This window comes from Quercus lobata, chromosome 7 (genome assembly GCF_001633185.2).
Source record: "Quercus lobata isolate SW786 chromosome 7, ValleyOak3.0 Primary Assembly, whole genome shotgun sequence".
Classification (NCBI taxonomy): Eukaryota; Viridiplantae; Streptophyta; class Magnoliopsida; order Fagales; family Fagaceae; genus Quercus; species Quercus lobata.
This window is the reverse complement of record NC_044910.1, coordinates 3,934,138-4,004,334: the sequence shown is the minus strand read 5'-3', so window position 1 is coordinate 4,004,334 and position 70,197 is coordinate 3,934,138. Positions and strand designations below refer to the sequence as shown.

The following is a 70,197-nucleotide window of genomic DNA, read 5'->3' as shown; positions in this document are numbered from 1 at the left end:
CCCAACACTCCACAATCATTTATACTTGTGGAGTAACAACTGCACCAAAGGTGCACGGTGGTCTCTTCCAAGTTTTTAGTTTTTAACAACTTTATCTTTCTCTTGTTTACAATTTATTTAAGCTATATAATGTTATATCTACCAATGTACGTTCTAGATATTATCACCTTATTATCTACAACAAAAAATTGATGCAATACTAATTGTTCTCCACATTTTTTCAATCAGACTCTAGTCTTCATCATTTTGAGACAAAATGATTGTATTTGTTAGAGATTTTCAAAGTTAAGTCGCCAATAGGAATATCATACAGGTGAATTGAACTCGCAATCGGAAATTATCTTTCTTTTTTTGTTGGTATTCTTGCATTTAGTCTCTGTAAAGTATTTTTGTTGTTTTCCTTCCCAAAATTTTCGATGGTATTGACTTTTGTTATTGTTAATTGACTTAAAATTGGCAACACAATTTTATTAATGATGTGGAATTTCTTAATATTAATATAAAACACGATGATAATGAAAATTTATTATTTCCTTTATATATGAACAAAATGGTGGATTCAAAAATATTTGTATAGTATTGGAAAAGTCAAAAAAAAAAAAATTTCTAGTGTAACAATTTTGTTATTGTTGCATCCCATGAGTTTGGTAAAATTCCTTTTAGAAATCTTATAAACTCTGTTTGTTATTTTGGTAATTCTGTTACAAATAATCTACATCTTTACCATCGGATTTTTAGCTACTCTAAATTTTCTTGGTAAGTTTTTATTTTGATTAGTTGATCATCTTTGAGGAAAAGGCCAAAAAGAGAATTAGATAAAGTATAGTTTACTCTAAAGCATTATTATGCTATTAATATTATTAATATTTTTATATATAGATACTTGTGGAAGTCGATCAATTCTTTGTTGGCACTTATTATTATTGCAATTATCTTTATATTTGGCCACTTAAATTAACTTTTGAGAGTTCAAGTGATAGTATAGTGGTAAAGGCAATTTTTGTGATGTCCCATGTTTGTGGTTCAAACCCCACCTTCCCTTCTCCACTAATATTTACCTATTAAAAAATAAAAAAGAAGGTTAATGTCTACCTTAGTTTGAATAACATTTGATGTATTATTATTTATTTAAATCTTTCATATATGCAATACTTAATTCATTGAACATTTTTTAATTAATCTTTTTTTTTTTTTTTTTGCTTTTAATCTCTTTGCAATTTTGAAATTGCACAAATTCCATTACAACAGCTAGCACCAAATTAAGCTTATGTTGTGGGAATAACAAATGCAATGCCTAAAATGCTCCCACTTTTGCCCAATTAAGCACTGCGTAGTTTAAATATGTCAATGTGCATATAGTTGACATTAATTAAAAATTCTTTGATTAATTCCTCTTGGTTGAACATGTACACTCCCAATAAAACAATATCTTAATCTTTCTGAGTTGAAGGCATATTATTCAATCAATTCATTTTGCCAATTTTTCGCATTTAAGTTATGGATTCTATCTTCTAAAATAGATTTGTGTTGATGGTGTATGGGGCAGGGCCCCAAGCCCATTGGGCCTTGGACCCTAGCCTTGTGGTATCGTACAGGACAGGTCCCTAGGCCCGTTAGGCCTTGGGCCCTAGCCTTGAGATACAACACCTGACCTTGTCCCCGTTGGATTAATGACCTTGATCCAAACACACCTCAAAGCCCAATTTGAGCCCAAAAACCATAATAGGACCATTATGTCTTGAATGTCAAAAGCGAGCCCCTCCCAAACAACTTTAACTTGGTTGGGAGTGTGATTGCACGGGGATACAAGGTCTCGGTGACCCGGTATTGCCTTGGGGAATATCGTTGCCGAACAGCCTTTTGGAGGTAGGAACCAGTTCCAATGCCATTACCACTGTTCCCAACAGAACATCCACTTAGAAGTGATGGAATTGGACCCCCATCCACATGAGTGAGATCAAGAAAATCATAACACCTCCACTTGCCTCAAGCTATAAATAAGAGGATAGAGTAAAAGGTTAGGGGGTTGGCAATTCTAGAGAGAAAAGAGTAACTATATCAAGGGAAAAGGGAGCAACTCTAGGAGGAAAAAGAGAGGGGTTCGCAAAAACAAGAGTGTGCAATTGGGTCTCTGAGCAAAGGACTACCCAGAGTAGGAAACCCAAAGCCCACAATATAAATAGGTTGTGAGCCCAAGTATAGGTCAAGCCCGTTAATCATATACTGGGTGCGCACAGATGGTATATATATATATATATATATATATATAGAGGTATGTTACTCACTAAATGTCTTATTAGTTGTATGGCTGATATTCTTGGTTTTTCGAGACAAGATCAACTAAACAGATTTTTTATAGGATTTTTATTTTAAAAATCTCGTAACTCGACTCTTGACTTGGATTGATTATATATCCAAAAGGGTCCATAAAGGCTTCATAAAGGCTTCAATGACTACATTTTGACCAAACTTATCAGTTATTCTCCTGCAAGAATAACTAATCAATTTTGATTACCAGACAGAATACAGAATACTACCCTAATGTTCCACCTATTTTGTTTCGATTCTAATTAGGCGGGCCGACCACATTTGCAGCCATTGTAACACTTGCTTTGAGTATAGTTTTTGGCCCTCTTTCTTTTGAATTATAAACCAATTGCTAAAAGGGTGTTTGGTTTAGCTGTTTCAATAACTCAAAACTTAGTTTTTATCACTCAATTCTCAAAATTCGTGGATCCCACCAGAATTCAAGTTGTTAGAATAAGTTTCCATAACTCAAATTATATCACTCAAACTCAAAAAACTGAGTTTGAGTGATGAAAATTGAAACAACTTTTAGTTGTTTACGGATTATGAAAATTGAGTTAAGGTGTCATTTTTGTAATTATCAGCAATATATGGGACCCACTTCTCTGTGCTGTCCACATCAATTCAGAATTGCATTTACTCTCCCAACAGATTTGTTCTCTCCTTCATTACCTATGCTCTCTCTCCATCTTCTTCTCTTTTTCCATTCTCAAATCTCCAAGGCTTCTCCATAACCAGACATGGCAGCACCCCACAAGCCACCACCATGACCTCCACCATCGCAAGGCTTCTCAAGCGCATACCACCACGACCCTCCAAATCTTCAAGTCTCACCCATCACCACCACCTCCACCATTGCCACCACTCACTAGTGGTGGGCTGAAAGAAAAGATTTGGGTTTGGGTTTGGTGTTTGAAAAATGGAGTGTGATTCAGGTTTGATGTTTCTAAAGAAAAGAATTTTGTTTTGGGTTGTGGTTTGTTTCAAAATAGATTTTAATTTGGGTTTAGTGTTTCTAAAGAAAATATTTTTGTTTTGGGTTTTGGGGTTTGTTTCAAAGTGGGTATTTGTGGTTCTATATTTGCAGATTTGGGGCCATGTATGAAGCTAATGAAAACGGTGAGTTGGTTGCTCTAATGTGTTAATGTTTGTAAAGAAGTGGGCTTGATGGGTTGTGTATTTCCAGAATCGTGAGTTGTGTATTTCCAGATTTGGAGCTTTTTTTGGGTTTCTTTAATGGTGGGTTCTTTGATGAGGAGGCTGGAGGTTGAAGGAGCACATGGGTATGCAACTACCCATTCTGACCCAGCACAGTAAATGAGTCCCACCACTTTATGCAAAATTTTGAGTGAAAAGATAGAGATAAAGAAATTAGTTATGAGAATTGAATTTGAGTTATGAGATTTGAGTAATGAGTTATGGATGATGCTCAATCCAAACAGGCCCTAAATCATTCTCCCAGTCTCCCCTTGCACAAGTTTTCTTTTTTACCTTCTTACACTTTGATGTTCCACTCGACTAAATTCTACCTAAAGTACAAGTAGGGTGCCAAAGCAGAGTGCAAACCACTTCAGGTGCTTTGTCCTGATTGACAAATATCTTTAATCGTTATTAAGATCTATTATTTCTGCCCAAAAGGAAAAAATTTGCAAGGGAATAATGTAGAGATAATTTATCACAACCACTCAGTCAATAACTGTTAGAAGTAAACAAAAAGATCAACGTTTCTTCAAATTTGAACGAGTTAACAACAAAGCTTTGTGAACCAAAACATAATTATCTTGCCAGAATTTATACCATTTCTTGTCTCTAATTCTGAGTATTTGAATTGCTCGCTAGAATTGCACTAATTGGAATCTATCCCTCAACCAAAAGAAACAAAATTCCAGACAAATTGCTAATAGGAACGTACAACTTCCTGGAGACTTCACTAGTAAACTTAACGAGCAGTTTGTGCCTGAGCATATTCCAGAAGTTGGCTAACCAACTTGTAAGTTCGGCCTGAAAGTGCCTTCGTGTGGTCAATTAGCTGCTCATACCTGTAAAGGTGAAAATAATGGAACGAATTTAATGAACAGAATCTGAGAGAATGGTGGACAAATAACAGTTCCTCAAGATAATTATACTTAAAGTAAAATATCTATTACTTACACATTGGGATGATTGGGTTCCATAACCACAGTCCCTGATTCTGAGTCAATCTTGGCATCAAGCTTTGAACCCCGGATAAGATTCACAATCCATCTCTCAGCCTCCTCATAATTTAAATTCAATTTCTCAGAAAGCACTCTGCAAATAAATAAAAATAATAATCAGATTCAGAATTCAGTCCAATTGATACATCCTATTTCGGAAAACTTTGTAAAATAGGCCTACTTTAAACACCTTAATCAAATACACTATTTAACGAACTAACTGAGATTACATGTGATATGCCATTAACGTTGCAATTCTATTGTTCTCCAAAAATATGTAACCTCTATTGACAAAGTTTTTCTTTAAAAGTCATAACCAAATAAAAAAGGTAAGATGCTTTTTTAATTGAACAAATTAGAACAGGATCTTACCAACTCCCTCTATATACCACTTGACATGGTGTAAATGCGGTTTCTCTTTTTTGTTTTGATTGGGGGAGGTGGAAGGGTGAGGGTGATTTTGAAATATTTGAACAATGACACATTAGCCAACCTTTTTTGCATCAAATTTCTCTTTCCTTAACTTCTGCAGAAGCTATCTTGAAAAAGGAACTTAACATAAATTTGATGTGCTTCAGTGCCCTACTCACATTTTTTTTTTTTTGACAAGCAATGAGAATTTTATTGAGAAAAAACAACCCAAGTACACCGGGGGTGTACTCAGGGAGAACTACAGTCAATATCTCAAATTAGTATATTCACATATCTTAAAACCTAATTTGGAAGCGAACTTTGGAACATTGAATTTATGTTTTTCAGTTAAATATAATCCATCACTAATATTCATATATTCTCATTTCTCAAAATCTAATTCAGAAGAAAATTTCCTCCAGACAATCCGTTACAATCTGAAAGCAAGTTAGGAAAGTCAACGTAAAGAATGATCTGCAGTCAGTAATATTGTGAAATGTGAAGTCAATTCCTTCACTATCATGAGTCATTTTTTTCTCTACCCAATGACAATTATGTTAAAAGCAAGTTTCAAGTAACTTCTCTTTTTGGAAGGGGTGATAAGGTAGCCAGTTATAAACATTTTGCAACTGCTTTCCACTTTCCTTCAACTTGCATAGTATGCCCCATTAAAGATTAATAAATAATAAAACAAATAAAAACTTTGATAGACATTAACCCAAAAAAAGAGGGGGTGCCAGCATGCAAACAAGTATGGAATATATATCAGATCCTTCCACCTTCCCCAAATCACAATTTACTTTTTTAATAAGTTAAAAGTAGAAAGATAAGCAGGTAAATACCCCATATCAATGCGCTGATGTATCCGGCAATATGTCTCAAAGATGAATAGGCGGGCATTTTCAAGGAACTCATCTCTCAGTGGTACAGTAGAAAAGTTTCCTTCTTCAACTCGTTTGCCAAGGAAGGGATCATTCAATATTACCTACATTGTAATAATAGGTCAGAACAATTTAAGGCCTAAGCTGTGACTAACATATTACTACTAGAATGCTACACTTGCAAACTTCTTCACAAACACTTTACACCTTTTATTAGGAAAACCAGTCCAATACTTTTAGTGATTAGGTTTTCCCTATGAGATTAAAGTTTTGAATTGTTGTGTTCATCATTGGACTTCCATCTGATAGGGCAAACCTAACCACTAAGTTCTTCCTACTTTTTTAAAAATTAAGGTATGGTCTACTTACTTCTTCACACTCCCTCATCTTCTTCTGTGCCCCATCAAAGTCATAATTGACATACACACATGCTAAGAATTCCGTAATTGGATCTTTGTAAGAGTGCTGCTCTTGCTGAACAACCTTTATAAAATCTTTGAATTGAGGTCTCCTCCTCTTGTTAACAATGAATGCAGTGGCCAAGTAACGCAAAAGATGGGGAGCACTTGTTTGGATAGCATTCAAATACCTGACATATAAAATATTAATATACTTAGGATGGGTTAAATGACAAAAAGCTTAATTTGACAAACATCGAATCAAAAAAGAAAAAAGAAGGCACATCTAATGCAGCAACTGCATTAGTCATTGCAAAATGTGCCTGTTGGGAAACACTCAATCCCAAATGAAAGCATAAATTTAATGAGAATAGAACAAGATTATACTCGACTAACATAGTATCCTAGCTTATATCATTGCTGCTGCTTTCATAATTATGACTGTCAAGCCATAAGCACCAAATGAAAAAGAGCAAGGTCCTTATGGGGGTCCCTAGTACTCAAATTCCATATTATTCCACCCCACAACATACATTAGTCATGCATTAAAGAGAAGTACAAATGTCAAATATCACAATTTCGTCATGAAAAAGATTAAAGAAAACACAGTTGAAAAAAAAAAATCTGACACAATGCTGTACTCTTTTTTTACCCTCATCATTCAATTGTAAGTTGTTTAACTATAAAAGAACCAGTAAAACCAAAAGAAAGACTAGACAAATAACAGCAGTAAAAACATATTAGCAGTGTCTTTTCTTTCTACCAATAAGTGGATTACAAAAAAACAACATCAAGGATTGATCAAATAATAAGCTAATTTATTTATAAACAGTTAACAATTATTGAATTGCTAATTAGACCACTAAATACGACAAAGATATTGACAATCTTTGAAGTTCGCACTAAGGGGGATTGAGGGGGGAGTATTTAACAAAATCATACTCAGGAACTATAGAGCAAATACATTTCATAAATAGATAAGTATATTGAATGAAAATTTGACAAAAGAGGACATACTTATCCTGATTAAACAAGTCAATGATCTGTGTTCTTCCATTGTCATGGTTGAAAAAGATGAAGAGACTCCAGTGCATTAACCATATTCTATTTTGCACCTGATTCATTGGTGATGCAAAGTTCTGCAACAAAATCACCATTGATAAACATATCTTATGCAAGAACATTACAATGAACAGGTGGTGAATCAGAGGGTGGGGAATACCTTTGAGTCGATGATTTCTTTCAACCGATTAAGCTCTTCAAGAGCAATATCCCAGTTTTGCATCAAAATCTCAGCTGCAAGCTTTCCCCATAATGCACTAAGACTCCTTTCACTATTTGTGCATAAGGCCCTATACTGATACAGATAGTCAGCAGCACCAGAGTAGTTTCCACACTCAAATTGGAATTTGGCATACTGATATAATGCCTCTATCTGCTCCGTTCCAATCTGACAGAAACGAATCATGATTTCACAAATTAAAATTGAAGAAGCATACAAAATTTCAAATTTCTAGGTGCCAAACCTAACATAACAAGCACAAAAAAAAAGCATCTACAAGATGAACAAGATATTCCTATTGAAATAATGAAATAGATAATAACTCACAAATTGGTGTACTTATATTCTTTTCAAGTACACCTAAGTTGTAACTATAAATCGAATTACAGCCTACACATACTTGCAATCTTAAGCCAACAAAGCTTGTATTCTTCACATCTTAACAAATGATGTACAAGCACTACCAAATAAGATTCACCCAGATCACATATTTATGAGAAACTACCTAATCAATGGTACTCATTGCCAATGAGTTCTGGCTCTAATGGCACTTCCTCCTAGGTCCAAATGGTTCTATATATGTGAATAACTTTTACAGAAAATACAAAAAAAAATTCAAGGGAAAATTACATTTTCAAAGCTATCATCCCTATAGTTTAAAGAGTAGCCAATTTAATCCTAAAGTTTAAAAAAGTGACAAATTAAACCCTCAATTCATATTAAAATCCAAACACAATAATATTAAATTTAAACAGGTTGAGGTTTAATTTGTTAGTATGAAACTATGGGCCAAGAGCCTTACAGGTCAATTGGCACTTCCTAGTGTTTCCAACCAAGAAGTCAAGGATTCAAATAACCCCTCCCCCTTTTATCAAATTATCAAACAACACTATGGGGTTTAATTTGTTACTTTTGAAACTATGGGGTTTAGCATGTTACACCCTAGACTATAAGGCTTAAAATGTAATGTACCCCAAAATCAATCACTGGTCATCTTCACAAAAATTCACTGCCATCTTTCACACTTAGTTTCCCCAATGTATCACTCATCATAAAATCCAAACCCAAGTACCAAGACAAACCCAATAACACCACAAAACAGCTTAACCCATTAACCAAACCCTCACCCACCCAAAACCCAAATAAACATTATTATCATCACAACAAATTCAATGAACCACCACACAATCAAAAAAACTCCAAGCAAATTTGAATGAAACACTGAAAAAAAGAAATCCAAAATTTTGAAACACAAACCTGGTATCGTTCAATGAGCATTTGGAGATTGTACTGCTTATCAGCCTTGAGCTCCTGCACAGCATTAGGATTCTGCAAGAACGCCACCAGCGGCGCCGCCGCCTCCTCCAATGCCTTCAATCTCGCCACCACCTCCACCCTCCTGTCAATCATATCTACACACACAAGCACAAAACACAATCAAAAACCCTAACTTTCACACACACACACACACACACACACACACACACACATATATATTGAGAGAGATGTGAAAAGGTGGGACCTTGTGGGACATCTTCAGTGTGGTAGAGGCTCTTGTGGATGTCCATGGCATAGTCGACCATGTTGGTTTTGTTGAGGAGCTCGATCTTCTCTTTCAAGATCTGGCCATCCTCGTGGAGACGACGCTCCTGGAGAAACTCGAGTATTGGGAACACTAGGTGGCGGTCTAGGTTCGGCGCGATCCGTGGGGTTAGGTCGTAGGTCGCCATGATTATCTCTCTCTCACTCTCGCTTTGCTTTCTCTCTCTCTCTCTCTCTTTGTGAGAGAGACTCTGCAAAGCTTTTTTGACGGCTAAAAGAGAAAGAGGAAGAAGAAGCAGCAGGAGGTGTTCGTTTTGTTTTAGGTTTTGGATATACGAGCAAAGAAGTGTTTTTCAGTTTTTTTTTTTTTTTTTTTTTTTTTGGTGCTTATATTATTTTATTTTAATGGGTGCAAGAGTTAGACAAGTCGGGTTGAGACGGGTTGGAGGTAATATGTTAAAATAAATTATAAATTATATATATACACACGCAACACAAATAGAGCAAAACCAATCCACCCTTAAATAGTTTTAACAGGTTTTTTATTTTTATTTATAAGGTATATAGATTTTCTCAAACTTTCAAACTTAAATTTATGATTTTTTTTGTTGTTGTGTTATTGAATTTGTATTTTTATGTTTATTTATTTTAAATTGTTGTATTGTTATGTTTCAATTGTTTTTATGTTTTTCAGTACTGAAATTATTATATTGTTATATTTTAAAAGGTTTTGTAATGTTAAAAATTGAATTATTTTTTTTATAAATGTTTTATGAGTATTTTTTTATATAGAGTTTCAATCTACAGCGTTCACTCTTAATGATAACTTTTTTATCATCAGATCAAGACATCAATTAGTTTTTGGTGTAGGTAAGGATTAAATCTTATATCTATTATTCAACAATGAAAGACTTTACTAGTTAAATTAACTAGAACCTATTGTTTAATAAGTCTTAATTCAAAGTATGGCATATTTTAAATAAAATTTTAATAAACTATAAAATAAAAAAACTGAGTGGGATGGGGCTTGGCAGGTGCCTAACAGGAAGAGTGCGAGCGAAAAAATACCCGTCTCAAAGTGAGGGCCAGGAATAAAAAACCTACACCATTGCCATTCCTAAGCAAGATAGGGTGGATCAAGTGGGTAGGAAAAATTTATCACTCTTATCTATTTTTCAATTTTCTCAATCCATCTAAAAAAAATACTCTAGTTATCCATGGTCAGTTTGGGGTTATTTATTAAGGTTTTATATTGTACTAGCCTCTAAGCACACGCTCACATGCGTGCTTAGAGGCTCTTCTATTTTTTGGGTAAAAATTAATAATTTGAATCCATTATAATTTGGGATTACCACATTTTCTAATCATAAAATACCTAAGGTTGTGATGAAAAAAATATTTCATCCACAAATGCATAACACTCATCAAACCCTTAGGTATTTTACGATTCTAAATTGTAGTAATCTCAAATTATAATTGTAGGGGCACAATTTGTTGCAATTCCAAAGTAAAATTGGACTTGTAAGTAAAAAGGCTCTCCACAATATCATTTGTAGAGAGTGGGCTTGAAAGGTACTCACCTGTGCCCCAGGTCATACCTTTCAAGCCCACTCTCTACAAATGATATTGTGAGGAACCTTTTTACTTACAAGTCCAATTTTACTTTGGAATTGCAACAAATTGTGCCCCTACAATAATGAATTCAAATTATTAACCTTTACCCCAAAAAATAGAAAAGCCTCTAAGCATGCGTTTTGAAATATTTTCTAATAAATAGTAATAATAATAATAATAATCCCTTAAATTAAAATTTGATAGGTTTTTTAAAATAAAAATTAGAAAGGGATAATGATAAGTTAATGAATAATAATCATAACCTAAAAAAAAAAAAAAAACTAGGCAAAAAAATTAATGAATTTTGTAGGGAAAAAGTAATGAATAATTTCATTCCAAATTATATAGATTTGATAAATTTCAAATTAAAATGTTACCAAAAATGATAACCTTGAGAGATTTAAAAGATATAGTGGTTGAGAATTTGAACAATATAGTTGCTAGAAATGAATAAATGAAAAAAAAATTTACAAAAGAAAAAAAATTACCCAATACTTGATTTCTTGAAAGTAACGTACCATACAAAAAGAAAAAAAAAATACTAATTACTAACTTAAATATTTATAATTCACTTAATAATATAAAATTTACAAAAGAAAAAAAAAGCAAAGAAAAAAATCACCCAATACTTGATTTCTTGAAAGTAAAGCACTATACAAAATGTAAAAAAAAAAAAAAAAAGATAAAGATAAATCAATTCACAGTCCATAATCTAAATACTAATTACTATCTTAAATATTTATAATCCACTTAATAATATAAAATTTACAAAAGAAAAAAAAGTGAAAAAAAAAAAAAAAAACTTTATCTAGTACTTGATTTCTTGAAAGTAAAGTACTATACAAAAACTAAAGAATTTAGAATTAATGAACATAATTTTTTTTTTTAAATACGGACAATTTACATTTTCTACCTAATAATATTCTTACAAGACTTTTTAAAGAGTTAAAAAAAAAGAATGATTATCAATAATATTTAAATTATATAGGTAAGAATTATACTATGCATTTTAATGTATATATTTTAAGTATATTCATACATATACAGGGAGTTATAAGCTAGTTAACATTAATAGACTCCAATTACTTCAATTTCAGACTTAATCAATTCCAAATTTATCTCAATAAAAAGAATGTAACGTAAACTTATTTCTTAGGAATTGAGAAATTATCTTTGCATTAAGTTGTTCAACACTATCATTTATAGGTGTTAGCAAAGTCTTATCAACCATATATCTTGCATCATTGGCTTGTTCTTGCAAACTTAGAAAAACTTGATCAATCAAGATGTGTATAGAATGCTATTCCTCACATTGCATTGCCATTAAAGGGAATAGTTTAATCAAATCATCTATTATAAATGGTCCATTCCCATCACCAGTGCATTGTATATACTTAGCAAACTCTTCATCTTTGACAGACTTCATATTCTGCTTCAAATTGATTAAAAGTGTAACTATATTGTATAAAAATAAATTGATTAAAAGTGTAACTATATATAGGAGGATTTTTTTTTTTTTTTTGAGAGTGTAACTATATATAGGAGAATAAAATTTAAAAAATTGGTAAATTATATATCTTTCCACCGTCAATTTTCATCTAATTGTTAATGTGCATCCAAACCAGTTTAGGCGGTGAGCTTGATCCATGAAGTCACAGAAATAGGGCCGTGAGCCCAATATATAGAGAATTGGCCTAATCCCGTGTGTAAGGAGTTTGGGCAATAAAAAATAGAAACCTTGTGGGCTTTGTACAAACATAAATATGGTCCTTCAGCCATGTTAAAGAGAGAGTGAAGCACTGATCTTTGAGAGAGGGACATCGATATGAGAAGGAGAGAGAGAGAAAGTTAGTATGAGAGTGGAGGACATTGAGACATATTTGGGCTTGATTCTAAGCAAAAGTGAGAGATAGAGAGAGCGGATCAATGAGTGATATGTTCGAAGAGCGAAGAGCAAAGATGACAATGCTTGGTCATGGAGTTAGAGAGAGATCTAATAATTTTGGAAAAAAGAGAGAGTGGGAGAGGAAGGATTGCGAATGTCTTAGCTAGAAGAGTTGGAGAATCGGTTTGAGAAGGAGGTTTTGGGGCTGAAGTTTTTTTGAGTGTATGATTGTGCGAGAAAATGCTTAATAAAATGTGGTCTTTTAATTAATTGTTATTGATAGAAGAATTTGTGTTATATTTTGTGGCCCTCTACAATGGTGGTATTAATAGCAACATTGCTGTCACTTATAGTGGCGGGCTGGATGACCGCCGCAATACTCACTTTTTTTGGCGCTTTATCTTAGTTATAGCGGTGGTTTGGACCGCCGCAATAGACCTTTTAATTGCCCTCTGTTGTTTTGTCATTTCTCTCCCCTCTTCTTTTCATTTTCCCTCCAGCTCTAAGAAAGAAAAAACCCACTCTCTCTCTCTCTCTCTCTCTTTCAAAATCTCTTTCACTCTCAAAATCTCTAGGCCTTAACTCGCCGAAGACCCACTGCTACCCACCAAACTCGCCAGAGACCTAAATCACCTCAAGCCGCTGCCAATCTCAAGTAAGCATTTGAGTTTTTATTTGGCTTTATTTCACAAATGGGTTTGCCTTAAATTTCAAAATTTTTTGTTGGGTTCTTGTGGTTTTGTGTGGTTTTTTTCCAAAAAATTGATTGCATGTTTGGATTTGATGTTTGAAGGCTAGAGTTGATGGGTTCTGCTTAGCCTCTCATGTGAACTTTAAAATCACCAAATATCCAAGGGTTGAACCACGTGAGAGGGAGAGACTAAGAGAGACCTTCGGCTGGCGATCAAGCTAGAGCCACTATCGCCAACCGCCACGCCGTCGACAACCCCCTTTTTTTTTTTTTTTTTTCTATGAATCGTCCATGTGCAAGTCACTGCTTGAGTTTCATAGTTTGGATTAAATTTTGGGGTTACCAAATTTATGAAACCTTTGGTGGATTGCGTAGAGTTGGTTGTGGTAAAATGCTCATATGATCAAAATTGGTTTTGCAGTACTTTTAAGAATGCTATTCAGTTGTTTGATGAAATGCCTGAGAGGGATATATGGCTAGTGTTGTAATTGGATTTGGCTGTTTGATTAAACATGTTAAAATTCAAAGAAAGAAAATTTGGAAGAAAGGATTGGTTAGAAAATGTAATTCATTCATTCTCAAAGACTAGATTACAAATTATATACAAAAAAATAAAGCATGACCAACTCTGTATGTTTATTCACACTAAAACTAACTTTACCACTAACTCTCACTAACTTATTATTACCAATAATGTATGTAAACAATACCAATGTAGTTTTGAATATTAAGTATAAAGAGAACTAAGCTACAGGATGTATAATAGCATCATTTGCAAACTGTTACATATGCTATGTGGATTTGATTGTAGTTTATGTTCTTTTGAATTGCTAGGTGAGTTGTGGTGTGGGCTGGGGGTTGTTAGGGTTATCAATTTGTTGATTTTCTGGTATGAAGGATTATAAAATTTAAAGCTTTTGATAGTGGAGGTAATGAAGTGCGTATGAAAGTAATGGTACAACAGGGGAATTTCTTTGATTTGCCAAAAGAGTTGCACAACATTACATCATTGTTAGTATGTTTAATTACCCTTTTTAATTGATGCTGCATGCATCACTTATTAATGCTGTAGGACTGTAAATACTCTAAATTTGATGGATAGTTGATGATTGTTGTAGTTACTTTATGAACTAAGCTCCAACTTTAGATGCTTACATGCTGATGGATGGTTTTGGCTAACATTCTTAATTAGACTGATTTGAAAACACAATAAACTATATATCAGTTTCAGATTTGAGAATGAACTTAGTTTAATATATATTCTTTCCTTGTTGGTAGATTGCAAAAAGAAGAGGCATTACAAGTTCATGTGATCAAAGCAAGTGAATTTGTTTGTGTTAGACTTAAGGTATTCTCTCTCTCTCTCTCTCTCTCTCTCTCTCTCTCTTTGTGTTTAAGATGGGTCGTTGAATTGGGACAAGTAGGTGGCTTGCATGGAGTTATAAGGTGGTTTTAGTTGATAGAGTGTTGACTGTTTTGTGTAATATTTGATAATTCTTATTGAGTTGTTTTTATTTGATTAATTAATTTTAGAGGTTTCTCTCTAGCTTTTTTACACATGAGGAACACTAAAATGAAATGGGATATTTAAAGAGATGTCCATTCCTAAAAAATATTGCTAGTAATGATGTTGTAGTTACCAAATGTGTTGATAACTTCTCTATGCGTTTAAATTTGTTGTTTTCTTAGGAATATAGCTGAAAGTGCATGATTAAAGATGATTTGTTTCTTAACTTAAAGTGAAATGAACTAAATGAAATGCGTGTTAACTCTTGGTTTGTGCTTTCATAAAATCACATTATAGGTGTTTCTTGTAAACCACTTTATAGCAATTGATAAAAGGTGGATGAAACTTACTAATAGAAGGTCGCAAGAATATTTAGATAGAATCTAACAGTTTCTGAATTTTGCATCTAACCATGCACAATTGGATGGAAAGATTTCATGTATGTAAAAAATGTGTGTATACAGGATCGTGGCCTACAGATGTTGTACAGGGTCACTTAGTGTCACATGAGATTTGTAGGGGTTATAACCCTTGGGTTTTTAATGGGGAATTATCATTTGCAAAGACTTCTACTAAAATTCCTAAGAGTCGTGTCCAAAAAAACCCGATAAATTATGCCGATCTTCGTGACATGTTGCATGACATGTTCCCCATACATGAAATGGCATTTGGGCCAATGGAAGAAGTCCCTAGTGTGCAACAACCCACAGAAGGTCCTAATGAAGATGCATTTTAGTTTATGAAATTGCTTGAAGATGCTAATCAACCTTGTTATAAAGGTTGTAAGCATTTTAGCAAATTGTCAGCCATTGTGCATTTGTACCACATGAAGTGTCTTAATGGTTGGACCAACAAATCATATACCATGTTATTTCAATTTTTGCTTGATTTTCTTCCTTTGAATGCTAAGTTGCTAAATGATTGTTATGAGGCTAAGAAAATTATTAAGGATCTGAGCTTGAGCTATGAGAAGATTTATGCTTGTCCTAAAGATTGAATTTTATATTGAAAGAAGAATGCCAACCTTGTAGCTTGTCCAAACTATGGAGTTTCAAGATGAGAAAATAATGAGTCTAAAGGTTAACAAAGTACTTATGCTTCCCCTAAGAAAGGAAAAAAGAAAGCTACAAAGATCCTATGGTGGTTCCCCTTAAAGCTAAGATTGAAACGACTTTTTATGTCTCCTGAAACAGCCAATCATATGAAGTGGCATGCCAATGGTCGTGTGAATGGTGGGTTATTGAGGCATCCTGCTGATTCTGAAGCTTGGAAATCATTTGATTCTAAGTACATAGAGTTCTCATCCGAGCCTTGTAATATGAGGTTTAGATTAGTAGCTGATGGATTCAATCTGTATGGAAATATAAGTACTAGTCATAGTATGTAGCCTGTCATTTTGATTCCATAAAATCTCCCTCCATGGATGTGCATGAAAAGGTCTTATTTCATGTTATCATTATTGATTCTCGGTCCAACCTCTCCCAAGAACGACATAGATGTGTACTTACAACCCCTAGTAGAAGAACTGAATGAGTTATAGAATGTTGGAGTAGAAACGTTCGATGTGTCTTCCAAAGAATCATTCTGAATGCATGCTGCATTATTGTGGACCATAAATGATTTTCTTGCATATGGTGATATCTCGGGTAGCAGTACCAAAAGTGGTCTTGCATTTCCCCTTTGTAACTATGATAGCCAGTCTCCTTGGTTAAGATATGGAAGAAAATTTAGTTACATTGGACATAGGCGATTTTTGGATAGTGATCATAAATTCCGTAGGCAAAAAAAATCATTTGATGGGCATGTTAATATGAGATCAGCTCCTATTATAGTATCTAGAGGGGAAATCATGATACAAACAGATGTTGTAGCTGACCATGTGTTTGGAAAGAAACAAGTTAATTTGGGCAATAAAAGAAAAACAGGGTAGGAAGTCTTAACTGTGTGGAAGAAGAAAATTATATTTTTCACTTTGCCTTATTGGGAGGACTATGTGTTGCGTCACAATCTTGACGTCATGTATTTTAAAAAGAATGTAGTCGATAATAAAATTGACAAATTGTTTAACTTGGATGACAAGAGAAAGGATAACTTGAAGACACGTCAAGACTTAAAGAATATAGGTATAAGAAGTGAACTTCACTTGGAAAAAGTTGGGAATGATCAGACACGTATGCCACATGCCTGCTATCATGTGAATGCTAGTAAAAAAGATGGTTTTTGCAAGTTTTGAAAGATGTAAGGGTGCCAGATGGTTATTCTTCAAACATCTCACGTTGCATTAAACTCAAAGAACACAAGATTAGTGGGATGAAGAGCCATGATAATCACATTTTAATGCAACAACTTTTTCCGATAGTAGTACCTGGATCTTTTCCCCTTGAAGTTAGTAGGCATTTAATTGACTTATCTTGTTTCTTTTGGGAGATATATTCCAAAGTACTAAATGTAGAGGAACTTAAGGCTCTTGAGAAGAGAATTGCAGTGACATTGTGTGAGTTGAAAAGGATATTCCCTTCTTCTTTCTTTATAGTGATGGTACATCTAGTCATACATTTGGCTAGCGAAGCCAAAGTTGCTGGCCCAGTTCATTATTGTTGGATGTATCCCATAGAGAGGTAACACATATAGTAACTTGGTCTATTTGGTTTTGTCTAACTTTTCAATTTCCCGTTGTTGATCATAGGTTTTCCAATAGGTATTTGTCAAGACTTAAGTCTTAAATACATAATAAAACTTATCCAGAAGGCTTCATTGCAAAAGGGTATATAGCAGAGGAATGCTTAACATTCTACTTACGCTATTTTAAATCTGTTGAAACTATATTCAATCAGCCTGTAAGGAATGTTGAGGAATCCACGGGTGTGGTGGTGAGCATTACACTAGATTTAAATTCATGGATCCAAGCACATCGTTATGTGCTATTCAATTGTGAAGAAATCGTCTCATTTCGTGAGTAAGTGATATGTCCTTGCGTATCCTTTCATAGCATTCTAATACAATACTCTAGCTTAACACTAACACGTTTGTCTACACAGTGTACACATAGCGGAGATCAAGGTTGATCTCTCTTTTCATGTAACTGATGATATTATTCAAAAGCAGCAAGTGGAGAAATTCGGTAGCTGGTTTAAGGAATATGTAAGTAAAGCATATATATATATATATATATAGAACTATTTTCGGTTGTAACACTTTAGATAGCATACTTATAATGAAAGTCTTTCTCTATAATATATAGGTGATGTCAATGGATGCCTCTGAGAAAAAGGAACTCTCTGATAAAGTTGATGGCTTGCTTGATATCTAGATAATGAAGCAAAACGGTCCAAATGTTATGTTATAAATAGTTTGAAGTTTCGCACCAAAGAGTCTGAGGCAACTAGGAAAACTTAAAATAGTGGAGTTTGTGTTATTACTAAAGGTGGTGCTAGTTATTATGGTATACTAATCGATATTATTGAGTTAAACTATTCTGACAAGTATCGATATGTATTATTCAAATGTCAATGGGTTGATGTTATTAGTGGGAGAGGATGCAAATAAAATGAGTTTGGATTTCCCCTTGTTAATTTTTCAAGATTGATACACATAGGTGATCGATTGATTGACTAACCTTATGTATTAGCATCTCAAGCTTCACAAGTGTTTTATGTAGAAGATGTGAGACAGAAAGATTGGGTGGTGGTGCTCAAAACAAAACCTAGGGAGGTGTTTGATGTTGGTATTAATGCTTCACATCATGATGATGATGATGATGAAGTGGATACATCTATGGAGAATGTCCCTTATAATGTAACTACTGATGATGCATGTAATGATGCAAATGACAACCACGCTTGGGCTCGAGTTGATGAAGAAGGAATCATTTATGATACACCGTTGATTAGTGAGGATGAATTGCTTGAACAAGACTTTATCGATGATGAAGAGCTTAGTAATGATGTTTATGAATCTAAAGATGATGAGTCCAATAATGATGGGTCCAATGATAATGAGTCTAATTAATACTTTTGTATTAATCATTATATTTTTTGTTAATGATTAGAAGTTGTACTTGCAAACTACTTATATTTTGCTTCATTTTATAAGAATGTTGAAGGATAAACTATTTTTTGGCATCCTATTTTATACTATATTTATTTATATATACATAGTGGTCGTTTAGGAAAGCTTGGTGTTTTTGATAGCTTTATTGAAAATGGTTATGGAAAAAAAATGCTATGAAGAGGGATCTTCTTCGCAGAATGGTGGTAGGGGTTGAATACAGGGAATGTAGTAGAAATCTTATCATGATTGCTTTGATGGTTTTTCTTCATTTTGGGATTTATTGGGTAATGCCGGAGTGGGTGGTGGGTTTATTGTGGTTCATGAAAAATTGTTTTTTAGCAGGCATGGAAGTAGCATTTTTTGGATTGGTAAGTCTGTAAGAGGGATCCAGATCCAACAATCTAAACCATGATTCTGTTAGGATTTTTATTATCTAAGTTGATCCATAGGATTATAAAATTGTAGGATTTCAAGACATCAATCGGTTTTTGGTGTAGGTAGGGATTCAACATTAAAAGATCTTATGATGTTAAAAATTGAATTATTTTTTTTATAAATGTTTTATAAGTGTTATTTTTTATATAGAATTTCAATCTACAGCGTCCACTCTTAATGATACCTTTTTTATCATCAGATCAAGACATCAATTGATTTTTGGTGTAGGTGGGGATTGAACCCTATATCTTTTATTTAACAATTAAAGACTTTACTAGTTTAGCTAATTAGAACATACTATTTTATGAGTCTTAATTCAAAGTATGACATATTTTAAATAAAATTTTAATAAACTATAAAATAAAAAACTGAGTGGGACGGGACTTCGCAGGTGCCTAATAGGAAGAGGGCGAGTGAAAAATTACCCGTCTCAAAGGGAGGGCGAGGAATAAAAAACCTACAACATTGCCATTCCTAAGCAAGATAGGGTGGATCAAGTTGGTAGGAAAATTTTATCACTCTTATCTATTTTTCAATTTTCTCAATTCATCTCAAAGAATACTCCAATTCTCCATGGTCTGTTTGGGGTTATTTATTAAGGTTTTATATTGTACTAGCCTCTGAGCACACTCTCACATGCGTGCTTAGAGGCTCTTCTATTTTTTGGGTAAAGATTAATTATTTGAATCCATTATAATTTGGGATTACTACGTTTTCTAATCATAAAATACCTAAGGTTGTTATGAAAAAAATATTTCATCCACAAATGCATAACACTCATCAAACCCTTAGGTATTTTATGATTAGAAAATGTAGTAATCCCAAATTATAATGAATTCAAATTATTAACCTTTACCCAAAAAATAGAAAAGCCTCTGAGCATGAGTTCTAAGATATTTTCTAATAAATAGTAATAATAATCCCTTAAATTAAAATTTGATAGGTTTTTTAAAAGAAAAATTAGAAAGGGATAATGATAAGTTAATGAATAATAATCATAACTAAAAAAAAAAAAAAAAAAAAAACTAGGCAAAAAAACTAATGAATTATGTAGGGAAAAAGTAATGAATAATTTCATTCCAAATTATATAGATTTGATAAATTTCAAATTAAAATGTTACCAAAAATGATAACCTTGAGAGATTTAAAAAATATGGTGGTTGAGAATTTGAAAAATATAGTTGCTAGAAATGAATAAATGAAAAAAAAAAATTACAAAAGAAAAAAAAAATTTACCCAGTACTTGATTTTTTGAAAGTAACGTACTATACAAAAAGAAAAAAGAAATAAAAATAAAAATGAATCACTCTATAGTCTACACTTTAAATACTAATTACTATCTTAAATATTTATAATTCACTTAATAATATAAAATTTACAATAGAAAAAAAAGTGAAAAATAATTACCCAATACTTGATTTCTTGAAAGTAAAGCACCAAACAAAATGAAAAAAAGAAAAGAAAAAAGAAAAAGATAAAAATAAATCACTCCACAGTCTACAATCTAAACACTAATTACTATCTTAAACATTTATAATCCACTTAATAATATAAAATTTACAAAAAAAAAAAGTGAAAAAAAAACTTTACCTAGTATTTGATTTCTTGAAAATAAAGTACCGTACAAAAATTAAAGAATTTAGAATTAATAAACATAATTTTAAAAAAAAAAATACATACAATTTATATTTTATACCTAATAATATTCTTACAAGACTTTTTAATGAGTTAAAAAAAAAAGAATGACTATCAATAATATATAAATTATATAGGTAAGAATTATACTATGCATTTTAATGTATATATTTTAAGTATATTTATACATATGCATGAGATTACAAGATAGTTAACATTAATAGACTCCAATTACTTCAATTTCTGACTTAATCAATTTCAAATTTATCTCAATAAAAAAAAATGTAACGTAAACTCATTTCTTGGGGATTGAGAAAATATCTTTGCATTAAGCTATTCAACACTATCATTTATAGGTATTAGCAAAACCCTATCAACCATATATCGTGTATCATTGGCATGTTCTTGCAAACTTAGAAAAAACTTGATCAATCAAGTTGTATATAGAATGCTAACCCTCCCATTGCATTGCTATTGAAGGGGGTAGTTTAATCAAATCATCCAATATAAATGATTCATTCCCATCACCAGTGCATTGTATATACTCAGCGAACTTTTCATCGTTGACAGACCTCATATTCTACTTCAAATTGATTAAAAGTGTAACTATATATAGGAGATTTTTTTTTTAGAGTGTAACTATATATAGGAGAATTAAATAAATTTTTTTGAGAGAAAATTTCAATCTATGATGTCTGCTCCTGATGATAGCTCTTTATCACCAGACCAAAATACTAATCAGTTTTTGGTATAGGGGAGGATTGAACCCCAAATCTCTTATTCAACCATCAGAAACTTTACCAATTGAGCTAACTTGAACTCATTAAGAGAATTAAATTTAAAATGTTGGTAAATTATATATTTTTCCATCGTCAATTTTCATGTAATTGTTAATGTGTATCCAAACCGGCTTAGGCGGTGAGCCCGATCCATGAAGTCACAGAAATAGGGCCGTGAGCCCAATATATAGAGAACTGGCCTAATCCTGTGTGTAAGGAGTTTGGGCAATAAAAAATAGAAACCTTGTGGGCTTTGTACAAACATAAATATAGTCCATCAGTCATGTTAAAGGCTTTTTTTTTTTTTTTTTTTTGGGGGGGGGGGTTGGTTTAGGGTCATTGGAAAATATATTTAGTGAAATGTCTAGCAGCAAATTGCAATATCTTGAATGAGAGAATCAAATTTCCCAATGAGGGTCATTTAGTGCATCAAAACAGTTCTTAGCATCGCCCTCCACTAAGATCTGTTGAAAAATTCTCCTTTTTTGGCACAACCTCTACCAAGACCTGTTTAAATACTTGTCAGTTGTCATATTCACTATGATACCTGATTTGATTTATGAGCACTTGGAAAAAGATAAATTTAAACCTTTTGGAAAAATAATATCTTTTAAATCCCCATCTTTTTCCATGAAGCAATGATTAAGCAAAATCAAATGCAAGATCCAACTGAAACAATAATCTAGTTATACCGTGCCACTACCAAGAAACGTGTATTTTCTCTCTATATGGTGCTGTTTGGATTCAGCGTTTTCCGCTGAATCCAAGCTGCATTTTTCCTTTTTTTTCTTTTTTTTCTTTTTTTCCTCACTTCACGTGTTCCAGGGACAATAAGCACTGTAGCAGTATTGTAGCAACACTGTTTATCACTGTTCACGTACTAAAAAATATTAAAAATGGATCTCACGATACTATTCACACATTTAAAAATTATTTTGCTACAATACTTTTAGTTTTCAGTTTTCAGTTTCAGCAACAATAAGTTCAATCCAAACAGACCCTATGTGCAATTGATGTTTCTCTAAGGTTGCGTCTGGAAAAATAAATTTAGATTTGAATTTGGATTTTAATTCAATAAATTTGAAATTTCTTGATTTTAAATTCATTAATTTTAGATATCATTTTAAATCTAAGGATTTTTAACCTTTAAAATTCCTAGTGGATTTTTCAAATCATGCCATCCAAACACCATAAATGAATTTGATAAAGTAAACAAATGCCACCGAAACACCATAAATGAATTTGATATAGTAAACAAATGCCACCGATATGTAATTGAGTTTATTTCAAATGTTAATACCCATCGGTTTCCAAAAAAAAAAAAAAAAAATGTTAATACCCATCACTATAACCTAAGTAAATAGATACAACTAATAAACCGATAATAAGCAATGACTGGTTAGTTACTATCTCTAGTATGAATAAAAATTATTAGATGCATTGAGTGTAGTTCACCACTCTCATAGGAGGGTAATATAAACTCATGAGACGTTGAGAACTGCACATACATCAAATTTCATGTCAATCAGGTTTTATTTACTTGTCGATCATTACACTTATTTTTTATATATAATTTTAAATTACAAAAGCTTGAATTTTAAACATTTGATTAACGTCATAGCTATTGATTTTTAATTTTTTTTTGAATTTTTTTAAAATATGGAGAATATAAGAAAAAAAATGTTATCCAATAATTAATTTGTCAAAATTCACTTCTAATAAAAATGTATTGGGTGGAGTTGTAGTTGAATTTTGCCTCAGACTTATTCACTAGTGTTTGTGTACTTTGATGAAAATGGTACTTTATCCAATATTAGTTGTAGATCATTGAAAAAATTAATATGTGTAGTTGTTTAGATATATACTAATATTTTTCACAATTGTTAATATAACATATTGTAATTAATGCATAATAAAAATAATATAAGTGGTATATCTAACTAAAAGTTGTTGGGAACAATACACAAAGTAATAAATGAAGAACAGGATAACACAAAAGATAAACAGAGATAATTTGGAGGCACAAAATTGTTATCCTTAAACAATATTTGCTCCCACACTCTTGTTACTAAAGGGTTGTTGCAAATTTGTCCCAAAGATACAATCAAGTTGCTGGGTTCTATAGATAGCAATTTTGAAGAATAACCATAGGATTTCTTGTGTTTTTCTCTATTTATACCTATAGGGTTATATTTCATCAAAAGACACGTACAGAGAGTCAAAATGTTTCATAAAATCGTTCACAAGGCTTGAAACATCTTCAAACTTTCAGAGTAGTCACTAGAAAATTCTGCAAAAAATTCGAGTTCGTTTGGTACATGTGTTTAAACACTTGTTTTTAATTTTTAAATAATATTACACGTATTTTCACACACACTTTTTCAGCCACATATGTTTCTAAAAAATACAAACAATGTTACTAGAACAACATTACCAAACGATCGAACTCTTGTTTCAATTGATCGAATGCTCTTTTCGTTCGATCGAATAATAATCGAGCATCGATCGAAACAGGCAGAGACTCCAGGATAGATTTCATTACCATTTCGATGGATTGAGCAAAAGTTTCGACCAATCGAAAATACTAAATTTTGAATTTTCTCTTAGAAAATTCTAGAACTTGAATTTTCACTTTATCGACTTTATGAAACAATACTCTCCAAACCCAAATATCATTATTACAACTTATCTTTGTATATACCTATATATACAACAAAAGTAATATTGTTTTAATCACAATAGGTCACGTTGATATTGTATTCCTACTTCCTAGCTTTGCTCTCTTAAAAAAAGTGGGTGCTTTTTCGCTAATGACAACCTATTGTTTTGTAAAACAAATAACCAAGAATGCCAAAAACTTATTGATATTCTCTAGCTATACGAAGCAGCCTCGGGTCAAAAAATCAATGCGGATAAGTCTTCAGTCTTTTTCAGTAATAATACCCTAAATGATAGAAGATGTGAAGTGCTGGATATGTTGGGTCCAATGCAAGATACCCAACATAACAAATACCTAGGCCTACCTTCAATCATTGGCAAGTCAAAAGTTGAAATATTTGCAAAAATTAAAGAAATGGTGGAGAAAAACTATCGAGGTGGAAGGAGAAAATTCTTTCAGTGGGTGGCCGAGAGATCCTTATCAAAGCTGTCGCCCAAGCAATTCCAACACACAGTGTGAGTTATTTCCAGATCCCAAAAAGTCTTTGTGACGAGATTGAAGGTATGATGAGAAAATTCTGGTGGGGCCAAAGGGGTCAAGAATCAAAAATTGCTTGGGTAAGCTGGAAGAAAATGTGTAAGTTAAAGTTGAATGGAGGAATGGGATTTCAAAATTTACAGTCTTTCAACCTTGCTATGCTAACTAAGCAAGGTTGGAGGTTAATCTTGAATCCTAACTCTTTGGTGGCCCAAATCTACAAAACTAGATATTATCTTCATGGTGATGTTTTTAGAGCAAAACTTGGATCCAGCCCTTCCTATGCTTGGAGAAGCTTCTTGAATGGGTTGGAAGTTGTGAAGAGAGGTACCCGTTGGCGAGTTGGCAATGGCAATAGGATACACATTTGGGAGGATAAGTGGCTGCCTACTCTAACAACGTACAAAATAATCTCCCCCCCAAAACCTTTGATGATTATCCTAGGGTCTTGGCGCTGATTGACAGAGATACAAGGAGGTGGAAAGTTGATGTTGTAAGATCCTTGTTTTTGCCTTTTGAAGTAAGAACTATTCTAAGTATTTCTCTCAGCCATAACCTTCCAGAAGTCCAAATCATATGGGTGGGTAATAAAAGGGGAGAATTCACTATGAAAAGTGCCTATTATATTGCTGTTGGGGTATTAGATACAATGGAAGAAGGTGAAAGCTCTTTGGCTGATCCAAGGAGTCCTCTATGGAAGAAGCTATGACACTTAAACATTCCATCCAAGATGCGAATCTTTGCTTGGAAAATGTGTATGAATGCTCTTCCAACACTTGTGAACTTGCAAAGAAGAGGAATTAATTTATGGGAAATCTGTCCTGCTTGTGGGAAGGATCCAAAATCAATTTTCCATGCTCTAGTCAGGTGTGAAGTGGCTAAGAGAGTGTGGAAATGTTGGGTGGATGGCCCCGTAGACTTCCTGAATGTAAACATGGATGTTATAGACATTGCAATGCAAATATCTGAATCTGGTACGTTACGAGACCTGGAGATTTTCTTTGGAGTTGCATGGGCAATTTGGTATAATAGGAACAAAATAGTGCACGAGTCCTTAAGTTAGCTTCCTAATCATATTTGGAGCTTTGCTAAGAGATATATACAAGAATTCAAAAGTGCCTCACTAGCATACTCTCAACACTTGCCTCTGATAGAAAAGAAGTGGACAGTGCCTCCCTTGGGGGTTTTCAAGATCAATGTTGATGGTGCAACGTCTGAAAATGATAGGAACTCAAGCGTGGGAGTGGTTATAAGAGATGCAACTGGTACAGTTACAGCTGCTTGCTGCAAATATCTTCAGGGACAGTACTTGGTGGAAGAAGTTGAAGCGCTAGCTATAGAGTGCAGTTTACTTCTTGCCAGAGAGCAAAAGCTGCCTCAAATCATTGTGAAATATGATGCCTTAACAACTGTTTAAAGCATCACAACAGCTAAAACAAATGGTAGTCTTGGTCATGTGTATCAGGGAATCCTCAATTTGCTCTCTTCTTTTAGCAGCTGGAGAATCAAACATGTGAAAAGAGAATACAACAGAGCAGCCCACGAGCTTGCGCAGTACGCAAGGCAAAATGAAGTTTCTCAAGTCCGGAAGGGGGCCTGTCCTCGTGTGGTGCAACACGTTATCCAGGCAGATTGTATTTAGGATTGTATTGTGTTGAGCTTCTTTTCTCTTTGCTTTGTTGTACTCCCTTTTCTTTTGGCAATGATAATTCAGTTTGTGTTCCCATAAAAAAAAAATGGTGGTTGCTGAAATGGTCGATTTATAATGGAGCAGACTGTTCAAAACAAGGCCTAGTGGATTGCCTATGGTACTTTCAATATTTCTCATGACCCAGGTCTTGTTAGCAGTCACTCTTCCCCTGAAAACTTTTCGAATATCTGTTACCCTGTAAGAGCACTCACAGCAGTGGTGCTATATTGCTATAATGCTATAATTTAGCTCAACTGATACCAAAATTACACTCCAACAGTGGAGCTTTATCCATATTTTTTAGCTCCACATGAACAGTACACATCTATAAATAGATGTGTACTGTTCATGAGAGCTAAACAAAAATAATAATATTTAATTCTTACCCGGATTAAAATAATACCGTTCCCTTTTTTTTTTTTTTTTTTTTCTTTTATCTCTTTCTCACTTTGTGCCTTTCTCTCTCACTCTTCTGAATTCTCATCCTCTCCCCAGAACTCTCTCAAGCTCTCATCCTCTCTGTCACTGTGCAATCTCACCGTTTCGACCAGCTGTCCTCAAGCTCTCATCCTCTTTCTCACTCCGGCCCGACCAGCTGTCCTCAAGCTCTCATCTTCCTTCTCACTCCGGCCTGACCAGCCGTCCCGACCAGCTCTTAAAACTCACCGTCACTCTCCTCTCTCACCATCACTCTCTCAAGCTCCCTCATTCCCCGCCGCCGGCCCAACCCAACCGTCCCAAGCCGCCGATCGCAGACCCACGCCGCCGATCGCCTATTACAAAGATTTGGGTTTTTTTTTTTTTTTTTTTCTTCTTCTGGTGTTGGTGGTGGTGGTGGTGTTGGTGGTGGTTGTGGTTGTGGTTGTGGCGGTGGCTGAGGAAAAAGATTTGAGATTTGAGTTTATTTATTTATTCATCTTTTTCCTGTTGTGGACTGGTGGTGGTAGTGGTGGTGGTGGCGGCGGCGACGGCTGATGGTAGAGGTGGTTGTGGTTGGTAATGTGAATGTTTTTTTGTAGTGAAATATATTATTTTATTGTAGTGGCTATAATATTTTATTGTGATGTTTATATTATTTTATTGTGTTAAAAACTAAAATAGATCCACTGCTGCAACGTATGTATGCATATGTATAGGTAAAATAGATAAAGTAAGTTTTAGTGGAGCTAAATAGCTAACTCTAATGTTTTTTTGGTTTAGCTCGACACACGATCTTATAGATGTAGCTGGGCCATTGGGTTATAAAAATAAAATAATAATAATAGGGTACAACTTAATTACAATTCCTTAAATGTAGTATATTAGATTTTTTTTTTTAAAGAAAAATTAGATTCTTTAATTAAATTCAAACAAGGTTGTATTTTATTTAGTAGTAATTAGAAAAAAACAACACTTTGCAGCAATGTGATTTAATTTAACGAAAAAAAATTGTATTCAGTCTATGTTAATAAATAAACAGCATAAAAGATAAAAAATATTTATTTTTCAATGCATTTCAAATAAATCTTCTATTAAAATGAAATTTAATGTTTTTTTTATTCAGCAAAAAAAAGAAATTTAACGTTTTTTTATATTTTTAAATCACTAAAATTATCTATGATTGATAGCATATTAAATTTTACAATAATGCCGTTTTCATTTTTTTTTTTTTTTTTTTTTTTTTTTTTACAATAATGCCTATTTTAATGTACAAAATCAAACAATCCTTTAGAAAGTCATCTTCATATTTTTATTGCAAAATATAGTTTTGATCTCTCTCATGATTGAGAATATTCCTCTCGTAGTGTAGTAGAAACAAAAAGATTATGATAGGATGAACTTTAAATCGTCACATAAGTGTGTGTATATAAATATATATATATATACATATATATATATATATATATATATTTTAAGTAAATAATTTTGGAGAGGGAGTTGGGGCTAGGGTGGGCTATCTCCCTTGTCCCAAGGTGAATTCGTCTTTGCTCATGTTCTACGTAGTTTTGTGAAGCTCATAAGTAATATTAGGTACGTAATATTTTTTATAATAATTAACATAATCTTATTTTGATTGAAGTAAAATTACTTTTACTGGTGTGCATTATTGACAACATTTTTATTATGAATCAATCCAAATTAGCAATTATGAAAAACTTATTGAATACGCATATAGATAGTCATCACCAACAGCTGGAAGAAGGTAGTTGCATGATAGTTGTTGAACTGTAAGCCAATTAAGACTTCATTCTTATTTGTAAGATGTTATACGTGTCTTGGGTATAATTTATCTAAGTTTTTGCCAAAATTTTTTATTACTGAAAGTATTGTAGATAAAAAGTAAAAGATAAATAAAATAAGTAGGTGATTTATGTGAGACCTGTATATAGTAGGAAAAATAAGCAAAAATAAAATAAAATAAATAAGTGATTCACTTGAAACTAGCAATTAGTAGGAAAAATACTTAACAAACTGGCTTTTAAATGCATCCCAAAGATAGGACTTGACATTATTATTATTATTATTATTATTATTATTATTATTATTATTTTGTGGGTAATAAGGATTAGCATATGTCATGATAGGATTTGACATTAAATGCCTTGTTTGTTTCGACATTAATATTTTTTGGAAAATGAATCATTTTCTAAAAATATATTTCCTAGAAAATTAGCTCATTTTCCTATATTGGGTAGCTATTTGAAAATGTGTTGGAAAAGTATCGCTTGGCTTTCCTCATTTAACTTTGAGTAAGATATGATTGTTTTACCACCGCACACCCTTGGTGCGGTGGTCACTCCATAAGAATAAATGCTTGTGGGGTGTGGGGGGTAAGGGCCGGGGTTCAAATCTCCAGGAGGGAGATTCACACACATGTACATTTAGATTAGGCTAGAGTAGAAATTCTATCTTGTATCAAAAAGAAAAAGAAAAAAAAGATATGATTGTTTTATTTATTTATCGGAAAAACAATTCTATCTCGTCTCAAGTTAAATAAAGAAAGTTAAGAAATAGTTTTCCTATGACCATTTTTTTTTAAAATTTTTTATTTTAATATTACCAAATATAGAAAAATACAAAAAATTATCTCACTTTAGGTATTTTATTGAAACAAAGGGAGCGTATTTGTTGATTTTTTATTTGATGAAATATTTGTTGAATTTTTTGAACGATAGGATTTGTCTCAATTTTGTCCATGTCATTAGGATTTTCATTAAAATTATGGAGACATTATTAAGTTTTAACTTTTAATGTTTAAGATTTTAGAGGACATTGCAATTTCATTATATATAAGGGTGGATTAAGGGGAATCAGATTACACGTGGCTTCCCCACACAAAAAAGAAAAAAAAGAAAAGAAAAGTAAGCATGGATACTCAAATTGAATTAACATGTTAAATCATTTACATAAGTCCTAAAATTATTTCCCTAAAAAAAAAGTCCTATAATTATTAATTAAATAAATAAAGGTCTAGTTAACGCGTGTTTTTAGGGCATTTGTTAATAAATTATTTTAGGATAGTTTTTGATAGTGTCATAAAACACCAACTCCTGAACTCGTCCATATGGTTTGTCCAATGAAAGACCAGCTAGGGCGAACACGGCAAACGAGGTGATCGTCCCAAGCGTCCTTGTTGACCTCGTCCGTCTTTGGACGGACGAGATCTCGTTAGAAACTTGTCCATCCTTAGAATCATTTGGACAAGGACGAGCCATCCTTGATGGTTTCGTCCGTCTGTCCTTAATGAAAGATGGACGAGTTCATCGGATTGAACTACTAAGTGCCAAATTCTCCATTGACCACTATGGAACGAGCCGTCCAACTGAGGTAACTGCCATGGCAATTATGGAAGTTACCTCCAAATTCTCCGGACTCCTTAACATTAGAAACAGTTATTCAACAAATAACCGTTCCACACATGCTATATAAGCATTCTTCGATGAGAAGGTAAGGCATTCAGACATTATTTTTTTAGAAATCACTTCTTTCTTACAGAAGATTCCAAATTCGCTAACTTCATCATCAGAGGACTTTTGGTCGGTCCCCACCGGTCTCCTCTGATCTCTTGTTTCTTATCTTTCAGGCCCTCAGCATCATCACTATCCGTGCTATTCAATCCACTGATTCTTTGATCGTTATTAATTGGCGCCGTCTGTGGGGAAAGATTGTTTTACAGTTTTCTTCTCCATGACAATAGGTTGATGGTACGGACTAGATCGAGGGCGACTAGCCCAAGCCATCAGGGAAGCAGAGATGCTTCAAGCAACCCTAATCATGATCGTCAATCTGCACCGGTCATGCAGACATCATCTGTCCAACATGTGCAATCTATGGCGGCCGCAATGGTGGAGTTGACTCGCCAAAACCAAGAGTTAAGAATGGAGATTAATCTAAGGAGGCAGACACGTGAAGAACGTGAAGGAGGAGGACAAATACAAAGTCATGATGATAGAGAGAATACTGAAATTGGAAGTCAGTTAAGAGGCACCACTTCACAAACGGTACCACATTTGAAAGAAGAGATGGACCAAATAAAGAGAGTCATGGAGGAAATGAATGAGAATATGAGGAGGGCGAATCCGATAGAAGATTTGGTCCACAGAACTGATTCCCCCTTTACGGCTTCCATTAACAATCACCCTCTACCATCAAAGTTCAAGTTGCCTTCTCTGAATTCGTATGATGGAACATGTGACCCGTTTGATCACACTGCCACCTTTAAGACCACCATGCACCTTCAAGTGGTTCCCAATGAAATAATGTGTAGAGCCTTCCTGATTACCCTCAAAGGCCCAGCACGAGTTTGTTCTAGCAAAATACCCCCGAATTCGGTAAGTTCTTTTGAAGAGTTGAGCAAGTTGTTTGTTAATAATTTCATTGGAGGACAAAGACACAAGTGTTCCTCGTCCAGCTTGTTGACCATAGAGCAAGGAGAGAATGAGAGCCTACGGTCGTTCATCACCTGTTTCAATAGAGAAGCCCTAAGTGTGGACGAGGCAGATGATAAGCTCCTATTGGCGGCCTTCCACAATGGGGTGAATTCGGATTTGTTTATACATAAACTCTATGAAAAAGAGCCTCAGTCTATGGCTGAACTCGTCCATTCGACTCAAAATTTTATGAATGCAGAAGACGCGATCATCAATAAGAAGAGGAAGAGATCTGAAAGAGTAGAAGCAAACCCCAGTTGCCATCCCGAGCAAGGCTCTCGTCCAAAGAAAGGACGGACGGAAGAAAGGAAAGACCGGGATAGTAAGAAGCCAAGCTCTTCAGCGTGGAACCAACAATATACCCCTTTGAACGTGCCACTTGAGTAGGTCCTTGTGCAAATCAAGGATGATCCTTCCTTAAAGTGGCCGGAGAAAATGAAGGGAGATCCCAATAAGTGCAATAGAAACAAGTATTGTCGCTTCCATAGGGATCACAGTCATGATACAGACGAGTGTTTTGATTTAAAGCAGCAAATTGAAAATCTCATAAGGCAAGGGAAGTTGAGGAATTTCCTTGGATGAGACCACAGGGACGATAAACTGAAAGGGAAGATGGAAGAATCATCACGGCTAGGGGTGTGCGCGGTTCAGTAAGGGCGGTTTTTTTCCAAATTTATTACTGTCCACAAATGCCAAAAGAAAGATATACAAATTAAATTAGCATTTAGGAAAAAAAATGCTAATTGCTTGTATCCCCAATAATAATCCCACCCATAAATACCTAAATAACTATCATTAGTGAAAAGTCCACTATCAATAACATGTACAGATATAATTAGCATATAGGCAAAAGAATGCTAATTCTTGTAAGTCCTTTGTCCAGTAAGTCTGTGAACAATGCATCATTTTAGAACTCCTACAAAATACTAAACAAAACAAAATAAACACGTGCAAATAACAATAAAATGTTAATGAACAATAGAATATTTATAATTAACACAAATAAATGAGAATAGCAAGTATACTTACATGATACTAACTACTAACTAACTCTAAACAAAGAGCAGCACATCACTCATCATCATCCAACACAACGGTGCTTGGATCCTCCTCCATAGGCATTGGGCAAACCGATGCAATTTCTACAATCCCATTCAAAATAAAATGATTCGTAAGTATTGAGCAAATAAATAAACAATTGATATATCATATATACAACAAACAAAATGAACATCTATTTACCAGTGTCAATCTCAAAACTATCCATATCCTCCACATTATCCATGCACTCCCGAAGCTTTATTGGTCTTTTTTTCTTTGCATCCTTCAACCAATTTTGGGTACAAATAAGGGCTTCAACTGTATTATGAGATAGTGAACTACGGAACGAATCCAAAACACGCCCCCCTGTACTAAAAGCAGACTCGGATGCAACTGTAGAGACAGGAATAGCCAACACATCACGGACAATTTGGGAAAGGACTTAGTATCTAGAAGAATTCATTTTCCACCACATCAAAATGTCAAAATCTTCCACATCAGGGTCCTCAGAAGATTCCAACAAATACCTATCCAACTCAGATTTGCTTTCCACACTGTCCTCGTCCGCCAAGTGTTGCTTAAACCTATTATTATAACTTTTAATGCGATCAAACAATGAAGCATTGCCAACACTTGGCCTGGAGTCCCTAGACAATGAAGCACCACTACCACTAGAACTCGAAGCTCCATTTTGACCCACTCTTTCCACATACAACCTCTTCAATGCATCCCGAACCTTAGAGCTTATTGCATCCCCCTTGTCCTTTCCATACCACTCCCTAAACCAAAACTTCACATACTTCAATCTATACCTTGGGTCAAGAACAACTGCAATAAAAAGCATCAAATTGATATTATCCATACTTCCCCAATACTTATCATATATTTTTTTTCATCTCTACCGCCATACTCTTCAAAAATGGATCCCCATCAACACTACATAACTGTTGCAATTGATCTTCAATGCTAATTAGCTCATTAAAGTATGTATTAGAAGTGACAAACAAGGACCCAGAAATCTAAGTGTTGCCTCATAAAATATGCCTAGAAATTTCACAAAGGTCTTGACATTTTCCCAATCAAGATAGTTAGGAGGACCAATAGGCTTTTTCCCATTCCCATCCATTTCACAAAAATAAAGTTTGTAATGCCCATCCTCCTCTTCCAACCTATCAAATGCTCTTACAAATTTCAAAGCACAATCTAACATGAGATAAGTGGAATTCCACCTTGTTGGCACATCAAGGGACATCAAACATTTGGCTTTGATTTTCTCATTTTCAACACATTCTTGAAACTTCTCAAAACTTGCGGGAGAGGCTCTCACATATCTCATCGCATTTCGAACTTTGGCAATTGATTCATGAATGGACTTCAACCCACTTTGCACAATCAAATTCAAGATATGCGCACAACAACGCATATGCATAAACTCACCACCCAATATGCTACTATCTCTTTCTTTTGTTTTTTTCTTCACATAATCAATTGCCATCTCATTAGAACTAGCATTGTCCGCGGTGATTGTAAACAACCGGTCTATACCCCACTTCAACAAACATGACTCAACCGCTCTACCTATGGTGTCCCCTTTGTGATTAGCTATGGGGCAAAAGTTCAAGATTTTCTTTTGGTAAGTCCAATCCCCATCAATGAAGTGTGCGGTGACTACCATGTAGTTCAAGTTTTGTATGGATGCCCAAGTATCCGTTGTCACACAAACCCATTGCCCAACAAAAGCCCTTCTCAAAACATCCACCTCACTGGAATAAATCTTCATTCAAGCCCTTGCAATGGTAGTGCGATGGGGAATTGGAAACCTAGGCTCAACTATTTCCATAAATTCTTGAAAGCCTTAATGCTCCACAAATTTAAAAGGCAATTCATCAATGACAATCATCCTTGTCAATGCCAACCTTATCCTCTCTTCACTATAATTTGCAACCACTAACACATTTGAACCATTTTCCCCTTCTCTCTTAGCTTGGAAAGACAAAATTTTTTACTTATCATCACGAGGAAAAGGCCACTTCTTACACACCTTCATGTGTTGCAACATGCCCGAAGTACCATTTTTCTTACCATGACATTTATATTGATTTTTACAATACTTGCATTGAGACCTAGGATTATTGGAATCAGAACCCGCCAACTTAATGAAGTGTTGCCATACTATAGACGGGTCTTTACCACCTTGTTTAAGTGATAGTGGGGGAAGTGATGCACCAAGTCCAATTGGTGCTGCAGGTTCAGGTGGGTTAGGGTTAGCACTACCAAGACTAGAAAGAGGTGGGTTAGGGTCCCCAGGTGCACCAAATCCAAGTGGAGCATCGACATCCATCTAATAAAAAAATTTCCAACCAACAAAAAAACAAAGTATAATTAATCAATTTAGTTACAACAATAACAAATTAACAATCATTAGTCATTACTCAACAATTCATGTCATTAATATTAACAAGAGATTTATTATATTGTTCCCAATATAGATATAAACTAAAAGCTAATTTTATATATATAAACTTAAAACAGTTCTTACTAAGTACTAAAAATTTAAAATCAAAATGCTGAATATAGTGAGTGATTAGTGATTATCTCTTCGTGAATGATTGAAAGCGTGAACTCTCTCAATCTCTATCTCCCTCAAAAATTAAAATGCTGAAAAAAAGAAAGAAAGTTAGTACTTAGTAGACTAATAGTTACTATAAACTTACTAAAGTAATAACTAAGACTAATGACATAGTTAAGACATAGTTATACTTTATACTGTTACTATAAACTTACTAAAGTAACAACTAACAACATAATTATTTTATGTAAGCATCTGTATATATAATATTATTATTATTATTATTATTATATGTGTAATATAAGCCGCTACAGTACAAACAGCCAAGCCAACCTTAATAGTTAATATTATATTATCATATATATAAGCATCCGTGTATAATATATAATGCTACAAACTCCCAAACAGCCAACCTTACACTGTGTATTACTGTATTATATATAATATATAATATAATATTATATTACTTGGAGTTGGACATGATTACACTGTGTATCCAGCTTTGTGTAACAGCCAACCTTATATATAATATATATAATATTATATTACTTGGAGTTGGACATGATTACACTGTGTATCAGCTTCGTGAATGATAAAACTTTCAGGCTGCTTACATCCATCCAACCTTACATATATCGAAGTGTAAGCAGCTCACATTAGTCCAACTTGGACCCCCTACAAAATAGAAAGACACAATACAGACACAGTCACACTCACACAAGCTTTGCTTTGAGAGACACAGTCACACAGCAATGGCAATAAAATCATTCTTGCTTTCAGCTTTCCCAAACAAATGAAAATGAAAAAACAGTAAAACACGAAGACAAACTACAAAACTGAAAACACAAATAAGCTTACGGCTTACCGGTGTTCTGCGTCAGCCGAGACTTGAGTAGAGAGGTGAGAGCGAGAGAGAGAGTTAAAAGATACTGAGAGAAACATACGAAACTTATATACCCCTGTGAATCTGAAAACCTAGATAAAACGCACCGTTTTGCCTTTTTTTTTTTTTTTTTTTTTTTTAATAACACCCATACATATGAATACGATGTCGTTTATCAGCTTCATTAAAAAAAAAAAAAAAAAAAAAAAAAAAAAAAAAAAAAAAAAAAAACAGAACTACAGAACAAATTGTGTATCGGTTCAGTTCGGCCACAGCTCGGTTTCGGATTTGTCAATCCGGTGATTTCACCACACCGGCATCGGAATGGAGGATGAAGTCCGAACGCCGGCCTCGGCTCATTCGGTCGGCACAACAGTCGGGACGGTGTCGTCGGCGCCGGTCGGTTGGGTCTGTTCCAGTGAAGTTTTGCACACCCCTAATCACGACTACCGCTCGGAGAAATAAGAGTCATTATAGGGGGAAGTTCGACAGGCCATTCGTCCAAGTCTAAGAAAGCATACTTAAAGGTGGTGCAGAGCGTCCAACTTTTTGGATGATCACCAAGGACAAGGTCTACGGACGAGCAAGCGATCACCTTCACGGACGAAGATATTGAGAGAATTCATCACCCTCACGATGATGCTATCGTCATCACCTTGCTTATTGCCGATTACATAACCAGAAGAGTGCTAGTGGACAACGGAAGCTCGACAGACATTTTATATTACCCAGCTCTTCAGCAGATGAGGTTAGGACAAGACTAGCTCCGTCTAGTGAACTCCCCCCTGGTAGATTTTGGTGGAATGAAAGTACAGTCTATAGGCACTATTTCATTATTAGTGGTAGTAGGGGCATACCTGCGACAAATCGCCAAGGACGTGAACTTTCTCGTGGTAGATTGTTCATCCTCCTACAATGCCATAATCGGAAGGCCAACTTTAAATAGTTGGAAGGCTGTTACGTCCACCTACCACCTATCAGTCAAGTTTCCAACAGAACATGGAGTAGGGCAAGTGCAAGGAGACCAACTAGCAGTAAGAGAATGTTACCTGGCCATATTGGCCATGGACGAACAAGTTCAAGCCATGAATATTGAAGAAAAGAGAGTTGTAGTAGAGCCTATCGAAGTATTGGAAGATATTTCCTTAGATGAAAATAACCCTGAGATGTGTACCAGGGTCGGAGCAGATCTAGAAGAGAAGATTAAGAAGGACCTCCTCCAGTTTTTGAAGAAAAATATTGATGTGTTTGCGTGGAGTCATGAGGACATGCCAGGTATAGACCCTAGTGTTATTACCCACTGTCTAAATGTATGTCCTTCCTCCAAGTCAGTGTAGCAAAAGAAGAGGGTGTTTGCCCGTGAGAGAGATGATGCTATCAAAGACGAGGTTCAAAAGTTGATGGTGGCGAAGTTTATTCGGGAAGTGTACTATCCAGATTGGTTGGCCAATGTAGTAATGGTCAAAAAGGCAAACGACAAGTGGAGAATGTGCATAGATTTCACTGACTTAAACAAAGCTTGCCCCAAGGATAGTTATCCGCTGCCACGCATTGACCAGTTAGTAGACTCTACTGTGGGCCACAAGTTGCTTAGTTTCATGGATGCTTTTTCTGGATACAATCAGATAAGGATGGATGAGGCAGACTAAGAGAAAACATCATTTGTCACCAGTCAAGGCTTATTCTATTATAAGGTGATGCCATTTGGCTTAAAGAATGCAGGGGCAACATATCAGAGATTGGTCAACTACATGTTTCGTCCGCAGATTAGGCGGAATGTGGAAGTCTATGTAGATGACATGCTGGTGAAGAGTCAGGACGAGGGAAGGCATCTAGACGACCTGCAGAAGACATTTGACACACTGAGACAGTATCACATGAAGCTGAATCCTAGCAAAAGTGCTTTTGGAGTATCATCAGGGAAATTCCTTGGCTTTGTGGTCTCCCACAGGGAAATTGAAGCGAATCCTGATAAAATTCAAGTAATACTAAACATGAAGCCTCCGCAAAATACTAAAGAAATCCAATCCCTCACTGGACGAGTTGCTGCACTTAACAAGTTTGTCTCTAAAGCCACTGACAAATGTTTGCTATTTTTTAAGGTTCTTAGAAAAGCATTCGAATGGATCGATGAGTGTCAGAGAGCTTTCGAAGATCTGAAGGCATACCTTACCATGGCTCCGTTGCTGAGTCCGTCAGTGGTGGGAGAGGAGTTGTATTTATACTTAACAGTAACCCCGTATGCTGTGAGCTCAGCATTGATAAGAGAAGAAGATAAAGTGCAAAGACTTGTATACTATACGAGTAAGGCATTAAGGGGAGCGGAAGGACGGTATCCACAAATGGAGAAATTAGCCTTTGCATTGATCACCGCTTCCAGGAAGCTGAGGCATTATTTCCAAGCACATGTCATTAATGTCATGACAGATCATCCGTTCAAGAAGGCAATGAATAGACTGGAAGCTACAGGACGATTGATCCAGTGGGCTGTAGAGCTCAGTGAGTTTGACATTAGATATCAACCAAGGCATGCCATAAAAGCACAAGCGCTAGCAGATTTCATTGCGGAGTTTACCCCAAGTCATGATAAGACAGAAGACAGTAAGAGATGGGTCGTCCATGTGGATGGTTCGTCTACACGGCATGCAGGTGGAATTGGTGTGGTCCTACAATCCCCATAAGGAGACAAACTGAAACATAAGGTTCGTTTGCAATACCAAGCAACTAACAATGAAGTCGAGTATGAAGCCCTTCTTAAAGGGCTAGAATTGGCTAAGTCTGTGGAAGTCAAGTCTATACTTGTTTTGGGGGATTCTCAGTTGATCATGGGGCAAGTAAATGGGATGTATAAAGTAAAGGAAAAATGGATGAGGAAATACCTTAGTAGGGTGATGCACCTTATGAAAAGATTTGAAAAAGCTGACTTCGTTCAAATCCCAAGGGAGGAGAATGTGAAAGCTGATACCATAGCAAAAGAAGCCTTAACAAATGAATCTATGGACGAATTTGATGAAGTTCAGTATATGCCAAGTATAGATATCCCAGAAGTACAACAGGTGGAGAGCAGAGGAAATTGGATGACCCTAATTATATCATACTTGAAAGACGGACGACTACCAGAAAAAAAGGACAAAGCCAGGAAGTTGAGAGTGAGATCAGCTAGGTACATTCTTATGGACGAAGTGCTATACAAAAGAGGTTTTTCTCAACTTTATCTTAGATGCTTGGCTCCGGACGAAGCAAACTATATACTGAGAGAGGTTCATGAAGGAGTGTGTGGCAATTACTCAGGAGCCAGGTCACTTGTCCATAAGGTCGTCCGTGCAGGGTATTATTGGCCAAACATGCAAGTTGATGCTAAAGTATACGTCAAGGTCTGCGACCAATGCCAACGGTTTAGTAACGTCCCCAAGCAACCATCAGAGTACCTCACCCCGATGATGGCACCATGGCCCTTTGCATAATGGGGACTAGACATTTTGGGTCCCTTTCCTCTAGGCACAAGGCAGATGAAGTTTCTAGTAGTGGGCATCGACTATTTTACTAAATGGGTGGAAGTAGAACCGTTAGCAAATATCACATAATAGAATATAAAAAATTTTGTGTGGAAGAACATTGTGTGCAAATTTGGAGTGCCCAAGGTATTGGTGTCTGATAACGGACGACAATTTGACAATGCACTCTTCAAGGACTTCTGCGTACACTTCGGAATTCAAAATCATTATTCCTCACCTGCACACCCCCAAGCCAACGGCCAAGTTGAAGTTGCAAACCAATCCTTATTGAAAATCATCAAGACTCGACTTGAGGGGGCAAAGAGAGTATGGCCAGACGAGTTACCAGGTGTTCTATGGGTGTATAGGACCACAGTGAGAACCTCTACGGGGGAAACTCCTTTCAAGCTAGCCTATGGAAATAAAGCAGTCATACCTGCAGAAGTACATATGGCCAATCATAGGGTGATGATGTATCAAGACAAGGATAATGAGGGGCATCTCCGTTTGAACCTCGATTTGATAGACGAGGTAAGGGCAGATGCAGAGCATAGGGCAGTAAAGTACAAAAGTCTCATGGATAGGCAGTATGATGCAATAGTGAAGCTAAGACATTTCAACATAGGAGATCTTGTCTTGAGAAAGGTCTCTTTGGCAACCAAAAACCCAGCACATGGGAAATTGGGCCCAAATTGGGAAGGACCCTACAGAATTATCAACTGTAAAAGGCAAGGATCCTACTACTTGGAGGCCCTGGACGAGAAAAAATTGGAACATCCTTGGAACGTGGAGCACCTGAGAAGGTACTATTAGTAAAAGTAAGCCTGGGCGAAGTGTTACTATGGACGAGCTTGGACCTTGTCCGTCTACTTACGTTCTACTTATGTCTGATGTTGTTTTTGTTTGATGCTACTACTTTATTATTTATTATGTTGTGTCATGATTATGGACGAAGTTATGGAGTTTGTACTTATTAAAGAAAAAGGCATTAGTATGCATGTGCCTTATCTGTAAACGGTATTTATGTTATGTGCAAAATGTTGTGTGAATTTTAAATCTCCATGTTGTTTTCGTCCTAGCTAACCCAGAAGGGGCCTAAAAGATTCAAGACGAACAAATTCTCTGGATGCAAAGATGTAACGTCTAAAATTTTCTTGAGTAAAACAAGGAAAAAACTTGGGCACACTCGTCCAACTCATGGACGAGGAAAAGCCTTATAGAGCATTTTCATCCAAATTAAAGGCAAGAATCAAAAGCCAACTGAAACAATCCAACCTCCGGACGAGTGAAAAGTTAGGCAAAAGAAGTTGGATAGTATGTAGAATTAGCTTGTAAGTCTTGAGACGAATAAAATTGAATAAAAATACTACCTGCAAAGACGAGTTAGACTAAAATAATATGAAGAATATATATATTTTCGCCATGGATGAGCCAAAGCTGGAGTTGATATAAATAATGGCATAACAGCACTCGTCCATATAGAGAAAATAAACCTTCATTCATTTAAAGGGTAGATGTCTTACGTCCAAAAGCCCTTGTTAAGTCAAAAAATTGAAATGATTGTTTAAAACTCTGTCCTAAAACCACGGACAAGGCAAATGTACTTTGGTTACATAAAAAGGTCCCAAAACAGAGGACCAAACAAAAACCAAATAAAAGGAAAACAAATACAAAGATTGTTTAAGAGTGAAAGTCTCGTCCTTAAGAAGAAGGAGCATTGGCATTGGAGTTTTCTTGGGGTGGTTGAGTGCTGGCATCGTCTTCCACATTGATGTCATCAGAGCCGGTCTGAATAAGAGAACTAGTGGCAGTAGCAAGGTTAAGTTTGATTGAGCTAAAGTCAACTTTAGGGAAGTTCTTAATAGCGTCCATTCTAAAGTCCTCAAAACCAGCTGCATAATTACGATCTAGGGCGTCCGTGTACACTTTGGATGACTTGAATTCAGCCACAGCGTCCTCTCTTGTCTTGGAGAGACGAGCACTTAGCTTGTCGTTCATCTTTTGCAAATGGTCAATGCGAGTATCTTTCTCCAGTGCATCAGTCCTTAACTCCTCGATCAGCTTTTTATGCTCAGTGACTTCCTCCTGAGCTTTTGCAGCAGCCCCAGCCCATTTTTTGCAGTTGGCATTCACTTCTTGAATCCTCGTCTCCAACAAGATCCTCGTCTTGTTCGGTTCTGTTGCCTGTCTGGATGCCGCCATAAACTTTGACATGGCCTATAAATAGGTAAAAAACAGAGGATCGTTAAATGAAGAAAAGTTGTTAAATGAACAAGGATGAGAAAAGAATATTAACAAACCTTAAAGAGGTCATGGACGCCAGAGTGCTCAAACTCCTTTAAGCCCATGTTATAACACATGCTTATGTCTTCGTCCAAAACAGCCATCTGAAAACGCTCCCAAGCTAGATCTTCATTTTTAATGATGTTTATAGAGGGCTGGGACGAGCCAGGCACAGTTGACTTGGACAGAGGAATCATGGTCGGTGTGGACTCAATCGGAGTGGACGAGTCCACATCAACTATTTGGATGGAAGGTTGAGACTGGGGAGGTTTAGACTTAACCACCTTGGACGAACCGTGCTTCACTCTTTTGTCTCGATGACTGGGGAGCCCTTCTAAATCAATGTTTTTTGGTAAGAACTTTCTTTTATCCCCAGCCGTAGGACGAGCTTGTGCTTGAACATCAGGACGATCCTGAGGCTCAGCCTCAGGACGTTTTCCCTCACCCACGATTTCTTTCCCTTTGTTTTCTTTCATTGTTGACATTCCTAAAATGAGATAATAAATAGATCAGGAATGTATAACATAGAATTTTCAAAAAAAAAAAAAAAAAAAAAACAAAAACAACAAAAAAACCCTTAGCTTAAAACTTACTTTTGCACATAGTAACCTTGTGTGCAATGGCCTCGTCTGATGGCTCAGGACCCAAACCCCACTTGGCAAGACGTCTAAGAGTGACAAGAGAACGAAAACTCCTGTATGTATGAAGACGAACCCTGTGGACGTGGTCACGATGAAATTTGCTTAAAGATGGACGCTTGGCGACTTGGCGGCTACAACACAATGAGTAAACAAGGTTAGAAATTGCAAACAGATCAAATAGAACGAGAAAGATAAACAAGGAGAAGGGACGTACCTTCAGGACGAAGGTTCCCTAAGTCCCCAGTATAAGGAGGAAAGGGATCCCTGCCAACGTCCACAGGGTTCCTTGCTCAGAAACCAGAGACAAAGATGTATTCCGTCTTTCATTTTCTATCAGACGAAGCTAGGGACTTGATTAACCTACAATTATTCCCCCTAGCAGTGAACTGGTAAAAACCCTAAGATTGACTTATTTTAGAAGGTTTATAACAATAAAGGAACTCGTCCACAGTGAGAAAATGATCCCCACCAAAAACTTCCCTCCACAAAATTTGCATGGAGATAACTAATCTCCACGCATTAGGATTAAATTGACAAACATCTAAGCCTAACTTGACTAACAATTCTCTAGCAAATGCATTCAATGGAAACCTAAGGCCACCCAGGAAATAAGCTTCATAGATGCCTATTCCAAAACGAGGATTACAACACCATTCCCCATGGACGGGCAGTCTAGGGTTGAACTCGTCCGGAATTTGATACCAAGATTTAAGATTATTCAGTCTTTGTTCATTCGTCTTAGAATGAACGCCTATTACACAACTACAGACGGTCTCCTCCTCGTCCGTCGGATTAGACAGAGGGACACTGTACGAAGAGCCAGCTTGAGAGCCAGAAGCTCTCCTAAGTGCTCCTGGACGACTTCAATGGGAAACCCAGGGGCCCAGAAGAATAATTCTCATCTGTACTTCTCCACTAACGGACTCCTTAACATTAGGAACAGTTATTCAACAGATAACCGTTCCACACATGTTATATAAGCATTCTTCGATGAGAAGGTAAGGCATTCAGACATTATATTTTCAGAAGTCACTTCTTTCTTACAGAAGATTCCAAATTCGCTAACTTCACCAGAGGAGGACTTTTGGCCGGTCCCCACCGGTCTCTTCTGATCTCTTATTTCTTATCTTTCAGGCCCTCAGCATCATCACTATCCGTGCTATTCAATCCACTGATTCTTTGATCGTTATCAGTTTACTACCACTTTTATAGAAAATGTAAAAAACTATAAAAAAAATCAATTGTTTTTTTATTTTTTCATAAAATATTTCTAAAAATATTTCATAAACCAATCTTTTTAAGGCAATTGTTAAATTTTCCTAGTAAATAATATGATTAAAATTACATGTAAATATTCATTTGAGTTGCGTTTGGGTTTTGATGATCAGCCGGCTTTTGTTTAAATTTTCTTTCGTTACTGGGTCCGCAAAAAAGAAGCTTATTTGTAGCTTATTTCTTCGTACGTTAGGTATTGTTTTTGGTAAAAAGGCATTGTTTGTAGGTCCCACCTTTTGCTTTTTCAATATTAAGTAAAAGGAAAATTACAACTTACTCACTTGTCATTTGATCAAAATTTAAAATGCCTACTTGTGGTTTGAAATTTGACACTTTACCCACTTAAGGTTTTACTAAAATTTAAGTTGCTTACTTGCAGTTTGAAATCTCATGATGTAAGTGTTCCCCTTGATTCGTTTTTATCTTATTTGATCTTATATTTTTATATACATTTTTTTTGTGTTTTTAGAGGAAAAAGACATAAAAGTGGAGCAAAATTACAAATTTAGCTATACTTTTATGAGACGTGGGTTATGAAATTCTAAGTGAGTTAATCTTAGGTGGTAAAATGTCAAATTTCCAATTACATGTAACTAACTTAAATTTAGGCCGAACCATAAGTTGATAAGTTGTGATTTGCCCTTAAATAAACTAGATATATGTACAAAAAGACAAAAAGATTAATACCTCCTAACCGTTACATGGAAAAGACAAAAAGATTAAGAAAATAGCTGTAACAGAAGCAGTGAAACATTTCAGTGCAGTAGTACTTAGCTTAGCTGGTCTCCAAGAAAGGAGTAATCTTTGCATTCTTCCAAGGCCACAGTGAAGAGCAAGAGACATAAAGACAACATAGGCACTAGTACTGAAGTTTTAAACACAAACACCAACAAAGGCCAAGCCAAAAAAAAAACACCATGATCTTCTTCCACACCAACCCCATCACCATTTTTCTCTTTCTCACTTCTCTCATTCTCTCATCCCACCCCTACAGCTTCTCTGCAGCTTCTGACTCTGAAGTGGGTATGTTTTCTCTTTCTCTAGCATATAGCTACCTTTTATTTATTTATTATTTTTTTTTAAATTTTAGTTATGACTTATGAGCAATGCAAACATATGATTGTCTCACTTCATCTTCAAGGTCTCTTCTAAGGATTTTGCTGGTTTTTATTAGTTTATGTTTTAGATTTGAAGAATGGTTTCTTTCAATTGTCTGCATAGACACATACAAAGACAAAAAATCCAACCTTTTCTTTTTGGTGGAAGTTCTTTCTTTAATCAAATCACATTTTGATTAATGATGGCACTGTGATCAACACATTCTGGCAATTACATGTATGCCAGATTACATTATACTCTTCTCTTTTCTTTAATGTTGCTGCAAGTTAGTTTTTTTTTCTTCCGAAATTCTGATTCAAATGTCTTATTTGCTTAGATCACATTATCGGAAAGTACTATTTTAATTAACTCTCATGAAATTCGATTTTCCAGACAATGTGAAGTATGCACTCAACTGTATTTCTTACCAACTAACAATTAATCTCATTATGACAAATCCTCCTTGTCCAGGATTTTCACTAAAACCGGTCAACTTTTTTAATTGTTGATTACCTAGGCTATCGATTAAGACAGTTGTCTCCTTGATTATTGCAATCTAAATATGAATGTGATTGAAATTTTTAAGCTACTCAGATCAGATGCAAATTATTTTAATAAAAAGATGAATTTGTTTTTACAGTAATTAGTACTATAGTGGCACCACTGTCACATACACAGTTATTTAATTATATATATATATATGTTCTGTTCTTGCTTTGTAATTTTTATTTTTTATTTTTTCGGTTTATGCTTGAGAATAAAGTAAGTATTAGCTTCTTTCCTTCTTGTTGCATCGGTTCCAAGTGATAAGAAAAAAACAAGGAAACAATGTTAGAATATTAGGTTTGTTTCAGCACTTTCTGAAAGAAAGTCAAACTTTTTATCTTTCCAATGTTATTTTACTTGTCCCAGGATTGCCTGCTCTTCTTTTCTTTATGTCTGAGAAAATAAGATTCTCTCTCTCTCTCCACATTTTTACTTCACTTTCTTTGTAAGATTTTATCTTTAAAGATACAGATGCATTTGGATGTTGGTCATTTGCATGACAATGGAATATAACATTTTGCTTCACCTAGTAATGGAAGGACTATTGAATTCACCATATGTTAGCAAATGGGACTGTTATTAGTACTTATCAACCATCCTATTTAGGATATGGGAGAATAACAATTGGTGAGTGCTACATTCAGAAAGGATGAATAATTTCCTTCAAAATGATATGGAAGATAAAATGGGAAGTCTAAACACACTTGTAACCAGTTCGAGCCAGAGTGTAGTGATGTAAAATCATAATATTCAGATCATGATTACTTCAATCACTGTATTTGAACAATCTTTTCATGCCTTACAGATGATGAAACCCCATTTACTTACACCGAAGGAACTGGTAAAGGGCCAAAGAAATGGGGCCAAATCGATCCCCATTGGAAAGCTTGTGGTAATGGGAAAATGCAATCTCCTATTGATCTTCTGAACAGAAGGGTGCAGGTTTTTCCTAGCCTGGGGAAATTAAAAAGGGATTACCAACCAGCTCCGGCTGTTGTGAAGAACAGAGGACATGACATTACGGTAAGCTGCCAGCCTGCCACTGAAGCTATACTTTGTTATCCTTTTTTCAGGGTTGTGATATTTATTATGTACCAATTCAGTTCATACTTGCAAGCTTAATCTAATGAATGCTTGAGTTGCATACCCCCCAACTTGGACCATTTGGAAACAGGACAGGTTAATCATTATGATTAACCTATTCTGTTTATAGAAACATGCATCACATGGACAAAATATATGATCCTTCTAAATCCTAAGCTTTAACTCCTTAAAGATGTAATAAACACACTCATACTTGCATGTGTGTGCACATGTACACACACACATATACTCTGATGACAGTTTTGTATTAGTCATGATAAATCATTTCCATATAAATGGGTAATAGATGTACTAAATCAGATGAAAACTATTGATTAATTTATTATCTCAAACGGATGTTTCATCAGGTGATGTGGAAAGGGGATGCCGGAAAAATTAACATAAATGGGACTGACTACAAGCTGTTACAATTTCATTGGCATTCACCATCTGAGCACACATTCAATGGATCAAGGTTTTTGTTTGCCTTCATTTCACATTTAATACATCTATGGGCTAATTGATTTTTGAACAACCCAGTCCATACATTGCTTTTGTACCCATACAAAATTCTAATCTTCTATTTTCAGGTATGACTTGGAGCTCCACATAGTTCATCTAAGCTCTAGTGGAGAGATAGCTGTTGTTGGAATTGTTTACAAATATGGCCACCCTGATCCCTTACTTTCAAAGGTATTTTGATGGTTTTCTATTCATTTGCTCTTTGAGATCCATTAATGCATATGAATGTGTGCACTATTTACAGTAATGCATCACATTTTTTTTATTAAATCCATAGTTAGGAGATGGATGTTATTGGAACTATTATAGATTTGGCCCCCTGGCCCCTTCCTTTCAATGGAATTTTTAGATGATTTTCTCTTTCTGACTCTCTCACACACACATGCATATAGACTTGCGTAATATTTTCGCACATAAGTATTATTCAGATAAATGCATACTTTTATATATTAAATGCACATAAAAAAATTACATGCATGCATGATCTTTTTAAGTTGTCAGTACAGTAATGAACATAGAGCTCAACACATAATTAAGGGACTTAACATGACAAAAAATGCCAAGAATTTCAATTTTGAAAAATTCATTTGTGTATTGTAATAGCTGCTTGACATTTATTTCAAAGACATTTTCACTACACTTGAATCATTAGAAGAGTAGTATTCTTCATGAATTTATCAATGTCCTAGTTTTAAGTGTGATTATTTCTTCCTACAAATTTTATTGATTATTGATTTCTTTATGCCCTTCCCCCTTTTTCTGAAGCTGTTCCACCACATAAAGTCAGTTGGAAAAGAAGAGAGAGTTTTGGGGATCTTTAACCCAGGAGCTATTAAGTTTGGGAGCAGAAAGTATTACAGATACATTGGTTCTCTTACAGTTCCTCCCTGCACTGAGGGTGTCATTTGGACAATAATCAAGAAGGTCCTTCACTAAGCACACAATTTTCTTGACCAATAAATGCAATATTGGTTTTGTTTTCTTTTTCTTCACTCCACATATGCACTTTCCAACATACAACTTCTCTTTTATAGGTAAGGACAGTTTCAAGAGAGCAAGTGAGAGCATTAAGGGAAGCTGTTCATGATGTAAGTGTTTCTGAACTGGGATAACATAATTTTGATTAAATACTCCACAGAAATTAAGGATATGCAGGACTAACCTTAAGGAATAATGATATAATTATAAGCTTTTGTTATTAAAAAAACATCTGAATATGAGTTCCAAATCTCACCTAAGCATTTCAGGCAATTTTTAACAAATAGTGTATTATAGCTAATTGGCAAGTTATTGCGCTAACCTTGTCAATACCCCCCCCCCCCCTTCCGCTGGAAAAAAATTGTCAGATGCAAGATGATTTTCAATATAGAATATACTAGTTGATTTAATTAACATGTCTTTTTGGCATTGAAATCTCTGGAGTGGATGGTCCAATACAAATATACATCCAATATATTAAAGAAGTCTAAAGAAGGCATTTCAAAGTAGGAGTGGTTGCCACCACCTGCTTTTTAGAAGAAGTCATAATGGCTGTTCTGAGATTTGAAAGATAATTCCAATTATGAAGCTTTATTCTTGACCAATATAGTAGTCTTTTACTTGAAGCTAGGCTTTTGTCTTAATTTACTGAAACCCTTACGGCTGATGTTTGGATAACTTTTTTTGCAAAGAAAAATTATAAACAATTAATAATTAAGTTGCTTTCAAACTAAAAACCAAAAAGAAAAGTGGTAAGCCAATCCATAACGTGCCTTCTGTTCACTTTAGTATGTATAGTATTTAAAAAAAAAAGTTATTGGTATTACACATGCACCCAATGGGTTTTGAACCCAATGAGAGAAGGAAGTATCAGTTGAGCTATAACTCATAATATATATACTCGAAAATTATAGAATACTTCGAGAGTACCATATATGTGTACTCCCTCTCTCACATGAATTGTTGGTCCTATCATAAATTTAATTAATGAGACCTACTATTATATGAGAGGTAGAAGTACACAATTATGGTACTCTTAGGGTCCGTTTGGATATAGCTGAAAACTGAAAATTGAAACTGAAAAACACTATAGCAAAATAAATTTTAAATATGTGAATAGTACTGTGGGACCCATTTTTAATGAAAAAGTTGTTGAAAAGTGAAATTTGTGGGTCTGTGAACAGTACACGATGTGCACTGATTGACTGAAAAAAGTGAGAAAAGTCAAACTTTGAGGCTACTGTTCATTGAACAGTGCATGAACAGTAGCCGCAAGTCTCACAAACGCGTGAAAAAAAAGAAAAAAAAAGAAAGGGAAAACGCATATGCAAACGCGCTGGGTTTTCAGCCCAATCCAAACGTACTTTTAGAGTATTCTATAATAACTTGAAAGTATGTGGACTGGATCTTCTATTACGTTTACTGCTGGTCTTTGGCAAAGCTAATTGTGGCACTTCATTTGAGATATTTAATGCAAGAACGAGTAAATACATTAGTCATAAAGCAAAGGAAACTTTTACAGAATCAATTTTCCTCTAAGACTCTAAGTGCTGGTTCACTTTAAGTTAATGTGTTTGTTTTGTTTTTACCAAGGGGAATTTGATTTTTGCTTTGTTCTTTTTCCAGGGATTTGAGGCAAATGCAAGGCCAACTCAGCGATCGGGTGACATAGCAGTTGAGTTTTACACACCAAAAGAGAATGGAGGTTCTACTTAGGTTTCTATAATTTGAAAATAAAATTAATACTTGAAGAACCACATAACTGCCTTATCTCCAAAATAAGAGATTTTTATACACACCAACTAGAACACCTTCCCTGTGTTTAGGGATTTTTATTCTCAATACAAAGAACTTGTTATGCGCACGTTCGGCGGGTAAAAGAAATAAACATCCAAGAAGTGACATTTCTGGTTTGTTTTTAAGTTAGTACTACACCATTTGAAATATGAAATTAGGAGCACTTTACCATGTGGTTCATACATACATCGTTACCATTATTGTGTGTGTCTTGTTAAAGAGTGACAAAACAAGCGTAGAATATGGACATGCAATATTGTGGCAATCCATGTAGCATTGCCCTTTAAAATTTGGTTAAAGTGTTTTGGTCAGCTTGTATCCCTACTTGTTTGTAATTGCTAATAACACAAAAACTGAGGCAATAACGTAAATTGTTTGTCAACAAAAGGGCATTCATATGGGATTAAGCACAGAAGAATGCTTTTTACTAATGTTTGGGTCAACTATCAATCTTCGATATTGTCTCATTAATAGGACTTTAAGGACTTTTATTAGGATAAAGTTAAGCTACAAAATTGATTGTAGCCTAAGGCTACAACTTTGTTCATTAAAATAAATAATACTACATATTTTGAAAATTTAACCGTTGAATTGTATGTTCTTTATACTCTTAATACACATGTCAAATTTTATATCAATCGGATATTATATACTATAAGCTTATATTTTATGCATAATTTTAAAATACAAAAGCTTACAATCTAAACAATTTGTTGATGGCATAACTATTAATCTTTAATTTTCTAGAAATTTTGCAAGTATGGAGAATATAAAAAGAATATGTAATCCAATAGTGGAATTCTCAAAATTCACCACTAATAAAAAGATATTAAGTAAGGTTGTAGTTTTAGACTATAACCCATTTTTTAACTAAATTTTGTCATTTTTATTTTCTTACATCTATTTTTTCATATCCACTTTTATATTTTAAATGCGGGGATATTTTTTCCACTTTTTAAAATGTGTACATTTTTGTATCAATTGTAGACGTGTAAAATAATAAAGGTAAAAGTGTGTGGGAATATTTTCTCATGACTATAATTAGTGGGTTCTAGCTGATTTATGTAGGGAATTAACCTGAAATTCCCAAACTTGTGAGAAACAAAGAATAGAGAAAACACACACCAAAGAAAAATAATCACACGCACAAGACAGTATTTACGTGGTTCAGCAATTTGCCTACGTCCACAGAGTTGCAGGGATTTCACTATTATTAGGAAAAAATACAAGGTGTGGCAGTATAGTTTTTTCTCATTCTAAAAAACGACAACAACAAAACCCTAATCACCAAAACAATGTTTTTCTACATCCTGCTCCCAAACCCCCAAGAGGCTTGTCCATAAGCGCTACGGCTTGGGCTTGTTGGCCCAAGCCTCCGCTCCATGGACTAAGCCTCAGAAAATCTCCCATTTCGGGTTGGGTCAGATCGTCAATCGGATCAATCACAACTAGGCTCCACAAAGCCCAACAGTTTATATGGTAAAGTCTTTTATCCCTAGTCCATGTTGAAACTAAGGAAGAAAAAATGTCTTAAACCTGTGACTAAAAACATTTCGTAATCCAAAGAATGATTCCATAGCTCATTGTTTAGTAGCTGAATAACTTGAATGGGAAAACATATAGATTGAGAAGCTTGTTAACAAAACATTTACATATGAACATCACTGTGATATGGGTGATACTTGTCAACGCAAATTATTTTAAACAGTTTTATACACAATCCAAAAAACAACTAAAACGATGACTTAAAGTAAGAAGTTTTATATAAAGAATGCTTATAGAATCTAAACTCAATTAAAAATATACATTAAAATAATATCTCGGAAAATATGAGCAATAAGTTTTTTTTCAAAAAAAAAGTCAAAAGTTTTAGTTTTATATATATTAGTCAATGTCCCCGTGATAAGCGTGTACAATTCATTTTGAAAATTTTAACAAGAAATTATTTATATGGCTCATATATAATATTCATTATATGTTATAATAATTTGGGAATAAATATTTAGACACAAAATAAATTTTTTCAATGCATTTGAAATAAAATCATTTATCAAAATGGAATTTATCGTTCTTTATATCCCAAAAATGATATTTGATTGATTATATACTAGATTTTACATTAATTATCATTTTAATCTGCAAATCAAACAATCCTTTAAAAAAATTATTTTCATTTTTTTTTGGTTGCAAAATATAGTAGTTTTGATAATGATCATCACTACAAGAAAATTGAGCTATTGTGGCGGTTGCGAAAACTGTTGCTATATATCATATATTGCGGTGCTTTTTTGGCCTGCCCCTGTAGATGATATATATTGCGGCATTTCATTGGACCGACGCAATATATTAGGCCTTTTGCAACGTACTACAATGGCGCTATATAAACCATCGCAATATACTTGCTTTAGTGGTGTTAGAATTAGCTATAGTGGCGCTCCATAAATTCGCCACAATAAATATACCCTTTTGCGGCATACTACAATAGCGGTATATAAAACTACCGCAATATATATATTTTGGCAGCACTTGATTTAGTTATAATGGTAGTATTATTAAATTGCCACAATATATGTCTTTTTGCGGCATTTTTTAGTTATAGCGGTGGTTTTAAGCAACCGCCACAAGAAACTTGTTAATTGCCCAAAAGTCCAATTTTTTCTCCCTTTTTTTTTTTGTTTTTCCTTTCCCTTGCATAAATCTATCAATTTAGACCCCAATCTTTTCATTTCTCATCCGTTTGTCTCCCTAAAAAGAAAAAAAGTCTCTCCTTCTCACTCTCAAATTAAAATCTCATGTCATTGATCTCAAAACCCAACGATCGATTTTCCCACCACCACCACACATTCTCACTCTCAAACCCTAGATTAGGCCTATCTCTGTTAGCACTCACTGTTGCCACTAGCCAATTGAAGCCCTAAAAACAGCCATCGAGGCTTGACTGGGAATATAGGAGTGACTTTCAACAAAATGTCCACAACTCATCACCGGACTCAACTGACCACCACTTCCACAACCACCAATCACCACGGTCCACCATGGAGGGACGAGGCAGAAAGAGAGAGACCCATCAAGAGAGTGACCCACTAAAAGAGAGACATTGATTTGAGCGAAAGAGAGAGTGAAGCACCGATCTTTGAGAGAGAGACATCGATCTAAGAGAGAGAGAGAGAGAGAGAGAGAGAGAGAGTTTGTATGAGAGTGGCGGACATTGAGACATATTTGGGCCTGATTTTAAGTAAAAGTGAGAGATAGAGAGAGTGGATTAATGAGTGATATGTTCAAAGAGTGAAGAGCAAAGATGGCAATGCTTGGTCATGGAGTTAGAGAGAGACCTAATAATTTTGGAAAATAGAGAGAGTGGGAGAGGAAGTATTACGGATGTCTTAGCTAGAAGAGTTGGAGAATCGGTTTGAGAAGGAGGTTTTGGGGCTAAAGTTTTTTTGAGTGTATGATTGTGCGAGAAAATGCTTAATAAAATGTGGCCTTTTAATTCATTGTTATTGATAGAAGAATTTGTGTTATATTTTGCGGCCCTCTAAAGTGGTGGTATTAATAGCGACATTTCTATCACTTATAGCTAGGGATGGCAATTTAAATCCAACCCGTAGATACCTGGCCCGGCCCGACCCTAATGGGCCGGATTTTACCCGGCTCAATAAAGAATAGGGTCGGGTATGGGTTTTAAAAAAAAAAACCCGAAGTGGGTCCGGGTCGGGTTCGGGTTTTTATAAAAAAACCCAAAACCCGACCCGAATATGACCCGGTTTCTGTAATAAAAGACCTCTTATATATATATATATAGTTGTAATGTAAACCCTATTTCCCTAACCCAGCCGCCTCTCATAATCTGATCTTATTTCAATTTCATGCCCTCAGCCTTTCAAGCCCTCAGCCTCACGCCTCAACCTCACATCTCCAGCTCACAATCTCACTCACTCATTGTCTCACACGGTCACAAGCCCACAAGCAGTCAAGCACAGGCAGTCGCAGTCGTCGTTGCCGATCTCACATTGTCGCCGCACGGTCACAAGCCTACAGCTCTTTACTCTCTCAACTCTGTTCGTCCTCACCATCGCCAATCTCATTGTCGCACAGCCCTCTGCCCCTCTCATCTTCCTCGCCCATGGCCTCACAACCTTGCTCCACCTCGATCTCCATTTTTTTTTTCTTTCTGGGTTCAGTTCGTCTCAATTTGAGTTTGTGTTTGTGATTTTGAAAGGGAAAATTATAGATCTAAAATTTGTGTTTGGTTTGTGATTATGAAAGGGAAAATCATAGATCTAACATTTGTGTTTCGGATTTTTGTGTTTATATTTGTGATCGTGTTTGGATTTGTGTTTGTGTTTGTGATTTTGGGCCTGAAAATCATAAATCTAAGTTTGTGTTTTTGATTTTGGGCTTGGCTGGGCAAGAGGGGACGGGGCCTGTGGAGGCTCGACGGGGCGGGTTTGGGGTTAAGAAAAAACCCGTTTAATAAACGGTCGGGTCCGGGTTTCTTGGACAGACCCGCGGGTCGTGTCCGGGTATGGAAAAACCTGGCCCGAACCCAACCCATTGCCATTCCTACTTATAGCGGCGGGCTGGATGACCACCGCAATAATCACTTTTTTGCGGCGCTTTGGACCTCTGCAATAGACCTTTTAATTGCCCCCTGTTGTTTTGTTGTTTCCCTCCCCTCCTCTTTTCATTTCCCTTCCAGCTCTAAGAAAGAAAAAACCCACTCTCTCTCTCTCTCTCTCTCTCTCTCTCTCTCTCTCAAAGTCTCTTTCACTCTCAAAATCTCCAGACCTCAGCTCGTCAGAGACCCATTACTACCCACCCAACTCGCCGGAGATCGAACTCAATGGAGACCCAAATCACCTTAAGTCGCCGCCAATCTTGAGTAAGCGTTTGAGTTTTTATTTGGCTTTATTTCTCAAATGGGTTTGCCTTAAATTTCAAAATATTTTGTTGGGTTCTTGTGGTTTTGTGTGTGTGTGTTTTTTTTTTCCAAAAAATTGATTGTGGGTTGGATTTGATTTTTGAAGGCTTTCGTTGATGGGTTCTGCTTAACCTCTCGTGTGAACTTTAAAATCACCAAATATCCAAGGGCTGAACCACGTGAGAGGGAGAGACTAAGAGAGACCTTCGGCCAACAACCAAGCTAGAGCCACTGTCGCCAGCCGCCACGCCGTCGACAACCACCATTTTTTTCGCCGCCACCTTGCTACCCCTGGTATGGTTTTTTTTTTTTTTTTTTTTTTCATCCATGTGCAAGTCACTTCTTGAGTTTCATAGTTTGGTTTAAATTTCGGGGTTACCAAATTTATGAAACCTTTGGTGGATTGTGTAGATTTGGTTGTGGTAAAATGCTCATATGATCAAAACTAGTTTTTTAAAAATGCTATTCAGTTGTTTGATGAAATGCCTGAGAGGGATATATGGCTAGTGCTGTAATTGGATTTGGCTGTTTGATTAAACATGTTAAAATTCAAAGAAAGAAAATTTGGAAGAAAGGATTGGTTAGAAATGTAATTCATTCATTCTCAAAGACTAGATTACAACTTATATACAAAAAAATAAAGCACGACCAACTCTGTATGTTTATTCACACTAAAACTAACTCTACCACTAACTCTCACTAACCAATTATTACGAATAATGTATGTAAACAATACGGATGTAGTTTTGAATGTTAAGTATAAAGAGAACTAAGCTACATGATGTATAATTGCATCATTCGCAAACTGTTACATATGCTATGTGGATTTGATTGTAGTTTATGTTCTTTTGAATTGCTAGGTGAGTTGTGGTGTGGGGTGGGGGTTGTTAGGGTTATCAATTTGTTGATTTTCTGGTATGAAGGATTATAAATTTTGAAGCTTTTGATAGTGGAGGTAATGAAGTGTGTATGAAAGTAATGGTACAACAGGGGAATTTCTTTGATTTTCCAAAAGACTTGCACAACATTACCTCATTGTTATTATGTTTAATTACCCTTTTTAATTAATGGTGCATACATCACTTATTAATGCTGTAGGACTATAAATACTCTAAATTTGATGGATAGTTGATGATTGTTGCGGTTACTTTATGAACTAAGCTCCAACTTTAGATACTTACATGCTGATGGATAGTTTTGGCTAACATTCTTAATTAGGCTGATTTGAGAATGCAATACACTATATATCAGTTTCAGATTTGAGAATGAACTTAGTTTTATATATATTCTTTCCTTGTTGGCAAATTGCAAAAAGAAGAGGCATTACAAGTTCGTGTGATCAAAGCAAATGAATTTGTTTGTGTTAGACTTGAGGTACTGTGTGTGTGTGTGTGTGTGTGTGTGTGTGTGTGTGTGTGTGTGTGTGTGTGTGTGTTTGTGATGGGTTGTTGAATTGGGGCAAGTAGGTGGCTTGCATGGAGTTATAAGGTGGTTTTAGCTGATATTGAGAGTGTTGACTGTTTTGTGTAATATTTGATGATTCTTATTGAGTTATTTTTATTTGATTAATTAATTTTAGAGGCTTCTCTCTATCTTTTTTACACACGAGGAACACTAAAATGAAATGGGATATTTAAAGAGATGTCCATTCCTAAAGAATATTGCTAGTAATGATGTTATAGTTACCAAATGTGTTGATAAATTCTCTATGCGTTTAAATTTGTTGTTTTCTTAGGAACATAGCTGAAAGTGCATGATTAAAGATGATTTGTTTCTTAACCTAAAGTGAAATGAACTAAATGAAACGTGTGTTAGCTCTTAGTTTGTGCTTTCATGAAATCACATTATAGGTGTTTCTTGTAAACTTTTTTATAGCAATTGATAAGAGGTGGATGAAACTTACGAATAGAAGGTCGCAAGAATATTTAGATGGAGTCCAACAGTTTCTAAATTTTGCATCTAACCATGCACAACTGGATGGAATGATTTCATGTCTATGTAAAAAATGTGTGCATACAAATTCGTGGTCTACAGATGTTGTACAGGGTCACTTAGTGTCACATGGGATTTGTAGGGGTTATGACCCTTGGGTTTTTAATGGGGAATCGTCGTTTGCAAAGACTTCTACTGAAATTCCTAATAGTCGTGTCCAAAAAAACATGATAGATTATGCCGATCTTCATGACATGTTGCCCATACATGATATGGCATTTGGGCCAATGGAAGAAGTCCCTAGTGTGTAACAAGCCAAAGAAGGTCCTGGAGAAGGTCCTAATGAAGATACATTTCAGTTTATGAAATTGCTTAAAGATGCTAATCAACCTTGTTATGAAGGTTGTAAGCATTTTAGCAAATTTTCAGCCATTGTGCATTTGTACCACATGAAGCGTCTTAATGGTTGGACCAACAAATCATTTACCATGTTTTTGCAATTTTTGCTTGATTTTTTTCCTTCAAATGCTAAGTTGCCAAACGATTGTTATGAGACTATGAAGATTATTAAGGATTTGGGCTTAAGCTATGAGAAGATTCATGCTTGTCCTAAAGATTGTGTTTTATATTGGAAGGAGAATGCCAACGTTGAAGCTTGTCCAAGCTATGGAGTTTCAAGATGGGAAAATAATGAGTCTAAAGGTCAACAAAGTATTCATGCGTCCCCCAAGGAAGGAAAAAAGAGAGCTGCAAAGATCCTACGAAATGACAGAAAAAAGAAAAGTGTGAAGATTTATCCATGCACAGAAATGAAAGAAAAAAGAAAAGAACAATTGGTATAAGTTGCATAAGAATATTACTAGTCTAGATATCCATTTTGTTTTGATTTCAGGGGAAGGGGAACGACGTTGTTGTTGCCCTTAATTTTTTCTTTTCTGCTTCTTCTTTTTTTTTTTTTTTTTTTTTTTTTTTTTTTTTTGAATTAAAAAAAAAATGCAAAACGAAGTTGTTTTAGCAGTGTTAACAACAAGACATAACTAGGTTCTAACGGAATCCTACATTGACAACAATTGAAAGTTAGAGGACTGAAATGAAAAAAGGTGAAAGTTAGAGGGTCAGTTTTGCATTTTTACCTTATATATATACACACACACACAACACAAGGAGAGCAAAACCAATCCACCCTTAAATAGTTTTAACAGGTTATTTTATTTTTATTTATTTATTTGTTATAAGGTATATAGATTTTCTCTAACTTTCAAACTTAAATTTATGATTTTTTTGTTGTTGTGTTATTGAATTTGTATTTTTATGTTTATTTATTTTAAATTGTTGTATTGTTATGTTTCAATTATTTTTATGTTTTGCAATACTGAGATTATTATATTGTTATGTTTTAAAAGGTTTTGTAATGTTAAAACTTGAATTATTTTTTTTATTAAAATGTTTTATGAGTCTTATTTTTTATAGAGAGTTTCAATCTACAACGTTCATTCTTAATGATAACTTTTTTATCATCAAATCAAGACATCAATTGGTTTTTGGTGTAGGTAGGGATTGAACCCTATATCTCTTTTTCAATAATCAAAGATTTTACTAGTTGAGATAACTAGAACCTACTATTTTATGAGTCTTAATTCAAAGTATGACATATTTTAAATAAAATTTTAATAAACTATAAAATAAAAAACTGAGTGGGACGGGGCTTGTCAAGTGCCTAATAGGAAGAGGGTGAGCGAAAAAAATACCTGTCTCAAAGTGAGGGCAAGGAATAAAAAACCTACACCATTGCCATTTCTAAGCAAGATAGGGTGGATCAAGTGGGTAGGAAAATTTTATCACTCTTATCTATTTTTCAATTTTCTCAATCCATCTCAAAGAATACACCAATTCTCAATGGTTAGTTTTGGGGTTATTTATTAAGGTTTTATATTGTACTAGCCTCTGAGCACACACTCACATGCGTGTTGAGAGGCTCTTCTATTTTTTTGGATAAAGATTAATAATTTGAATCCATTATAATTTGGGATTACTGCATTTTCTAATCATAAAATACCTAGGGGTGTGATGAAAAAAATATTTCATCCACAAATGCATAACACTCATCAAACCCTTAAGTATTTTATGATTAGAAAATGTAGTAATCCTAAATTATAATGGATTCAAATTATTAACTTTTATCCAAAAAATAGAAGAGTCTCCGAGCATGCGTTTTGAGATATTTTCTAATAAATAGTAATAATAATAATCTCTTAAATTAAATTTTGATAGGTTTTTTAAAAGAAAAATTAGAAAGGAATAATGATAAGTCAATGAATAATAATCGTAACCTAAAAAAAAAAAAACTAGTAAAAAAAATTAATGAATTTTGTAGGGAAAAAGTAATGAATAATTTCATTCCAAATTATATAGATTTGATAAATTTCAAATTAAAATGTTACCAAAAATGATAACCTTGAGAGATTTAAAAAGTATAGTGGTTGAGAATTTGAAAATATAGATGCTAGAAATGAATAAATGAAAAAAAAATTTACTCAGTACTTGATTTCTTGAAAGTAACGCACCATACAAAAAGAAAAAAAAAATCACTCCATAGTCCACACTCTAAATACTAATTACTATTTTAAATATTTATATTTCACTTAATAATATAAAATTTACAAAAGAAAAAAAAAGTGAAAAAAAAATTACGCGATACTTGATTTCTTGAAAGTAAAGCACCATACAAAATGAAAAAAGAAAAGAAAAAAAAGATAAATCACTCCACAGTTCACAATCTAAATACTAATTACTATCTTAAATATTTATAATCCACTTAATAATATAAAATTTGCAAAAGAAAAAAAAGTGAAAAAAAAAGCTTTACCTAGTACTTGATTTCTTAAAAGTAAAGTACCATACAAAAACTAAAGAATTTAGAATTAATGAATATATATATATTTTTTTTAAATACGGACAATTTACATTTTCTACCTAATAATATTCTTATAAGACTTTTTAAAGAGTTAGAAAAAAAAGAAAAAAGAATGACTGTCAATAATATTTAAATTATATAGGTAAGAATTATACTATGCATTTTAATGTATATATTTTTAGTATATTCATATATATGCATGGGGTTACAAGCTAGTTAACATTAATAAACTCCAATTACTTCAATTTCAGACTTAATCAATTCCAAATTTATCTTAATATAAAAGAACGTAACGTAAACTTATTTCTTGGGAATTGAGAAATTATCTTTACATTAAGCTCTTCAACACTATCATTTATAGGTGTTAGCAAATCCCTATCATCCATATATCTTGCATCATTGGCATGTTCTTGCAAACTTAGAAAAAATTGATTAATCAAGCTGTATATAGAATGCTAACCCTCCCATTACATTGCCATTGAAGGGGATGGTTTAATTAAATCATCTATTATAAATGGTTTATTCCCATCACTGGTGCATTATATATACTCAGCAAACTCTTCATCGTTGACAGACCTCATATTCTGCTTCAAATTGATTAAAAGTGTAACTATATTGTATAAAAATAAATTGAATAAAAGTGTAACTATATATAAGAGATTTTTTTTTTTGAGAGTTTAACTTTATTTAGGAGAATTAAATTTAAAAAGTTGGTAAATTATATATTTTTCCACCGTCAATTTTCATGTAATTGTTAATGTGTATCCAAACCGGTTTAGGCAGTGAGCTTGATCCATGAAGTCACAGAAATAGGGCCGTGAGCCCAATATAAAGAGAATTGGCCTAATCCCATGTGTAAGGAGTTTGGGCAATAAAAAATAGAAACCTTGTGGGCTTTGTACAAACATAACATAGTCCATCAGCCATGATAAAGACTTTCTTTTTTTTTTGGGGGTGGGGTGGGTGGTTGGTGAGAAAAGCCATTTTAAAGACCTAAACTATCAGTCATCAGTTTATGTTGTTTGTTTCTACCCAAGTGTGTGTATTGAATAATTTTCTACTTCCAAATTTCCAATCCAAAAAAAAAAAGAGAGAGTAGCTTGTGCCAAAGCAAGTTCCGAACAACGAATTGCGTTTAGACATTTGTCAATTTGTTCTTATTTTTAAATGATGATTTCATTATTCAAGGAAGAAAAAATAAAAATAATCTTTCCAAAGCATCCTAGGGAGAATTGAAAGGTTTTTTTTTTTTTTATTATTTTATTTTATTTTATTTTATTTTTTAAAGAGTTTCAACCTATGGTATCCGCTTCTGATGATAGCTCTTTATCATCAGACCAAGACATCAATCAATTTTTGGTGTAGGCGGGGATTGAACCCCTGATCTTTTATACAACCATCAAAGACTTTACCAGTTGAGCTAATTAGAACCCACAGAATTGAAAGGTTATTACAAACAAAAGAGCAACTAGAATTTAGAAAATAGTACTTAGCTAAAGCATGTGCTATATACTAGAATTGGGCTCGGATTAGGTCCAGTGCTTTCAGTGTACTGGACTCGGTCAGATGGTGACACGTGTCAAAAAATGAACACATGTAACAATCCCAACGGATCCAATACCACTGGACACTGGACTCAAACCTCCCCCACTAGAATTCCTCTCCCTCCTAATCCATTCGAAAATATATTTAGTGAAATGTCTAGCAGCAAATTGCAATATCTTGAATGAGAGAATCCAATTTCCCAATGAGTGTCATTTAGTGCATCAAAACAGTTCTTAGCATCACCCTCCACTAAGATCTGTTGAAAAATTCTCCTTTTTTGGCACAGCCTCTACCAAGACCTGTTTAAATACTTGTCAATTGTCATATTCATTATGATACCTGATTTGATTTATGAGCTCTTAGAAAAAAATAAATATAAACTTTTTGGAAAAATAATATCTTTTAAATCCCCATCTTTCTCCATGAAGCAATGATTAAGCAAAATCAAATGCAAGATCCAACTGAAACAATAATCTAGTTATACAGTGCCACTACCAAGAAACGTATATTTTCTCTCTATATGTGCAATTGATGTTTCTATAAGGTTGCGTCTGGAAAAATAAATTTAGATTTAGATTTGGATTTTAATTCAATAAATTTGAAATGTCTTGATTTTAAATTCATTAATTTTAGATATCATTTCAAATCTAAGGATTTTTAACCTTTAAAATTCCTAGTGGATTTGACAAATCATGCCATCCAAACACCATAAACCAAGTTGATAAAGTAAACAAATACCACCGATATGTAATGTAATTGAGTTTATTTCAAATGTTAATACCCATCACTATAACCTAAGTAAGTAGATACAACCAATAAACCGATAATAAGCAATGACTGGTTAGTTACTGATGGTTTTTAGACCCCTTAAAAACACAATTGGATTAACCTAGGTAATTAGCCAAGTTGTTACTTAGTCAAATTTAATAAAACTAGGTTATCACAATCAAAACAATCATATCATGCAAAGCAGCGGAAAGATAAATAACACAAAGATATGATCACCTAGAAAACCAAACAGGTAAAAACCTGGAGAGGATTTGACCTAGTTATCTTCAAGGTAAACTTGAATCCACTATCTTGAAGAATCGAAGTTCATACAATAAGACTTACAACCCTCCACGCTCGACTTCTTATTGCTACCCATCAATAGAATTTACTGACACGACCACGTGCAAGTTTCGAATCCACGGACTCCTTCTTTCTTGGATTCACCACCAGATACAAGCACACCCACTTGTGTTTCTTTAAACTCCAATGGCAGCAACCGAGTTGATCATCAAGGTGTAGATAAAATCTCTTCCTTGAAAACCCTAAGTTTGTGTAAAGGAAAGTTTTTCTAGATCTCACAAAAGATTTACACAAACAGCAATATGAGCAACACTAAAACGTGGCTAGAGTTTGCCTTTTATACTTAGGAAAAATTAGAAAACCCTAAACGTTTTAAACAACTAGGGCTGAGTTGGAAATCTGTAGAAAAACCTAAATCTTTAAAACCTAACAAACTCCCCCTTTGGCAATCCGTGACAAAACTCAACTAGAAGCTCAAAGTTTACAAAGAAAAGCCCTTTACACAAATAATGCTTATAAAACAAACTCAATCCTAACTACTATCCATCAGTTGCAAGTGTAGACAACAGCTCAATTGAATCAACCTGTATATTTCCTGAAACACTAAACAAAATGCATAACCGCATGTGTGGAAAAATACAAGTAAACAAAATAAATTCTTGATTTCAAACAACACACAATAAAGACATATATCAATGAAAAACTCATAAATATAAATCAATAAATAGTTGAAAACAAGAAACATATAAAACAACAAAAGTAACTCCCTTTAACATGAATATCCCAACGAAAATATGGCAAGAGCTAAAAAGATAAAATACAATGTGAAGCACCTAGATACAATCTAAACTCCACAAGCTCCAACCAACAAAAATACTCTCCCCCTGAAGACAAAACTCTGCAAGCTCAAATACTACTCAAATATGTACCCCCCCTTTTTGTGACGGAATGCCAAAGGGCAAACAAAATCCATCATCAAAAGGGAGGTGGCGGTGAAGATCGTCTAAACTGTGCCAACTCCGCACGCAAAGCACGGATCTCATCGAGCACATCCACCAAAATCTGTCCATGAGCCGCCTGAATGGTCAAGACATGATCCAACGTACGTCGAATGTCTGAATCATCCGAAGTAGTCGGTGGAGGAACATCAGCATTAGCAGTAGCAGCACTAGACGTCTCAGCAGCATCAACACCTGTAGAAGAGGGAGGAAGGGGAATAGCACCAGATGACAGACCTCTAGGATGCGAAGGAGCAACTCTCAAGTGAGCAGCCCTCTACATAAGAAATGTGGCACCTATGGGAGCAACAACATGAACAGGCTCACCAGAAGGAAAACCATCTAGACCGAGAAACAGCAAAATCCTATGAATGAAAATAGGATGGATAAGCGCATGCCCTATGACAGAACTCTTATGAACCTCGTTCAAAGAATGAAGGAACAGATGAGGGAAACTGATAGACGCACCAGACACAAACGCATAAAAAAACACACATCGCTCTAGAAGGATGGTGTGGAGATGAGAAATAGGCCATAACGAATGACACGCTATCCTAAAGAAAAGATAGGCAGTCTTGGTAAGTTTAGCGGACGTGATCCGAGGATCAGAACCCCACTGGATAGAAGACCTAGTGATGTATGACATGACAACATCTAAGGAAGGAGACTCATTATAGGGATAGTCAGGCTCCCGAACAACTGGAACCCCAAGAGCTTCAGCCACTACCTGAGGGGTAATGGTGAACTCAACACCTCGTATCCAACTTTTAACAAGGGTGTTGGAATCATAGACGTGGCAAGAGAGATTCGAGAAGAACTCTCTAATCAGGGCGATTGGGGGTGGATGATCTATCTCTAAGAGAGACAACCAACCTCTAGACTCAAAGTTAGCCCTAATGGCCGGATCAATCTCATTTAAAATCACAGCACACTCAGCCCAAATCTTATGCTTATAGTTCAAAGTCTTAAAGGCCTTTCTGCTTTTATCATTCCTAAAAACCTCACTCCTAGAGGGAGACTCAGAGGAAGTGGAAGGGGTCCTATGGGCTCTAGTTTTCCTAGGCATGGTGCTAGGATAAGGACCAAGACACAAAGCAAAGGAACAAAACAAAAAAACACCAAGGGCAGACTGCAAGTTAGCACAAAAAAAAAATATAGAACAAAAATCTATATGATGCATGAACAAATTAAATGGCATGATGCATGTCCTAATGCAGTACAATTAAGTTCAAATAAGTTCAAATTCACAAAATTGGCTTGAGCATAGAGTTTCTAACACAAAAACCCCAAAATTTTGAAAAACCACTTGATCAATTTGAAAGATATTGACTAATTGATCATCATACAAGATAGATTTCAGAAAATAATGACCAATTACATCAAATCAACAAGCCAATTTCATCAATTTATCCAAATTTGAACAAAATCCCCAATTCGAGTTAATTACAAGCCCTAGAATTTTCAAATCCTCAAAAACCACAAAATTGATCAAATTAAACCACAAGGATCATGATTATAACATCCTAGAACAAAAACCCAATGATCAATTTCACAAAATACTGTTTGAATCATAAAAAACCCCAAAATATGCTAAGTCCGAAAATAACCCTTCAATGGATGAAAAAATGCATGTAAAACAGAAAATAAATGAAAAAAAGAGGGTACAATGGACATACCAGCTTAGGGAGAGAGATTCCTTGCAAGAAAAATGGAGGAAAACGACAAAAAATCTCATTGGAGCCTTGCCTAGTCGGAGAGAGAGAAAAAAGTTTGAAAAAGTTTTGAAAAAGTGATTTGAACAAGTCAAATCTGAGTTTTTAAAAAAACCCGATTCACGAGTTTCGATTGATCGAAAAACAGTTTCGATCAATCGAAGCAGACAGTGGCTCTTTAAAACATTTTTAAAAAATTTTGATTGATCGAAAAATAGAATGGATCCATCGAAACTGGCAAAGGCTCACTAAATTTGAGGAAAAACACAGTTTTTGAAAAAACATTTAGGAACAACTCAAAGCATTGAAATTGAGGAACAAAATGCATGAGTATGTGATGATATGATTTTCAAAAACAAGAATTTAAGCCCAAAATCCCCAAAATTAAAATTTCTTGCATTCTCCATAAATTTTCAAGCATCAAATCAATTTTGTACAAAATTCAAAGTATTTGCAAAACTTGGTTGGTTAGACTATAAACACACACAATAACATGTACAATGTTTAGCAAAGAGTAACTTGTGTAGTGTGTGCAAGTAGTAAAAACTTGAGATACATGTGAGGTGATATGTGAATAGCAATCAATCACAAAGTCTACAAAATTCATCACATAGAATTTCAAAAGAGACTGTCACCTAAAGTGTTACATCATATAACTTCCACATCTCCTAGATCATAAGCTTGCAATCATGTAAGTTTCTTGAATTATGCCTCATAATATACACACTAATTTTAATTCATTCAGAAACTTATTAGAAAGCCAGGATAATATACACACCAATTTAAATTATGTGATTTGGCATCAAACCTAATAGTACACACCAATTTTAAGTATTAAACAATTAAACCGAGACTATACCTTATGTTCTTTTTGTGCATGTGCTATACTTTCTCGAGCACAAAATCTTACGATATGCACTAAGGTATTCATGATTGGCTAGTGAACAGTGGTGAGATGATTATTTATGCCTTTCTCTAAAGGTTAAAGTCCGACAGTCAAAAACATATGACTTTAAGATCAAGACAAAGTGATCAAAAACCATAAACATCTTTCCCACACAATATGCACTACAAAGCTTCAACTAGTAAAGTGCAATAAGTAAGCTCATCAAAGCTAAACAAAGTACAAAATACATGTTATGTGAACATAAATTGACCAACCTTGTTCTCAAAAACCAAGAAAATAGTACAAAACACACTTTGCTTCCTTTTTCTTCCCTTTTCCTTTATTTATTTATTTATTTTTTTTATTAAAAAAAACACCTAGAATAAAATGCATGAATGTTATGCAATGCAAATCCTAGAAAACAAAAACAAAACTAAGGAACAATGGTTACAAAGGGTAGAGCAATGAAGCACAAGGACCATGTCAGAAAGACTCAATTAGTTCGAGTTTTTTGCATCCAAAACCTTTTAGATGCACCATGAGTATTGGAGTTCTTATTCACCTGGGAATGATTACCAACTCCAGGATTGGAATAAATGTTTAAAACCTTTACCAATTCACCAATGAGTACCATAGGATCTTGTGCTTGAGGTATAGGTACTTTTGGTTTGTTTGCTCTCTTTGTAGCTTGCAGCTTGTAACAATTTGGACGTATGTGTCCAGACTTTTCACAAAAGTGACAAACCCATGCAGGTTTATCATATGTCTTGTCCTTAGATAGGGTAGGCTTCTTAGGTTTAGACTCTTTCAGATCAACCCTAATCTTCCTAGATGATGAAACTTCTATGGGTTTGACAACCTCACTCACAGGGGGTTTGACAGTTTCACTCACAGGGGGTTTGACAGTTTTACTCACAATCTCACTTATAGAAGGTTCAGAAGAAGATGAAGGGACAAAATTTGTGGAATGGGGAGCAGACACAGAGATGCTTTCAACATAACCTAATCCAGATTTGTCAGAAGGAGACTTTTGAACACTCAGCATTTAATCAAGTTTAGAACTAGCAGATCTTGCAACAGATAAATCAAGTTCCAAAGATTTAACTTTATCAAGCAAAAATATATTCTCAGTTTTCACATTGTTCAAAAGTTCATTAGCATCAAACAGTTTTACAAGCAAATTCTTCTTATCAAGCTTAAGAGATTCAATTTTCTTCAGATCAAGTTCAACATTCATAGCATCCTTTGTAGTAACTTTGCAAAGTTTATTATAGGCCTCTTGAAGATCTGCATCCTTAGAGAGTTCCCCACCAGAAGGGTTCTCTTCAACAAATATGCTCTCATTGACTACAGTAGTAGCAGTGAAATCAATGAAATTTCCATCCTCGTCACAATCAGACTCATTATCAGAAACTTCACCATCACTAATGGTTACAGCCATAGCCTTACCCTTAGACTTTAGATGGGTAAGACATTCAGATTTCATGTGACCATACCCTTGACATCCAAAACACTAAGGACCCATAGAATTATTAGAAGATTGACCTACTTTTTCTCTGGGTTTATTATTATTGTTAACTTTAGTGGGATCATGCTTCCTAAAGTTTCTAGGTTCAGCAGTGTTCGTGCCTCTTGCCTTTCTGTTACTATTCCTAAGAAAGTTTCTAAAGTTCATGGCAAGGTAAGCTATCTCTGTAGCATAGAGCTCATCATCAAATCCACCAACCTCAACATCATCAACTGACTTAAGAGCCATTGATTTGGATTTGGTAGTTTGGGTAAGGTTCAACTCATAAGATTGAAGAGATTCTACAAGTTCATCAACAGGGATGGAGTCCACATCATTGCTTTCAGTAATGGCAGTCACCTTGGGTCTAAAGTCTTCAGTTAAAGATCTAAGAATCTTCCTAACAATTTTAGGTTGATCATAGATTTCACCCAAGTTAAAAGCAGAATTAACAATATTATTCAATTTAGTATAGAATTCATCAAAAGATTCATCATTAAACATCCTAATGCTTTCAAATTTTGAAGGCAATTGCTGCAATTTATTGATTTTGACAGCTTTTGTGCCTTCATGCACAGTTTAGAGGATATTCCAAGCAATATGAGCAACCTCAACATTAGAGATTCTCTTAAATTCCTCTATAGAAACAGCGTTAAAGATAGCATTCATAGCCTTGCTATTGAACGCAGCTGCTTCTTTTTGAGAAGTTTCCCACTCACTAATAGGAGTAGTGGGCTTCTCCCATCCGTATTCAACGGAGTTCCAGACTCTCTCATCAATCGATTTTAGGAATGCTTTCATCCTCACTTTCCAATAAGCATAATTATTCCCATCAAAGTGAGGAGGAATAACTAGTGAGTGTCCGTGTTCCATGACAACAGAGGTCAAGGATCAACTTAGTGATCAAATGATTAACAACAAGAGAGCAACCTGCTCTGATACCACTTGATGGTTTTTAAACCCCTTAAAAACACAATTGGATTAACCTAGGTAATTAGCCAAGTTGTTACTTAGTCCAATTTAACAAAACTAGGTTATCACAATCAAAACAATCATATCATGCAAAACAGCGGAAAGATAAATAATATAAAGATATGATCACCCAAGAAACCAAACTGGTAAAAACCTGTGGAGGATTTGACCTAACTATCCTTAAGGTAAACTTGAATCCACTATCTTGAAAGTATCGAAGTTCATACAATAAGACTTACAAGCCCCCATGCTCGATTTCTTATTGCTACCCACCAGTAGAACTTACTGACATGATCACGTGCAAGCTCCGAATTCACGGACTCCTTTTTTCTTGGATTCACTACCAGATACAAGCACACCCACTTGTGTTTATTTAAGCTCCAATGGCAGCAATCGAGTTGATCATCAAGGTGTAGATAAAATATCTTCCTTGAAAACCCTAAGTTTGTGTAAATGAAAGTTCCTATAGATCTCATAAGAGATTTACATAAACAGCAATATGAGCAACACTAAAACGTGGCTAGGGTTTACTTTTTATATTTAGGACAAATTAGAAAACCCTAAACGTTTTAAACAACTAGAGCTGAGTTGGAAATCTGCAGAAAAACTCATTCTGCCCGAGATTCGATCGATCGAGCTAGGCCAAAATGCATAGTAACTTCTGCATTAGCTCGATTCCAACTTTACATAAAAGATACAACTTCGAGCAAGACTAAACACTACTAAACACATTGTTTTGATCATGGTTTGCCAACAATACACATTAAAGTTCTAAATACATAAAAACCTAAGTCTTTAGAACCTAACAGTTACTATCTCAAGTATGAATAAAAATTATTAGATGCTTTGAGTGGAGTTCACCACTCTTATAGGAGGGTAATATAAACTCATGAGAAGTTGAGAACTGCACACACATAAAATTTCATGTCAATCGGGTTTTATTTACTTGTCGATCATTATACTTATTTTTTCATACATAATTTTAAATTACAAAAGTTTGAAATTTAAACATTTGATTAATAACATAGCTATTGAGCTTTAATTTTTTTTTTTTTGAAAATTTTGTAAATATGGAGAATATAAGAAAAAAATGTTATCCAATGGTTAATTTGTCAAAATTCACTTCTAATAAAAATGTATTGGGTGGAGTTGTAGCCAAATTTTTCCTCAAACTTATTCACTAGAGTTTGTGTACTTTGATGAAAATGGTACTTTATGTAATATTAGTCTTAGATCATTGAAAACAATTAATATGTATAGTTGTTTAGATATATACTAATATTTTTCACAACTGTTAATATAACATATTGTAATTGATGCATAATAAAAATAATATAAGTGGTATATCTAACTAAAAGTTGTTGGGAACAATACACAAAGTAATAAATGAAGAACAAGGATAACACAAAAGACAAACATAAATAGATAACTTGGAGGTACAAAATTGTTATTCTTAGAAAATATTTGCTCCCACACTCTTGTTGTTAAAGGGTTGTTGCAAATTTGTCCCCAAGATACAACCAAGTTGTTGGGTTTTACAGATAGCAATTCTGGAGAATAACCATAGAATTTCTTGTGTTTCTATCTATTTATACCCATAGGGTTATATTTCATCAAAAGACACGTATGGAGAGTCAAAATGTTTCATAAAACCATTCACAAGGCTTGAAACATCTTCGAACTTTCAGAACAGGCACCAGTAAATTCTGCAGAAAAGCCTATTTGGTACATGTGTTTAAACACGTGTTTTCAGGTTTTAAATAACATTACACGTATTTCCACACACCTTTTCACCCACACATATTTCTAAAAAAATATAAACAACGTTACTAGAACAATATTACCAAATGGTCAAGAGTTCCTTTCAATTGATCGAATGCTCTTTTCGATCGATCAAATGGGAATCGAGCATCGATTGAAATAGGCAGAGACTCCAGGATAGATTTCATTACCATTTCGATCGATCAAGCAAAAGTTTTGACTGATCAAAAATACTGAATTTTAAATTTTCTCTTAAAGAATTCTAGAACTTGAATTTTCACTTTATCGATTTTATGAAACAATACTCTCTAAACTCAAACATCATTATTACAACTTATCTTTGTATATTCCTATATATAC

At 34.7% G+C, this 70,197-nt stretch overlaps 4 protein-coding genes across 4 annotated transcripts; 2 read left to right on the top strand and 2 right to left on the bottom strand.

The window, feature by feature from the left end:
• Positions 1–3,978: 3,978 nt before the first annotated feature.
• LOC115953382 (eukaryotic translation initiation factor 3 subunit E) lies at positions 3,979–9,365 on the bottom strand. The gene is made up of 8 exons (XM_031071012.1): positions 8,997–9,365; positions 8,732–8,886; positions 7,415–7,642; positions 7,210–7,331; positions 6,164–6,383; positions 5,756–5,898; positions 4,459–4,596; positions 3,979–4,346 (listed from the first exon to the last, which is right to left on the bottom strand). The coding sequence occupies exons 1-8, from the start codon at positions 9,202–9,204 to the stop codon at positions 4,247–4,249; spliced, it is 1,314 nt and encodes a 437-aa protein (XP_030926872.1). The 5' UTR covers positions 9,205–9,365; the 3' UTR covers positions 3,979–4,246.
• Positions 9,366–28,435: 19,070 nt separating this feature from the next.
• On the top strand, positions 28,436–32,185 carry LOC115951179. Its single transcript, XM_031068365.1, has 2 exons — positions 28,436–28,508; positions 30,562–32,185. Exon 2 carries the CDS (start codon positions 30,680–30,682, stop codon positions 31,793–31,795), a length of 1,116 nt encoding a protein of 371 aa, XP_030924225.1. The 5' UTR covers positions 28,436–28,508; positions 30,562–30,679; the 3' UTR covers positions 31,796–32,185.
• Positions 32,186–32,891: 706 nt separating this feature from the next.
• On the bottom strand, positions 32,892–34,124 carry LOC115951410 (zinc finger BED domain-containing protein RICESLEEPER 1-like). Its single transcript, XM_031068628.1, has 2 exons — positions 33,455–34,124; positions 32,892–33,277 (listed from the first exon to the last, which is right to left on the bottom strand). The coding sequence occupies exons 1-2, from the start codon at positions 34,122–34,124 to the stop codon at positions 32,892–32,894; spliced, it is 1,056 nt and encodes a 351-aa protein (XP_030924488.1).
• Positions 34,125–44,339: 10,215 nt separating this feature from the next.
• LOC115953939 (alpha carbonic anhydrase 4-like) lies at positions 44,340–49,746 on the top strand. The gene is made up of 7 exons (XM_031071771.1): positions 44,340–44,617; positions 46,044–46,261; positions 46,690–46,796; positions 46,912–47,014; positions 47,609–47,767; positions 47,878–47,931; positions 49,448–49,746. The coding sequence occupies exons 1-7, from the start codon at positions 44,512–44,514 to the stop codon at positions 49,535–49,537; spliced, it is 837 nt and encodes a 278-aa protein (XP_030927631.1). The 5' UTR covers positions 44,340–44,511; the 3' UTR covers positions 49,538–49,746.
• The last annotated feature ends 20,451 nt before the right edge of the window (positions 49,747–70,197 follow it).

Coding starts and splice junctions, on each gene's coding strand:
- LOC115953382 (XM_031071012.1), bottom strand. CDS start 9,204: ATGGCGACCTACGACCTAACCCCACGGATCGCGCCGAACCTAGACCGC. Junction 8,887..8,996: donor CACTGAAGATGTCCCACAAG/GTCCCACCTTTT, acceptor TTGTGTGTGTAG/ATATGATTGACAGGAGGGTG. Junction 7,643..8,731: donor TGCTCATTGAACGATACCAG/GTTTGTGTTTCA, acceptor CGTTTCTGTCAG/ATTGGAACGGAGCAGATAGA.
- LOC115951179 (XM_031068365.1), top strand. CDS start 30,680: ATGGTACGGACTAGATCGAGGGCGACTAGCCCAAGCCATCAGGGAAGC.
- LOC115951410 (XM_031068628.1), bottom strand. CDS start 34,124: ATGGTAGTCACCGCACACTTCATTGATGGGGATTGGACTTACCAAAAG. Junction 33,278..33,454: donor ACTTAGATTTCTGGGTCCTT/GTTTGTCACTTC, acceptor TTTTTATTGCAG/TTGTTCTTGACCCAAGGTAT.
- LOC115953939 (XM_031071771.1), top strand. CDS start 44,512: ATGATCTTCTTCCACACCAACCCCATCACCATTTTTCTCTTTCTCACT. Junction 44,618..46,043: donor AGCTTCTGACTCTGAAGTGG/GTATGTTTTCTC, acceptor CATGCCTTACAG/ATGATGAAACCCCATTTACT. Junction 46,797..46,911: donor CACACATTCAATGGATCAAG/GTTTTTGTTTGC, acceptor TTCTATTTTCAG/GTATGACTTGGAGCTCCACA.